The 72,089-nt window shown below is 35.9% G+C and overlaps 5 protein-coding genes across 7 annotated transcripts; all 5 read right to left on the bottom strand.

Moving 5' to 3' along the window:
- Window positions 1-2,104: 2,104 nt before the first annotated feature.
- Window positions 2,105-7,110, bottom strand: LOC131623612 (mitogen-activated protein kinase homolog D5). Of its 2 annotated transcripts, XM_058894619.1 has the most exons (7): window positions 6,977-7,110; window positions 6,579-6,818; window positions 6,282-6,411; window positions 3,795-3,932; window positions 3,365-3,697; window positions 2,970-3,150; window positions 2,105-2,591 (listed from the first exon to the last, which is right to left on the bottom strand). In XM_058894619.1, the coding sequence occupies exons 2-7, from the start codon at window positions 6,806-6,808 to the stop codon at window positions 2,419-2,421; spliced, it is 1,185 nt and encodes a 394-aa protein (XP_058750602.1). In that variant the 5' UTR covers window positions 6,809-6,818; window positions 6,977-7,110; the 3' UTR covers window positions 2,105-2,418. The 2 variants fall into 2 exon arrangements, with proteins under 2 accessions (XP_058750602.1, XP_058750603.1); XM_058894620.1 differs by lacking the exon at window positions 6,977-7,110 and having other exon boundaries at window positions 6,579-6,958.
- Window positions 7,111-33,686: 26,576 nt separating this feature from the next.
- Window positions 33,687-34,973, bottom strand: LOC131623576 (uncharacterized). The gene has a single exon (XM_058894576.1). The coding sequence runs from the start codon at window positions 34,971-34,973 to the stop codon at window positions 33,687-33,689; it is 1,287 nt and encodes a 428-aa protein (XP_058750559.1).
- Window positions 34,974-42,939: 7,966 nt separating this feature from the next.
- LOC131623588 (uncharacterized) lies at window positions 42,940-44,924 on the bottom strand. Of its 2 annotated transcripts, none has more exons than XM_058894587.1 (7): window positions 44,779-44,846; window positions 44,624-44,693; window positions 44,371-44,527; window positions 43,944-44,025; window positions 43,643-43,859; window positions 43,479-43,543; window positions 42,940-43,381 (listed from the first exon to the last, which is right to left on the bottom strand). In XM_058894587.1, exons 3-7 carry the CDS (start codon window positions 44,499-44,501, stop codon window positions 43,127-43,129), a joined length of 750 nt encoding a protein of 249 aa, XP_058750570.1. In that variant the 5' UTR covers window positions 44,502-44,527; window positions 44,624-44,693; window positions 44,779-44,846; the 3' UTR covers window positions 42,940-43,126. The 2 variants fall into 2 exon arrangements, with proteins under 2 accessions (XP_058750570.1, XP_058750569.1); XM_058894586.1 differs by having other exon boundaries at window positions 42,941-43,381; window positions 44,371-44,530; window positions 44,779-44,924.
- Window positions 44,925-50,029: 5,105 nt separating this feature from the next.
- Window positions 50,030-51,014, bottom strand: LOC131623611 (uncharacterized). The gene is made up of 2 exons (XM_058894618.1): window positions 50,551-51,014; window positions 50,030-50,433 (listed from the first exon to the last, which is right to left on the bottom strand). Exons 1-2 carry the CDS (start codon window positions 50,751-50,753, stop codon window positions 50,142-50,144), a joined length of 495 nt encoding a protein of 164 aa, XP_058750601.1. The 5' UTR covers window positions 50,754-51,014; the 3' UTR covers window positions 50,030-50,141.
- Window positions 51,015-51,326: 312 nt separating this feature from the next.
- On the bottom strand, window positions 51,327-63,113 carry LOC131623610 (probable phosphoinositide phosphatase SAC9). Its single transcript, XM_058894617.1, has 13 exons — window positions 62,892-63,113; window positions 62,205-62,800; window positions 61,611-61,743; window positions 60,225-61,444; window positions 59,795-59,902; window positions 59,488-59,658; window positions 58,879-59,121; window positions 57,213-57,635; window positions 55,290-56,108; window positions 53,431-53,628; window positions 52,880-53,344; window positions 52,556-52,783; window positions 51,327-51,723 (listed from the first exon to the last, which is right to left on the bottom strand). The coding sequence occupies exons 1-13, from the start codon at window positions 62,902-62,904 to the stop codon at window positions 51,442-51,444; spliced, it is 4,899 nt and encodes a 1,632-aa protein (XP_058750600.1). The 5' UTR covers window positions 62,905-63,113; the 3' UTR covers window positions 51,327-51,441.
- Between the last annotated feature and the right edge of the window lie 8,976 nt (window positions 63,114-72,089).

Here is a 72,089-nt window from a genome sequence, read left to right as displayed (position 1 = left end):
AAATTTTCTCTTGATAAGGTATTTTGAAAAATGTTTTAGTGCGTGTGTGAGTTGCCTTAGTATTTTTAAGCTACTACCTTAATTTTACAGTACTCAGTTCACTCAGACAGATCTCCATACAAGACCTGGAGCAGAGCTTTCACATATTTCTTCAAAAAGGCTTCAAGACTTCTTGCTAGTATCTGATTGTATAGGCACTTTTATCTTGAGTCCTCTTCTGTAAGCACATATAGATCTTCATGCATTGTCGTCATCAAAACTTTAGATACTGATCTTTATTAAAGGTCTATTACCTGTAAAACAAGATTCCACACGTTCTTCTGCTCCATAGTCCTATCCAACAAATTAGTCCAATGCTACCGATCAACCAAAGTGATATGAGCAGGATTCTAACATATCCTATTCATGAAGGTGTGCAAGAAGAAGCCCGAGATGAAGGCCAATATCTCTTCTATTATCTAGAGATTTAACTATCGCAAGAAAATCCTTAACAACAATAGCAAGCCCCAGGTCGTCCACAAAGGCTAGAAGAGCATGTGCTTGGTATGGAAAGTTAGGCCATTGAGATTTCACCCAACTTTTATGCCAAATCACACACATTTGGACATCATTTTTAGGAATACTATACTGAACCCCGAGATCATATGACTATTTAGAATTTGAGGGAGACTTTTAGAACTGCTAAATACATTGAGACGTACTTTAGAAAGCATGATCAAGTGTTAGCCCTCAAAAGAGATCAGACGAGGACGACCTGGATCGAACAAAACCAGGAATTTCAGGATACCATGGACGATGTGCACAACTACTTCATTCTAATCAAGATTTGATTACATGTGGATTGTATATGGTTCACTATCTTCTAAGCGAATTTGTGTTAATTTGAGTACGTATGGACTATTCTAAGACATCCAATCGCCTCTACCAAACTCTGGTTACTCAAAATCATGCCGAGTACCTATAGTACTAAAAAAAGGGATTCCTTCCCTTTTTTTTGGATCAATATCAAAATTACGATGTCAAATATGAAGGACCAACTCGACCAAATAAATCATCATCTATATCACTGCGATACAAAAAGAGTATTCAATGTTGAGTATTATTGTTCTTTAATCAAAAATGATAAACATGTTCATTTCACCAACATGCAACTTCAAAAGATGATAATGCGAGAATCATGTTCTCACTATTTGGTCAATATCATACCAAGAGTATGTTACCTTAGTCAAATATGTTTGTACTATTTGCTGAAAGTCTGAAACTTGTTTTGTCGAAGGATATTTGATAAAATCACAACGTGTATGGTTAAATCCAATTACTCCCTCCGTCCCACAATGAGTGACCCAGCACACCATTTCACACAGATTATGAAAAGTGTAAAAAAGTAAGAGAGATGATATTTTTACTATAATACCCTTATCATGTATTGGGAATGATGAACTTTTTATTAATTAGAAGGTAAAATTGAAAAAAGTGTATTGGAAATTGAAATGGGTCACTTATTTTGGGACATCATATTATTCCAAATGGGTCACTCATTGTGAGACGGAGGGAGTAAGTAATTATTTTATCTCTTCCATGAAGTTATTTGTGTTTAATAGATGCTTTTAATTTTGTTGATGTATTGTTAGTGTTGTTGATGTATTATGTTGCTAAAATCAATCTCATCATATCTAACATAGATCATCTAAACAAAAACGTTCTCCTCGCCACCACATAATTGCCAGAATCTTAGAAACCTCCTCTTTCAATCACCTTTGAGCACGGATACCGCAGTGATGGCTCCAGCGACAAGCCGACAAACAGCGGGTAATGACCGGAAAGGCTTGTGTTTGGTCGTGAGTTTGTGAAAAAGAAGATATGAATTAAGGTTTAAAGGGAGTGCACAGTTGCTGAGATGGGAACAGACTTATATTTCATGCACATAACTCAGAGTTAAGAGGTAGATATAACTATCACCTATAACTTTTTTGATATGCCTCAAAAAGGAACCAGAAGAACATTGCCTATACCAGGCAACCTGATTTTATTTTGTCCAAATAAAAACGTGTTCAATTTTGTAATCATATTAGCTAAACAAATAACCTTTAACAGAAGAAAAAAATTCAATCCAAAATGAATAAAATAACCCATTAATGCATGTGTTGATGACAAAGTTTATCAGAAGTTGGCTGAAACCAATAAATTGGAGAATAGTTTGAAACAAATAAGACAATAAAAATACAAAGTACCTTATGATTGTGTTCCAGCAAGTCTACCAATCAAACCTATGATCAAATAAATAACTTCCAAGTTCATCTGGTTTCAGATGATAGATAGATAAGATAATATATACACAGAAATCTCTTGACCTATGGACTGCAGACACAAACATATTCCAAACCCAATCATAACACCACCGTCTTTATCACCACTACGCTACTGCTGGTACTCGGGGTTAAAAGCTAGAGCCTCTCTGTATATCAGTTCTTTCATCTGTTCCTCAGTCAAAGCATGCTGTTCAAAGTCAAAGCTGAAGGGAGTCGTGCATACAGGTTCGTCACTGATGTCATGCAGCGATGTCAAGTAGGGGTGTGCCAGCGCATTTTCAACTGCAAAACAATGTCAACGAAGGAATTTAAACACACGAGAGACAAAAACTTGTATTTCATCATTTCAATGCAGGTGCCAATGCTTTTATGAATGAGGCTAGTATGAAGCATTTTCATGTTAGCAGACAAAGGTTGAGTGACGCTCAATCCAAAATCTAAGAAACAACTGATTTCGACAGGATATGAAATCGATATATATCCCAAAAGCAAAAAATTTAAGTATCTAGATGCATCCTTTAGATGCAAACAGCAAATTATCAACCTATGACTGATGAATTGACTAGATGACTTTTTAATAAGCACTGTGATGCCAAATTAAGCATGAAATTTTATGAAGCATGTGTATGGACACGGTTATATCTGGCAATGAATACTTACCAGTAAGTCTTTGTCTAGGATCAAAAGTTAACATCTTTTCAACAAGATCTATAGCATCAGGATGGACATGCGGAAATTTTTCTTGGAAAGATTGGCGGCGGTAAAGAGGTAGCTGCCTTATGTATCTCTTAGCATTTTCATTAAGAAATCCCAAATCAGCTTCCGATGGGGTACCAATCAGCTGTAAAACATAAAGCATGGCAGTTTTATTAATATACTGATATAATGAAACTTAATCTAAAGTATACTCCAGAATGATATGGCAGTGAATTTTATTTTGTTTCAATAATGTGTTGGTTTCAAAATCAGCAAGTTAATAATTTGAACTGCAAAAACTGATATAAATCAATAACTCTTGAACTTCTTCAAACACTAACGATGGATAAAGAAGTTACCTCCATGAGTAGACGCAACTGATGCACATGATCTCTGCCAGGAAACAATGGCTTTCGATCCATCAGCTCCATGAAAATACAACCAACAGACCAGACATCAATTGCTGCTGTGTAATCAGAAGAGTTCAACAGAAGCTCTGGTGCACGGTACCATCTTGTAACAACATACTCAGTCATAAAATCAGTTTCAGAGGTTACACGAGCCAGTCCAAAATCACAAATCTTTAAGTCACAGTTGGCATTCAGGAGAAGGTTGCTGGGTTTTAAGTCCCTATGCAAAACATTCGCGGAATGTATGTACTTCAACCCACGCAGAATCTGGTACAGAAAATACTACAAAAGGAAAAGAAAAAGCTTATAATGGTTTCAGGGATAAGATTTAATAAGCTTAATGGGTATAATTTAAAAGGGGGTATATTTAAATATATACCTGACAGTGCTCCTCTGATAATGCTTGATTTGATCGAATGATTTGGTGAAGATCAGTGTCCATCAGCTCATATGCAATGTAAACATCATTGAATACCTCCCGCAGAGGTGGTGGCACGATATCCCGGATTGCGACCACCTATACAAAACTTACATTAGGCAAAACCAATATGGCAAATTTAACAAGTCTTTCTATGCTAGGAAGTATTGACATTTCCCCTCATGACATAAGAATGAACATATAAAGCAGCCACCATTATGTAAATGCAATATTTTTTTTTAATTTAAGTACGGGAAGACAGTGTTTATCAACCGCCACTATACACGTGACAAGTAAAATAAGTGACGCGTGCAGCATATCGTAAAAAGTGTCTAAAATACACATGTTAAGACAGCGTCGAAATGGAAAATAACTGTTCCAAGTTTCCATACAAGAGGATAAACTAATCAATAATTGCGAGGATATAGAACATAAACAGGCACTGATTTTCCTTTTGGATAGAATTTTACTTGTTTCAGCGGAAGCAATAGGATTTTAGATTTTCGATTTTAAATATCCTAAAAAACATCTAAAGTCAACACAAAATCAATAAAATACACATGTTAAGACATTGTCAGAATGGAAAACAAATGCTCCAAGATTCCTTACAAGATGATAAACTAATCACTGATTGAAAGGATATCAAACATAAACAGACACTAGTCATTGATTTTCATTTTGGACAGAATTTTACTTGTCTCAGATTTCAGCAGAAGCAATAGAATTCAGATATCGTAAAATCATCTAAAGTCAATACAAAATCAATAAAATATGCATATTAAAAAGGTGTTGTTAAATAGCAGCCATGGTGACGCCACTCTGCCATGGCCCGGAAGATGGACATCCGGCACGGCGACACCATTGACACAATGGCGTGTTCATATGGCAGAATTTTCTCCTTCCGCCATCAACAATAATGAAGGCAGTTTCAAGATTCCTCACACGAGGATACACTAATCGATGATTGCAAGCATATTAAACGAAACAGACGTTCATTGTTGATTTTCCTTCTGGACAGATTTTACTTGTTTCAGATTTGAACAGGCAATACGATATCACAAAAACATCAAAAGTCAAATGCAAAGTCAATAAAATACACGTGTTAAGAAGTGTTGGTAAAAGGCTGCTATGTCACCGCCATTCCGCCTTGGCGTGGCACATTTATGGACAACCGACATAGGCAATTTGTGAAGGAATGTCTGCTGCCATTGGCTGCAATGGCTGGTTAATATGGCAAATTTTAGGCCTTCCGCCATCGACAACAATGAAGACAGTGGTGGAATGGAAAATAAATGCTCCAAGATTTCTTACACAAGGATAAGCTAATCAGTGATTGCAAGGATATTGAAAAGAAACAAGCGCTCCTCAATGATTTTTAGGTCAACAGAATCTTACATGTTTCAGATTTCAGAATCGTAAAAAAAACACATTTAAAGTCAAACACAAAATCAATCAAATACACAAGTTATGCAGTGTTGCTAAATGACGACCATGGTGCCACCAATCCGCCATGGTATGGCGGTTGTTTGGACAACCGTCATAGGCAATTCGTGAAGGAATGTCTGCCATTGGCTGCAATGACGTTTTTATACGGAGGATTTTTGGCCTTCTGCCATCGACAACTATGAAGATAGCATCGGAATGGAAAATAACTGCTTTGAGATTCCTTACACGAGGATAAACTAATCAACCATGGGAAAGATACTGAACAGAAGAAGACACAAATAATGGATTTTCCTTTTACACAGAATTTTACTTGTTCCAGATTTCAGCAGACGCAATACGGTCAGATATAAAAACATATAGAGTAAACACAAAAACAATAAAAAAGATGCGCTAAGAAGAGCTGTTAAATCGCGGCCATGGCGTCGCCATTCCGCCATGCCATAGCAGAATTTTGGACAACTGCCATAGGATATTTGGGACCGAATGTCCGCCATGGTGACACATAGGGTGCAATGGCGTGCTTATATTGCAGAATTTTGGCCTTCTGCCATCCACCATTAACAACAATAAAGACAGTATCAGAATGGAAAATAACTGCCCCGAGATTTCTTACACGAGGGTAAACTAAAAAATGATTGCAAGAATGTCAAACAGAAACAGGCACTCGTCGTCGATTATCCTTACGGACAATTTTATTTATTCGGATTTCAGAAAAGGTAAAAACCATCTAAAGTCAACAGCAAAATCAATAAAATACACATTTTAAAATCAATAAACAACAACAACTAGCGCCTTATCCCACTAAATGGGGTCGGCTAAATGGATCAACTCCCGCCATAATGTTCTATTCAAAACCACGTTTTTCAAATATCAAACAAAGTTTTGCACAAAATAGATAACAGAATGCAAAGTAATCAAACTCCCAAATCACATAGAATATATCTATAAATCAACAAACAACATTCAATTCACAAAAACATAGCACAATCATTACTCACTAACATTTTCATGATCCATGTGGCGAAGCAGCTTGATTTCACGAAGAGTCCTCTTAGCATCAATCTTGTTATCAAATGCATTCGCAATCTTCTTGACAGCAACATGTTCATTCGTCTCCGAATTATGAGCAGAGCTATTCACACACCCCAAAACAAAAAAACAAAAACATAAACAAAATCCATTTTCCATTGCCATCAAGAACATGATATAATACAACCAAAATTTAAGAAAAAAAAAAGAAGCAAACTTTAACATTAATTTGATTCAAAAATAAAAAAAAAGTTGGTGATAACAACATACCAAACAATACCGTAAGCGCCTTTACCGATTGGCATGATAGGAGGTCGGTATTTTGCAGTAACTTCAAATATATTACCGAATATATTGTATTGAATGAACCTCCCACCGTGGCTGAGTGTAGCCGGAATATTCTCGATCCCCATCCCCACCTGCTGCTGTGGCTCTTGCTGTTGCGGTGGTGCTGCATCCTCCATCACGGCGTCAGCTGGCGGAGCTCCTCCTCCTTCCATTATTCTTCCTCTTCAAGTTGAAAATTTTTTTTAAAAAAATATATTGAAAATTTGAAGAGAGAGAGAAAAACAAAAAGAGTTAATGAATGAATATTGTTGTTAACAAGTGTACAAGACAACGAGCTATAATAACGCAAATAAGAGATTTAAAGATAAAAAAGTAAGAACCTGATGATTTGGGTTGTGTTTGTGTATGTGAAAGCTTTTGTTCTAATAGATCTGTACTATCTCTCTCTCTCTCTTTCTCTCTCTAACTTCTCTATAAACTTCACCTCTCTCTCTCTTCTCTTTCTCTATTTTATATTTATTTTTTTTACTTTTTTTTTCTGTCATTTCCTAAGTTCTTATCTTTATTATTCATGCATCAATTTTATCAATAGGATTAAGCCAGTAATTTAATGATATTATTACTGTTTTTTAAAATCCATTTTTATTAAATTTTTAAAAATTATTTAACTTTGTATTTATTAATGATTATTTGTATTTAGATTCTGTATTTAATGGAGAATTAATTAACAAAAGTTTGCAATTAAAGTTATTAAATAAAATCAGATATTGGTTATTAGATTTTTAAATATTTGAAAAATATTGTGAAGTTAATTAATCATTTTCATTTTTGTCTTTTTTTTTTTTTACCTAAGCAAAATTAACACATTTTATTTATTACTCAATAGGAGGAGGTATACTAAAAATACTACGTCTAAATTAAGAATTGGGCGTCTTCACTCACGAATGGGCAATCATATTTGTTTAGCGTTTAACAAATTTATTTTTATCTAAAATTTTGTTAATTTGCATTAAATCAATGCGTTCACTTTCTTTAGCAATATAGTCTGAACTAGGCAAAAATACTTGTATTTACGAGTATATGTCCAAACTCGTCTCAAGTTTGACGATAAAAATTTATTAATATTGAGTTTAAAAAAATTGATTTAGACGCGGAGATTGGAGAACGTAGAGATATTCGAATCTATTGAAATTATTTTTAAATTAATTTATTTAGTATCGTTTGAGTTTTGAATAGGAAATAAATTTTTAATTAAAATTTAAATTTGGATACGGAGAAGATAAAAATCGTTTCGTCTCGCCGTTTTATCAATGTTAAGTGTTGGTAAAAAATCTCATACTTGTGAAATATGTAAAATGTAAATGGATAAAATCCATGCATTTATAAAAATTAGAAATTAATAGCTATATATGGATATAAATATAAAATATAAATAATTTCTAAAAACAAGTTAATTGTATTTTACTATTTTGTTATTATATATCGTTTTTCCATTTTTATATATTAAAAATATACTTTATATATAAGGAACATATATTCAAAAATAGAAGATTAATTAAAAAATAAAATATATTATTTTACAAAATTATATTATTAATTAATAGTATGAAAAATATTTTAAAAAAATTATAAACAATAACAAATAATTAAAAGTTGTAGCATTAATAATTTATTAGTATAAAAAATGTATATAAAATGTTAAGAGAAAAAAATATATGTGCAGTAAATTTACACCGTCAATTAATAATCATCTTGTATTTTACTAAATTACACTGATAATTTTACTAAATTACACTGTCAAATAATGCATAACATTTTTTAATTATTTATTCTATTTTGAATTATAAACAAAAAAGAAAATATTTAATTAAAATTTAATTTTTAATATACGGAAAAATAAAATTTTTGTTAATTTGCATTAAATCGTTGCGTTCAATTTGTTTAGCAATATAGTCTGAATTAGGCAAAAATACTTGTATTTACGTGAATATGTCCAAACTCGCCTCAAATTTGACGAGAAAAATTTATTAAAATTGAGTTTTAAAAAATTGATTTAGATGCGGAGATTGGAGAACGTAGAGATATTCGAATCTATTTGAAGTTGTTTTTAAATTTATATATTTAGTATCGTTTGAGTTTTGAATAGGAAATAAATTTTTAATTAAAATTTAAATTTGGATACGGAGAAGATAAAACTCGTGGCGTCTCGCCGTTGCCATGCCAATTGTTTATCAATGTTAAGTGTTGGTAAAAAAAATTCATACTTGTGAAATATGTAAAATTTAAATTGATAAAATTCACGCATTTATGAAAATTAGAAATTAATAGCTATATATGGATATAAATATAAAATATAAATAATTTTTGAAAACTAGTTAATTGTATTTTATTATTTTGTTATTATATATCGTTTTTCCATTTTTATATATTTAAAATATACTTTATATATAAGGAACATATATTCAAAAATAGAAGATTAAGTAAAAAATAAAATATATTATTTTACAATACTATATTATTAATTAATAGTATAAAAATATATATAAAATGTTAAAATGTTAAGAGAAAAAAAATATGTGCAATAAAATAAGTTTACACCGTCAATTAATAATCATCTTGTACTTTACTAAATTACACTGATTATTTTACTAAATTACACTAGTTTGAATTATAAACGAAAAAAAATATTTAATTAAAATTTAATTTTTAATATACGGAAAAAGATAAAATTCGTGTCATTTAACTCGCTGGTCTGCCAATTATCAATGATGCATATTTGTAAGAATTTTCATACTTGAGAAATTGAGAAATATGTAAAATGTAAATTGATAAAAATCAAGTATTTATGGAAAATATAAAGTAATAGTTATTTATGGATATAAATATAAAATATAAATAAATTTTGAAAACTAGCTAATTGTGTTATGTCGTTTTTCCATTTTTATATGTTACAAAATATAATTAATATATCAGGAACATTTATTCAAAATTGGAAGTGTAGTAAAAATAATAATCAAAAGTATAGTAAAAAAATATAGCATTAATAACTTATTAGTATAAAAAAATGTATATAAAATGTTATACATCAAAAAATGGAGTATTTTTTTATGCATCATGATATTACCTTTAATTATTTTTTAGATATTATAATATAATGACTAAATACATTTGGATGTTTATATAAAATGTTATTTGCATAGTATAATTATCAAAATCTAAAAATATGATGATGGTACTTGGGTGAAATTTCTTATATTTTAAATTAGAGTGTATTATTTTTTAAATAAATAACATATTTGGTTTAATAAACTAGTAGGAGTGGATAAAAAAAATGTTTATTGCAAATAAGATAGATGTGCCTATTCATTAAATTTTTTTTTAAATAAGTCAATCTTACTACAATCTATATTTTAATGCACTTGTAATTATGTTGCTTATTAATCATCTTACTATAATCTTATTATTCTAATTATCTTTATAATTACATTTTTTAGAAGTTAAAACTGTCTTAAAAAATTAATTAAATGTGTATTTATACTTCCTTTCTCCTTTTTTTTTAAGTGTTATTTTAGAAGAAAAGAAATTTGTATTAATTAATACTTATTCATAAAAATAAAAATTAATATTCAAAGGTTAAACAAATCTTGTACCTATATTTTTTAGAGTAACTTGTACGAGCTATTTTTTCCTTGCGATTTTAACTTTTATATATAATCATATCAATTACTATTATTTTTAAATATAAAATAATTTTTTATACCCATTTTTATGTTTAAACCTTGGATAATAATACTTAGATACACAGTTTAGTTGGATAGTTATGAAAATCATTTAACGTTGAAATTGTGATCATCAATATTAATAATTGACATTTGTATGTTTTTTTTACAGAGCACAAGCTAGATTTTTATGGGTAAAAGTAAAACAATGTTGTACTACTGCCTTGAAACATGAAAGCAATATAGTCGTTGGTTGTTTTTCGGGATTATTTTTGCATTATTTTAAATAATTATTATACCAATAGTGGACGGTGCCAAAGATTGGAAATTGCATGCAAAAATTGTCTTTCAAATAAAATTTCGTGCAAAATTATTTTATATATTAATTATTAGTAATTAATTTAATTTTTTAGAAAACACTAATTTATTTTATATTAATATGATTTTGACAGCATTTGAATATATATAAATATATTTCTCATTTGAATTAAAAGATGAAATTTTAAAAACAGAAAATATAAAAAACAAAAATATAAGAGGAATCAAATATAATTCTCTTACGAATAATAAAACACAAATATAATAATATGAATATCAAATTTGATACGACTCAAATATGTTATATCTGATACATTACTAATTAAAAAACATAAAATATAATACATATTCATATAAAAAGATGGTAAGAATTTATTTAGAATATTTAAGATGTATAAAAGTGATAATTATATTATGGTAATAAAACTTTCTTAGTCAAAAATATGGAAAAAAAAGGTATGAAGAAAAAGTAAACTTGCAATTGCAAAGAAAAAGGTTGTAAATATAATTAGAACTTTCTGGCATAAATAAAAGTAATAATAAATGAAAAGAAAATTATATTTAATATGAATTAAATTTAAAATATTAAAAAATGATATCAAATATAATAAATTTTTAGAAGAAATTAAATAGGATATTAAAGAATAATCATTAAAATTTAAAAAAAAAAGAATGAAGAGTCATCAAGAAAGAAAAGAAATTTTTAAAATTTAAAACGTCGTGTATATGTAGTGTGACGTATCGGAGGCGTATTGCTGTCGTATCGTAAATTTTTAATTTATTTTTTTAAATATAAATTCGGATACTCCTTTGATACATATCAGCGTCATATCGGTACGTATCTGTAATACGGTGGGAGAACTGACTTTTTGAAATGTGCGGATAGCAAGAGTCGCCACCGACTTTTATTTTATCCAATTAAGAAAGGTATAAAAGAACATGAAAGACCTTTTTAAAAGACTTGAGTTCGGGGGGTAGGTTATGCAAAGGGAATGTGTAAGCACCCTTTGCATCCATGGTTATCCATGGGCTCTTAATTGCTTAGCTCACTTTGTTTGTTTGAAATGTTTCGAAAGGTGTCGTGTGTATTTAGAAAAACAGTTTGTTTTGAAAATGTCTAAAAAGACAATGTTAGAAAACATGGTGTGAAAAACATTTGATTTATTTGAATTGTTTGTGAGCAAGCACTTAAGAGTTCCTACCCTAAGTTCGTAAGATCTTTCCCATACTTTAAAGTTTTTCCTTGGGCGATAGTACTATCCATATCATTTGAGGGTAGGTAGTCCTATATATTGGATGTGCGGGTCATCGAAGGGTCATCGAATCGTCATAGGGGTTATCCATACCATAAAGAGGGTAGGAAGTCCTATGAATAGTCATAAAGGCAACCAGTAAGGACTCCTTAGCATTCGAAGGGACGATCATCATTTATCGAGGCAACATCGAGGGACGAGATCATATTTATCGTAGGCAACTCGAAGGGACTATGATCTTTATATTGAGGGACTATGATGAGTTTATCGAAGGCAACAGGCTAAGGAGTCCCTACGCTCGAAGGGACTTGACTATTCTGATCGAAAGGCAGCATAAGAGAGATTACCCTAAAGGTGAGTGTGTGTCTCAATCAGGTGATTCCATTCGATTATATTTATCTTGTAAAATTACTGATTCTAGATCCAATTCATGGTTTCCACTCCCTAATTTACTAACCACGCAATAAATATTGTGCGGAAATTAAAAGGCAGAAAGTAAAACCTACGCTATTACAAGTTTAGGGATGAGGGATTTACAATAAACACCTGTAGGGGGTTTGCGGAAAATAAAAGACAGAAATTAAGAAAAACCCTAATTAATTATTACATTCAAAAATATTTAAATAAATTGGAAACATCGTCAAATCTTCGATAACCTGAAAATCAAGAATGAAAATAATAGGATTAGTGTATGAAGGAACTATTTATCATAATCTTGATTAATCAATTAAATCCTAATTAAAATAGTTGATTTAAAATTATGTGTGAAAATGATTAATTTTGATGTTTTGAATTAATTATTTAATTGATAAAAAACCATGCAAGACAATTAATTTTTTTAATGTTAAAAAAACAATTTTGGATGAAATAAAAAAAACGAGTTTTCGATTAAAATTAATAATTAAAATAAAACATTTTTAATTAACATGTTTTTTTTAATAAAAGAAAACAATAATTAATAGTTAATAAAAACAAAAAGAAATAGCTTTTTAGAAAAAGGAAATATGAAATTAAATTTGGAAAACTTAGCTCTGGATCAGATGTGGGTGTGTCCTGTAGGTCCATGATGATCCTGCGCTTCTAGGGTCATTGGATCAAGCTTGATGAAGAACTGATGGTTGAGATTTGAAGGTGTATTGTGGTCATGCGTTGTATGGGATGTGCAAGTAACTTATTAGGCAAAAAATAATAATATCTCTGTCCTGGCTCGAACCCAGGCCTATGAGGTGAATGAAACCTTGTCTCTGCCAAGTGAACTATATTTGTTGATTGATAATAATACCAAACACATCAAACAAATACAAAAATGAGAATTAATGGGAAAAGTCAAAGAAAGCAAACCACCCCGGCCCACCTGCGTACACGGTGACCAATCAGAGCGAGAGAGAGAAGGAAACCTCATTGATCGACTATTGGGTTGCAGACGCGCGTGCGGAGAGAGAAAGAGAATTTTTACTGGAGAATAACATTGAGCCACGCAACAGTCCACCTTTCAACCAAGACTGTTCATCGTCTTCTCCATGCTACCTGCGAAAATACCTGCGGTTTCTGCTGTGGATTTTCATGCGGATTTTTCCGCGAGTTCATCTTCCTCAAATTCGTGATCTTATACCTGCCATGAATGACGTTAGGCGAACTCAAATTTTGCCCAGATCCACTAAACAGGTCCTCCTGAATCCAATGCTGCCCTCGTTTTTTCCTGAAACACACAATAAAAGCAAATACGAAGTGATAGCAAGCTCGTGCCCTAGAAATGGCATCCTTGTATTCCTGCGTGTAAACTCAACAACGAAAACTCATAAACGTCCTAAGTGCTACCATGAACATGTTAGTGAACGTAAATTCGATTCATATTACTTGTATGATGAGTTTGAAAAAGATACTTTTACCAAAGAGGGTGCACGTTGGAAAGAGTTGATCTGGTGTGCTCTGGTCTTCCTCAAGGATTGAAGATCACTCCTGGTGTCCCTGAGATGATGATGATACGTTTGGAATTCGTGAATGATGGCTGCTACCACAAGTTTTTGTTTGCCCTAGCCACTTGAATTTTATAACTCAAACCCTAGTACTTGGCCTTCCAATTTTTCGTCCTTTGGCTTGCTGAATGTCTTGTGTATATATATGTGAGCGAATTAGGTTTATTTGTGGGCTTGAATATTGGATCATTGGTGAGATGGAAATTTGAGAAGATTTTACATTAAAACTTTCTAATTTGCATCAACTCTATTCCAAGCATATTTTACTCCTAATCTTGTCCATTGGAAGATGTTGTGAAAAACGATGTCAAGAACAAAATATAATAGGAATTAGGGAAGATAAGAAGAACACAGTAATTGGATATAACTGTTATTCTTTTACTTTCTCTTAAAACAAGATTACAAGTTTACAAGAATAACAAATAACCTCTCTCACCCTAAATTAGGATTTGCAGCTTAGCAATGATGAGAGACTAGTATGTTATTTATAATAAAACCTAACATACTAACTAATGGACTTTTTCCACAAGGCCCATTACACAAGCCAACTTAATAAACAAGCTAACTTAACAAATTAGGGTTTAAACACTAAAACCTAATTTAATATGCTAACGACCCTAGCATCTTCGACACAAGCATGTGAACAACCTTCGACTTCATGCTTAATCCTGTCAAACCAAGAAACTATCCTTCGACCATACTACAGTTCGATCCAATATCTCACAAATCTCCACCTTGGACCTAACTCTACAACGTCAAGGGAACAAACTAGCTCTCTTCATGCAGCTTTATCAACTGCATACAGTGGAAAAACTTGCAACTCGGCAATGTCTTGGTGATCATATCAGCAGCACTATCTTCAGTCAAAACCTTCAGCACTTGGACTTCTCCACGCTCGATTACTCCTCTGACAAAATGCAGTCTCACATCAATGTGCTTAGTTCGCTCATGATAGGCTGAATTCTTCGACATGTGTATTTCACTTTGACTATCACATTTAACAGTGATACCTCGACCTTGAAGTTTCAGCTCCTTCGCAAAACCTTCAAGCCACAATGCTTCTTTCACAGCTTCAGTTAGGGCAATATACTCCGCTTCAGTGGTTGATAGAGCAACAACCTTCTGAAGTGTTGCTTTCCAACTAATTGCAGTGCCAAACATAGTGAAAACATATCCAGAAATAGATTTTCTGGAATCCATACAACCTGCATAATCAGAGTCCACATATCCTTCAATTGTTGCTTAACTATCTTCACCCAAGGCTCCACCATAAATTAAGACTCTGTTCAGAGACCCATTTATGTACCTTAAAATCCACTTCAATGCTTGTCAGTGAGCCTTTCCAGGATTCGCCATGTACTTGCTTACAAGACTTACTGCATATGCTATGTCGATTCTAGTACAGACCATAGCATACATCAAAGAACCAACTATATTAGCATATGGGATGCTATTCATATAGGCTCTTTCGACATCAGTACTGTGACACTGATCAATACTCAACTTGAATTGAGGGTTTGTTGGAGTCACAACTGGCTTCGAATTCGACATACCAAACTTTTCGAGAATCTTCCGTAGATATGCCTCTTGAGATAAGCATAACTTCGACTTCTTTCTATCTCTTCGAATGTCAATTCTAAGAATCCTAGAAGCAGCTCCCAGATCCTTCATATCGAACTCCTTATTGAGTTCAGCCTTCACCCTCATCACATCTTCAACATTGTTGCTTGCTATGAGAATATCATCCACATAAAGCAACAAAATAACAAATGAATTACCAGGTCGAAATCTGAAGTAAACACAGTGGTCGAACTGACTTCTAATGAAACTTATGTGTGCCATGAACTTGTCGAATCTCCTATTCCACTGTCGAGGAGATTGTTTCAGCCCATACAAAGATCTATTTAACTTGCACACATAATCTTCCTTCCCCTTTTCGACATACCCTTCAGGTTGCCTCATCAGGATCGTTTCATCTAGATCACCATACAAGAACACAGTCTTCACATCTATCTGTTCCAGTTCAAGATCGAACTGTGCCACCATGGCAAGCAACATTCGAATGGACCTATGCTTCATAACAGGAGAAAACACATCATTGAAGTTAACACCTTCTTTTTTAGTGAAACCCCTTGCAACTAACCTTGCCTTGTATCTTTTCGACGTCATTCCTTCAATTCCTTCTTTAACTTTAAAAATTCATTTACAGCTGACTAACCTTGCCCTAGCAGGTTTCTTGACCAGTTCCCAAGTATGATTATCATGAAGAGATTTCATCTCATCATCCATGGCCTTCAGCCATTCAGTCTTATTTCGACTCCTCATAACTTCCTTGTAGTCTCTAGGTTCTTCGTCTAGAACCTCACTTGTAGAGATTAAGGCATAAGCTATAAGATCTGCATATCCAAGTCTCTGAGGTGGCTTGATGGCTCTTCTCGACCTATCTCTTGACAATAGGTAGTTATCGACAGTTTCCTCAATTTCCTCAGCATCTTCTGCTTCTTCTTCGACTTCATTAGGGATATGCAATTCAGCATCAACATGCTCCACCTCAAGGAATCTCTACCTGTTCCAGCTCTTCGTCAGATGTTTCTGCATTTTGACCAACATCAGTTTTCTTAAAAGCCATTTCAGCTTCATTGAAAATTACATCTCGATTGGTGATACACCTCTTGTGACCTGGCTCTAGGCACCATAGCCTATAAGCTTTGACTCCTTCAGGGTATCCCCTGAACATGCATTTCAGAGCTCTAGGTTCGACCTTGTCTTGCCTAATGTGAGCATAGGCTACGCAGCCAAATACTCTCAGTTTGTCGAGATCTGGTGGATGTCCCGACCAAACTTCTTCAGGTGTCTTCATATCTAACACTGTCGAAGGACATCTGTTTATCATATATGTTGCTGTCGAAACAGCCTCAGCCCAGAACACCTTATTTAACCCCGCACTAGTCAACATGCATCTGACTCTCTTCAAAATAGTTCGATTAAACCTTTCAGCCAAAACATTTTGTTGTGGAGTACCTGCAGTAGTTCTGTGCCTTGCAATACCAGAGGCAGCACAAAAACTGCTGAATGCCTCATTGCAAAATTCAAGGCCATTGTCGGTTCTCAACCTCTTGACTTTTCTGCCTGTCTGATTTTCAACCAGAGTCTTCCAACTTTTTAAATTCTCAAAAGTTTCATCCTTAGTCTTCTGGATGAATACCCATAACTTTATGGAATAGTCATCAATTATGGATAGAAAATACCTTACTCCTGAATGTGATGGACACCTTGCAGGCCCCCAAAGATCAGCATGAATGTAATCAAGGGATCCATGTGTTCTTTGTTTGCCTTTGTTGAACTTCACTCTGCAATATTTTCCAAGTACACAGGGTTCACAAAACTTCAGCTTTTCGACTTTGTCTCCACCAAGCAGATTTTGTTTCCCTAATTCGACCAGACCCCTTTCACTGACATGTCCCAATCTTATGTGCCAGATTTTTGTCTTCGACAAAGGTTTCGTGGATGCAACATTTGTCGAACCACTTACAACTTCAGCCTCAAGGGTATACAAGCCTTGTTTCTTCACGCCTCTCAAGACTTCCTTAGAACCCTTCATGACTCTTAAGATACTTTTCTCTCCTTGGAAAACATATCCATTCTTGTCGAATTCACCAAGAGAAAGTAGATTTCTCTTCAAATCAGGAACATACCTGACTTCAGTCAACAACCTTATTGACTCATCATGGATCTTGAACCTCACAGATCCAACACCTGCAATCTTGTAAGCCTTGTTGTTTCCCAGCAACACTGATCCACCATCTTGATCACATAATTCCTCGAACAAGTCTTTGTTTGGAGTCATGTGCCAAGTGCCACATGAATCCATAATCCACTCTCTTCTTGAGTCACTGCTTGAAACCACAAGAACATCAGATGATTCGAAATCATCTTGAACAATGGCTGCATTGCCATTATCCTTACCTCCACGATCTTTCAGGCGTTCAGGGCACACCTTTCTTGTGTGACCCTCCTTCTTACAATGATAGCATCGAATGTCAGGTGGTTCGCCATTGTAAGACTTCGACTGACTTTTGCCCTTCTTCTTGTCAAACTTACCATCCTTTCGTAAGAGTTTTCCTTTAACGGCCAAACATTCGCCAACAGACGAAGGTTTATGCTCCTTTCGTTTGTTCAGGTCCATTGAATATAGGGCTGATTGAACTTCTTCAAAGGTCAGGGACTCCCTTCCATACACGAGAGTTTCTTTGAAGTGAGCATGTGATCGAGGCAAAGCGCACAATAGTAACAGCGCTTGATTTTCATCATCGATCTTTACATCAATATTTTTAAGATCAAGAATCAGCTTGTTGAACATATCCAACTGCTCAGCCAACACTTTATCTTCAACCATCTTGAATGAATACAAAGCCTGCTTCAAGTAGAGTCGATTTACCAGCGATTTGGTCATATACAAACTTTCAAGTTTCGCCCATAACCCTGATGTCGTCGTCTCCTTTGATACCTGTCTGAGAACCTTATCACCAAGGCTCAACAAAATTGCGCTGTGTGCCTTCTCGATCATAGTCGTCTTCTCTGCTGTCGTTAATACAACATTCATGGCTGCCTCTCCCTTCAACGCTTCCAAACAACCCTGCTGAACCAGTAGGGCTTTCATCTTCAAGCGCCACAGACCGAAATCATTCACTCCGGTGAACTTTTCAATCTCATACTTTGTTGACGATATCTTCTCCATGCTCACCGCACCAATTTGTTGTGAAAAAGATGTCAAGAAAAAATATAATAGGAATTAGGGAAGATAAGAAGAACACAATAATTGGTTATAACTGCTATTCTTTTACTTTCTCTTAAAACAAGATTACAAGTTTACAAGAATAACAAATAACCTCTCTCACCCTAAATTAGGATTTGCAACTTAGCAATGATGAGAGACTAGTATGCTATTTATAATAAAACCTAACATACTAACTAATGGACTTTTTCCACAAGGCCCATTACACAAGTCAACTTAATAAACAAGCTAACTTAACAAATTAGGGTTTAAACACTAAAACCTAATTTAACATCTAACGACCCTAGCATCTTCGACACAAGCATATGAACAACCTTCGACTTCATGCTTAATTCTGTCGAACTAAGAAACTATCATTCGACCATACTAGAGTTCGATCCAATATCTCACAGAAGAGGTTTGATTTGATTGAATATTTAAAGAATAAATCATAAAATTTATTTCATTAATATGTGATTTTATTTAATTTAATTTGAATTTAAATGAATAAAATCAAATATAAATAAAATAAAATCATGAAATAATATTTATATGACCAATGAGCTTCTTATGAACTTGAAATCACGTGGGTAACCCAAAAGCATAAGCCCAATACTTAAAAAATTGGATCTTTGCCAATTGGGGTTTTGCCCTTTTCTTGAAAATCGACCAACTTATACCAAGCACATCTCTCTCATTTTAATCATATGGGGGTGGGGGTTCCAATACTTTTTAGAAAGCTTGAAGAGTCCTCTAAAAGCTCCTTTTGGTTTCATCTCAGTTGAGTCTACCATGTTCATGTACCACTCTTTGAGAAAAAAATGACTTTTTGTTGACTTTCAAAAGGACCTAAAATGTTTTGACTTATATCTCTTATGCGGAAGCACTTCTTGACCTTGGGTCCAACATCAAAGTTGTAGAGAATTGAATTTCTTTGAGAATGAGATTTGGTTGAGGAATTTCTAATAAAGTACGAGAGACTTATGGCCAGTCAAAGTTAGTTTGACTTTTAGCTCAAAAACCCTAATTTAGAAACTTGTCCTTTTGTTGATTTCTGAGCTTTCCTTGATGAATCATGATCAATCCTTGATAAAATGATGGATGATACTTCAAAATAAGGATGTTGATCAAAAATCAAGAATTTTGACTGTACTTTGACCACAATTGACTTTTTGGTCATATTAGTCGATTGTTGACCTTCTGAGCTTTTGACTGAGCAATCTTGTGAATTGAAGCTTGAATTTTGTCATAGAGATAGTTTGAGACATAAGAAGTCATATGAAGTTCATTGGAGGTCCTGATTCATCCCTTTTCACCAAGAAATCCAAAACCCTAGTTCAGAAGCCTCTGATTAGGAGGGTGTGCATTCAGTCAAGTCTTGAGCCTTTGATATTCAAATGAGCTTGAGTATAAAAATTTGGTGGGCAAATTTTGGGGTATGACAGTATCGTATACGATTTGGCTGAATTTTTGAAGTATATGTGCTTCATAGCTTAAGAGAAAAGTCTACGTTTAAGAGTACCACACTTTTCTAGCAAATAGACTTTTTCTATCTTACTATGAAAAAAATAAAACCAAATGAAAGATTTATAAGTAAGACTAACATTGACAAGGATATCCGCAAAAACTTTGTCTTACCTAAAAATATGGGAGATCGTAACCAAGCATTGTCTTCACGTAACCAAGCATTAATTGAAAAAAGCTTGGACTACCAATAAAGATTTTGGCTCAATCCAAATGTGCTTCCAATTTCTCTCCATGACAATCTCCAAAGCAAATAAAGCAACATGCATGCCCTTAGAGTTTATGAAAATGCCTCCCCAAGCACTAATCACAGGATTACCTCTAGCAAGACTATCACTGTTGCATTTGATCCAACCATTTAGGGGAGGATGCCATATAATATCTTTGGTTCTGAATGGCTTTCTAGGGTGAATTTGAATGTCAAAATTCTTAGGGATTGTGAAGTTGGAAATGGGGAAATCGACCTATTTTTGTATGATTTCCAGCAGTTTTAACTCGAGTAGAGATGATGTTGATGCGGTATTTCCAATTAGTTTGCTTACCTTCAAATCTTGAGAGATTTCTAGCAGTCCAAATCTTGTGGAAAATGTAGATGATGCAAGCCTTGATAGAAATTTAAGCTTGAGGGGGCCAATCAAGCAAGATATACTTCTTGCAATCCAAGAAACTTGTGATAGAGAACTGAAAATTGAAAGTGCTACTGAACCAATTCAAGATTTTTTGTGCAAAATAAAAATCGAAAAATAGATGTTGGAAAGATTTATTGTGGTTTTTGCAAAGCTCACATGTAGAAGGCAAAGAAAATCCTCTAATGGACATGATGTCATCAATGGGGAGTTTGTTATGCATACATCTCCATACCAGAAAAGCGAGAGAGAGAGAGAGAGAGAGAGAGAGAGAGAGAGAGAGGAATACTGATGTTCCAAGGGAAGATCGTCCAAAATTTACAAGGTTTAGGTTTGTCTAAAAACGGATAGACTTGCTCTAGACTAAGGAGTGTGAAGTCAAGTTTCTCTGTGATGAATATATTTTGATGAAGACAAATATCTTAGTGACAAAAAGGCAAAGATGAACTTTAAAGACAAAGCATTATGTTCAAATTCAAGCAATTACATTTCAAAGTTAAAGCATCATGATTCAAGACTTTGGATTCAAGCTATTGCATTTCAAGAAGGTATAATGATAATATTTACCTTCACTAAAGTCTTAGATGCTCAAATTCACTAAAATCTTTGATTCAAATGCATAAAAAGCTTTTTTTTATCATGTATTGAAAACTTTATTTTTTTTTGTTTTAACCATGTTAAATCACTTTCAAATATATTACTTTTCATGTTTGAACCATGTTAAATCACTTTCGAATATAATCTGTTGACTTGGATAAATCAATAGATGTTGCATAAGGTTGGTTCAAATATTTAGACAACTTTTTATTTTTCAATTTTTTCAAACATTTAGATTTTGGTAAATTGTGATATTTTGACATGCCGTAACAACACAAAAACCGGCACAATTTACAACATTATGAGGAGTATTTTAAATTTGAAATTTGAAAATTGTTGTGAACTTGATAAGTCAAGTGACCGTTTTAACCAACTTAACAAGTCCTCTATGAATTTGAAAAAAACAACAACTTTTTAACACCTTTTCATGCATTCTTCATGAAACTTTTTCATTTTAACTAGACATTTGTTCATGTTATTTTTTCATGACTTTACCATGTTTCATAGAGGTGTATACATGAAGTTTCAAATTCAAAATCACCTCTTCCAATAAAAAACTCTCATAATTTTCATAATTTACTTTTCTAATTGTCAACTTTTATTCAAGATATTTTCTACATATTTTCACATCATTCAAACCATAAAATACTAGAGCAATCTAACAACTTAGTACTCGTGAATTATTATCATTGGAAGGGAAGATCAATTACATTGATATATCACTTAGAGTAATAATTACTACAAACTTATCTATTCAAAATAATTTCCAGATTTGGTTGTATTCCTTGTTTTCAAGATTGTCGGAAACAAGAGAGTGGAAAGAAAAGAGTTGCTTTCTTGTTCTACTTGTTTGGTTGTACCTTGCTATCCAGGATTGTTGGAAGCAAGAGATTGAAAGTGAGAGGGTTATTCTCATTTCAACTTGATTGATCCAAGAGGATTGTTCTTGATGGTTTTGTTGTTAGAAGATTATAGGAGAAGTCTTGGGTTTAGCCTTGTACAAATATCTAACAATAGTGAAATCTCTTTCGTGTTGAAAAGGGACTGGAGTACTCTCGGACTGTGAGGGGAACCAGGATACATCCTTGTGTTCTTTAATTTTCCGTATTTACCGCTTTCATCACAAATCAAAAACCAGAAAAGAAAGAAACACATGTATAAACTCTTGCACCAAACCAGAAAAATAAGAACAAGTATTCTAAAACTGGATAAATTTTCAAAGTCCTAATTCACCTACTCTTAGCCGCACTCTCAAACATACAATTGGCATTAGAGAAGGTTATAGCGAACCTATTCCTAAAGATCCAGAATGGCTTCCGCAAATGCAAATCTGGTTTTTAGAGACGCTGGTAGTAACAACAAGCCTCCATTATTTTGTGGTGAATACTTTGATTTTTAGAAAATTCGCATGAAGGATCACTTAGAAGCACAAGGAGAATAAATTGGGATGCTGTTCAAAATGGTTTGTTTGTTCCTACAAGTATTATCAACGGTGTTGAAACGTCAAAGCCTAAAAGTTCATGGCATGAAGATGATAAGAAAAAGGTCCTCTATGACAAGAAGACAATCAATCTTCTTCAAGGTGCACTTAGTATGGATGAGTTCTTTCGTGTTTCGGCATGCACAACGGAAAAAGTAATATGGGATACATTAGTAGAAACTCATGAAGGAACCGTTGAAGTTAAGAGATCTCGATTAAACACGTTGAGTCAAGAATATGAGTTATTTAGAATGCAGCCCAAAGAAACAAATATTGACTTACAGAAAATATTTGTGCACTTAGTAAATCACTTGAAAGCACTTGGTAAGACTCTTACTACCGAGGAACTCAATGTTAAAGTGCTTATATACTTAACTAGGGAATGGCAACCAAAAGTGATGGTAATATCCGAGAAGAAAAATCTATCCAGAATGACTTCCGCAACATTGTTCGAAAAACTTCAAGAATATGAAATGGAACTCGAAAGACTTGAAAGTTCATGTGGAGTTTCAAAGTGATTGATGTTTTGCTTGACGTATGATCGCGGGAAAGAAGGAATTTTTAAAACAGTATCATGTAGTAATAAATTGATCGTGTTACTTTTTGAGTTTATTGATTTAACATCTTTCAATTAAATTATAAGTGTCGTTATTGTCCGCTTAGGAATTTGGATTGGCTTTGGATTGAATAAAATTTAAAACATTTTGATTCTGTTTATACAAGTATTTTGATAATTTTTTAGCCATGTCTTGGATGAAAATCTGGGGCGTTACAATATGGCATCAAAGCAATAATCTGTAAGTATATAGTGTACTTAAGAGGGGTGGGTGAATTAGGTACGTTGAAGTTTTATAGTTTTTGATGGAGTGTATCTTTATTTTACTGGTTTGATGTTAGGTGATGAAAGCAATGAGGTTTATGCTTGTTCCTCTTAAAATCTGAGAGTAAATATAGTCCCCTTACCATTATAAGAGATGTTACTATTGTTAGAATTTTGTACAAGCCTATACCTAGGTTTTATACACAAGCTTCTAAATAAATCAACAAGGCAAACCACCTTGTCATTTTACAATACAGAAAAAGTAAGCAATCCTTGCTTTTTCCAACTCTCTTATTAGAAAAAATTTGAAACAGTGGGATAGAATAAAGCCTAACAGGTGGATTTATTCCCTTTTAAGAATTATGGTATATCACAATAATATCTTTAAGATAGCGGGGGACTTCCATGATGAAAGCCTTCTCTGGTCCTCCTTTATGGGTAGCGGATTAGAGGTATCAAGTTATAATGCAGCACAATGGTGGGATCCGTAGTCTCATATTATTCTACCAGACACATAGGGCAAGTATATATAACTTCACATGTGATAAGAAACAATATATGCTTCAATGGTTGTTTTAATAATCAGAGTACAAGTGTGTAGTATTAATAGGCCGATTATGTATAATATACCCAATAGAGTCGAGCAAACTCAATGGTGCAGTCTAGAGCTCATTGAGATTTAGTATTTTCACTCAATTATGTTGTATATTTTCATATGTCCCGAGGCAGGAGAAGGGCAAGATGACCTGAGCCAATATTCCTGATGTTTCATTTTCTTTATTTTTGTTGTATCCCTGGATCATGTAGTTTTGGATATCATGTATCTTGATCATATACTCAAATTATGTATTTTGTATTTTGTACATGACTATGATGTTGACTAATCACTTATGTATGATTTCAGTACCAATATTAATGTCACTTATGTACTGTTATAGGCATGTATGTATGGTTTGTCAAAGTGGCCCTGGGTTGCTTCGCACACATGATAATTTGAGTAATTCTCGCGCGTTTAAGGATTTGTTTCCTTTTATATTTAATCAAGAGTTTATCGTTTGTGAGTTTTTTGGAATAAGGAATTTTTTCTTGGAATCACTTTTAGCAAGAATAAATTTGAGATATTTAGATTTGATCAAGATTAATCAATCAAAGATTTTCAATCAACATAATTAAAGAATGATTTGTTGCGCCTTTGGGAAGTTCAATACCAAAACCCTAATGGGGTTTTGAACTAAGACCTTTGTTGCAATTTAAAGAGACATTATACATTGTGAAGACTGAGACCTGATATAACTAAGTGTATCGTGTTTATTTGTTTTGTGTTTTGTTTTTGTGTAATACTCTATTCCTACGTCTTACTTCTAAGTTAGGAGAATATAGTTTTTGAGTTGTAACATTGTTCCATCATTCATAATCTTTTGTAACTATCAAAATACCTGAGAGAGTATTTGAGTGAAAGTGAGAGGGGTTTAAGATTTATGGAGAGTCTTGGATCGAAATTCATGGGTAATATTAGGAAAATAGGCATTGAATTTGGAGAGTTTAAATCAGACGGATTTGTACTTTTGACTATTAAGTAAACTTCTTTTCATTGGGTTAACGCCCTATAGGCGTAAGTGATATTGCACATATCTGGGTTACAAATTCTTGTGTTAGTTTACGCTTTTCATTTATTATGTTTGTTACATATTACACTTGTCATGTACATTATTACACTGTGTCTAACATCTTGTTATCCAAATAACAAAATTAAAATTTTGTACTTCATCTGAGTAATATCACAAGATACATAATTGATCGTGGATCAGTAAGGTCTTTGTTATTGGTTGTAACGTGGTTGGACTACAAGAATCTTGGTTTTTCCTAGAATTCACATGTGTCTAGCGGATAAGAAATAAATATTGATGTTTTCTTTAGTTTTTCAAAAGATCTCTTTTTCTTTCCATTTTACAATTTTTTTTTGTGTTTTCTTTTTGTGTAACCGTTGATATTTTAACTTTTATTTCTTTTTCTTTTATATTTTCAAAGTAAATTCTTTTTAATTTTGATCATAATCACGGTTTACTAATTGATTTTGTTCTTTTTCAGAACTTTTTCTTTATCCCCGACTTTTTCTTTTTGAAAACCCTTAAAATTCTAATATTCTCATATTTTAAGACAATGTGCAAATTTTTTTTTTAAATTGGCTAAGAATTATAAATTTTCAAAAACATAAAATTTCATAAGTTGTCAAAGGATTGCATTCTCATATGGTAGGCTTTTTTTGATAAGTAGTTTTTTTACTCAATAATAAAAGATTGGCTTGATCATATCCATGATATTATATACATGAAGTAATAGCAAAAATGATGAAATTTTTTCATAGTTAGAATGCATATTTACTCTCATTCATTTATGTAAAACATGAGATATGCACTTAACCGGTTAAATAGCAAGTGTACTATTTTTACCGATGTAGTAATGATAGAATAAATCCCCAAGTATCGAACTCGCGGACTGCGTATGAATTATACGTTTCAGAACAATGCAATTGAATAAAAAGTCATCGGGGGTATTTGGTTTTTATGTTTAATTCAAATAACAACTTATGCAACAAAAGAGTTAAAATAGTTTGATTAATGAAAATAAGCGGAAACAAGTCAGGATTGATGTATGAATCACTCTGTAATGAAATAATTACCAATTAGCAGATTAGCTTTTAGAAATTCTCACTATCGACACCGAACATTGATTTTCCCTAATTCCTTAGTGAAAAACTTTCTTGAGATTAAAACCCTCTTTCAATTCCTTAACAAGATAATTTTATCTCAAGATTCTAAAAGACATAGTTCGGATGAATTGATCGCTACACCTTAAACCCTTATCCCTAAGTGATTCTTAATAATAGCGTTATGATTAAAAAGGCGTTGATGTAGTTTGTCCGACGCACCCTCAACCGTAAATAAACACATATTTTCCAATATAAAGAAGCAATAAGCACTTTTAATCATAAACTGAATTTCATAAAGATAATCCGAAAACTACGATAAATAATATTCATTACATCACATGATCCAGGGACATCAATCCTAACAAGTAAAGAGTTTAGCTACTCATGGCAATTATCACGATAACAATGATTAAAGATGAAAACATTACAATTGGTTGAATCGGAATTGATCTTCAATCGCGGATGCTCTTGAAGATTTCTTCGCTCCAAGCCCTAGTGCTCTCAATCTCTATTTTCCACGTTCTCCGACCGTCAAAAGTCCCTTTTTTTCTTTCCAAACAGTCACTAAATACCTAACAGCACATATTCTAATGCAAAAAGTCTATAATACCCTCACTTAAGTGGCAACTTTCATAATTTAAAATTCAGAATTTTTCTGCGCACATGTCTGACACGGCCGTGTCATGGGACACGGGTGGCCGTGTCAGACCCCTGGCTTCTTGATTCCAAGCTTTGACCATCTTCTTCCTTCAGCATGCCTGACACGGCCGTGTCATGGGACACGGGTGGCCGTGTCAGACCCCTGACTTAGAGCATCCAAGAAGTTGTGATATCTTCCTTCAGCATACCTGACACGGCCGTGTCATGGGACACGGGTGGCCGTGTCAGACCTCTGGCTTGCCAAAAACCGCCTTTTCTTGACTCGAATCATGCCCTGTTCCTGCAACACTTAAACACTACCAGAACAAGATCAAAAGCAAAAGGAAAACAACAAAAACTAGAAGAAATAACAAAACCAACTTAAACATAAAACTAAGCAAAGCTAACAATAACCAGACTAAAATAACTTAAATTACCACAGGATGAAGTGTTTTTTTCATTGATCAGAACATAGAAACAAGGTGAAATTGGCGGCCGATCACAACCCCAAACTTAGCTCATTACTTGTCCTCAAGTGATGGACGAGAAAAACAAGCGGGCACCTATGAATCTTTCTTATTCTCCACAACACAACTGATGCTTCCACCCCATGATGATTACTTCGTGTCAAAGTGTTTGATCCCCCTCCCCGAAATTTTCCGTTGTACTTCAATGTTGACTCATTCTTTTACCTGCAAGCTCAATCACACTCTCACAACTTCTCTCGGGGTTAAGTGTTTCACTCGCTCATCAAGGCATACATATCTACTCTTTGTTTTGTAAACATTCTAACATACTTCCACAATATCAACAACACACACGTTTAGAGGACTTAAGGGTTGTAACGGGGCTTAGGGTAGGTAGGATAAACAAAGAAAGTGGGTACTATGGTTTATGGTTCGGTATTAACTAATCAGTCCGATATCATTTTACACATTACATCGTGTTTGGGGTGTTTAGCGATTTTTCCGCTTTCCGGACTCTTAACTTCTTTACATGACGGCAAGTGTGTATCAAAATCATTTTTTTTCTTTTTCTTTCTTTTTTTTTCTTTTTTCAACACATCTCTTTCATGTGTTCTCTTTTCTTTTCTTTTTTCTTTTTTTTTTCACTTGCCTCATTCTTTTGTCACCGGACTTGGTTACCCCAAACTTAACTTTTACTATCAGACTCGGACTTATAGTTAACACCAAAAATAAAGGAAACAAAAAGGGATTATGAAAAAAAACAAAGAAAAACATGAATGATGGTTTACGATGGTTACAAAGGGTTATAAACAACAAGGTTAGGTGCGAAAGGCTCAGGGTTAAAGAAAAAAAATATGCCTCAGTGTGTGTGATCGATGTGTGTACCATATGAAGAACAAATGCAAAATTAGAGAGATGATGCCATACCCGATGCTCTCTCATGATGAATTGAAGTGTTTGGCTTTATGTATCCTCACAGGTTCGGCTTTGCATGCAGGTTCGAAAATGGTCTCCATCTTGTACAGCTTCTAGTCCGATTCAGGTTACTCTAGACTCCTTTACTCGGCACCATCAAGTTGTGTCTCACATTTTTTTTCAGTTATGCCAACTTCCATAGGTGCCCTGAAAGCCAATATAAGGTGCGTCTTCCTCCTTTTTCACCTATATTCTCACAATCCTTTTCTTTGAAATTACACTCATCCTGGTTAACAAAAACTCAAAACACCCATAAAACAAGAAAATAGCATAGAAATAACAAAAACAGAAATAACATAAAAGAACTTCCCCCCACACTTGGATTTGACATTGTCCTCAATGGATACACAAGCATGAGGGGAACTGACAGAGCTTACTGAGGCGGCGGTGGAGGATATGGAAATTGCAACATCATGCGTTGCATCATTTCCTGAATGTTATAAATGGCAGCCCCTTGTCGGGTCTGCTCCTCTCCTTGGCGAGTTTGCTCTAAACCTTGCCTTAACAACTCCTCGCCCTGGCGGGTTTGTTCCGCCCTCAGAGACTCTATTTCAGAATGCATCCATCCCCAATTGTCCTGTGGCATTTGAGATGTGCCCTCATTAAATCCGCTAGGGGGTGGACCTGTTTGTTCAGCTTCCTCATGGTACTGAGGGTCACCCTCTTCATCACCTGCATCCAAAAATTCCAAATCCATGTCACCTTCCCCCATAGGGGTGGTGCTAGCATACAACCAGTTAGTTTGATCATAAAAAGATACCCGACTAGGATTAGGCAATTCTAAAATATGAGCCCCATGAATCATTAAAGAGTAAGAATGGGGCTGCACAGATATCATACCTTACTTAATTAAAGCAGTCATATCAATTTTCAGAATACGCGGGTTTACCTCTAGAAGATTCCGCAGCTCAGCACCATAACCCAAACCGTCCGCTAAAGCGGTAATAATGCCACCAACAGAAATAGCACCTGTTTTAGCCCTACTCACCTTTTTCAAATGATCAGCAATGAAGGCGGCAGCGTTTGGCTGAGTTTGTTCAGCCATACAGTATAAGAAGTATAACTCCCGAATGGAAACTACACCCGGGCTATCTCCTCTACCAAAAAGCGTATATGCCAACGCCTTCTGAGCATAGCGAAAGCACGGGTTTTGGATGCTTGTTGCTTTCGCCCCTTTCGGACAATAAGATTCTCTACCTGTTATAGCTATCCAAAATGTTTCGGGGTTAAAAGAGTTCGGTGCTCGCCCCGCCCCTGAACTTGGTACTTTTAATGCCTGCCCGAAATCTTCCAAGCTTAATTCGTGATCAATGTCAAACATACGAAATTTTAGCGTCCCGTAATGCTCGGGTTCTAAACAGTTCGTTCTCAATTTCATTTCAAATTCAAGAGTGCTCAAAAATTCATATGTTAGCCGTTCAAAAGTAGGAGCCTCAAATTGAATTAACCTTAATAAACCTAAAGCATGGAACATACGATGAATTTCAGTTCTTATGCCTAAACTTTCAGTGGTTTCATCGCACACATACCTTGTCGGCAAAATCTGCCCACGAAGAAGAGCATGATACTTCTCTCTTTGAGTGTCGAGCCCGAAAGTTATTCCATGGGCGTTCTCCTCTCTTCGCGCTCTTTGTGTGGGTCTAGATGTCCCAACATTGGCTCTTCTTGGAGCAGCTTTCTTTGGAGGCATCCTTGCAACCTACATGAAAATTCAAAAACACAAACCAACGGTGAAAGCAAAAATAAATTAGGGATTAAGAATTGGGATGATGAGAGGATGAACTTTCGTGAAGACGGATTGCAAAAAGATGGAGATTTGAGGGTGAACTTGGAGGTTTTGTATGTGGGTTTTAATGGAGGCTAGGGTTTGAGAGGAAGAAGATGGTGGAAGAGTGAGAGAGAAAGTGAATAAAAGTGGAGAAAGAGATTAAAATATGATGTGTGATTGGGTGGTTTAAAAGGTGAAATTTTAAAATAAATGGGGCCCACCAAGTGCAAAACGAAAATTGGAGCAAAATTCTGCGCTGTGGCCTGACACGACCGTGTCACACGACACGGGTGCCCGTGTCAGGTCCCTGGTTCCTGAAAATTCATTTTTTTGCTTCAGGACTTGTGACACGGCCGTGTCCCCTGACACGGGTGCCCGTGTCACAACTCTGGTTTTCCAAATTTCAATTTTTCAATCTTCCTTTCCCAGGGCTTGTGACACGGCCGTGTCAGATGACACGGGTGCCCGTGTCACAACTCTGTTTCTTCCAAAATCCAACTTTTCAAACTCTCTTCTTGCTCCGTGAAACACCTTGTTTTTACCTACGTAATAAAGTAAAGAAAAACACATAAAACTGTTAAAAATAAATCCCGTGGGTTGCCTCCCACGAAGCGCTTCGTTTAACGTCGCATGGCTCGACGGTTGTTCATCTTATCCTTCAAAACGAACAACTTCAATCCTTCCGCCCGGTTGACCTTGGTAGTATGGTTTGAGCCTGTGCCCATTCACCTTGAAAATATCCCCTTTAGCTTGATTTTTTATCTCTATAGCTCCATGAGGAAAAACTTTGTGAACCATAAACGGTCCCGACCACTTTGATTTCAACTTTCCTGGGAAGAGTCTTAGCCTTGAATTGTATAAGAGAACTAGTTGTCCTTCCCAGAACTCCTTATGCTGGATCTTCCCATCATGCCACCTTTTTGTTTTCTCTTTGTAGATCTTAGCGTTTTCATACGCATGGTTGCGGAATTCTTCTAACTCATGGAGTTGAAGAAGTCTAGAACTTACCGCTTTAGATAGATCCATATTGAGAGCCTTTGATGCCCAGAACGCCTTATGTTCTAACTCCAAAGGCAAATGGCATGCTTTCCCATACACAAGTTGATATGGTGACATACCAATTGGTGTTTTGAAAGCGGTCCTGTATGCCCACAGTGCATCATCCAGCTTGATAGCCCAATCCTTCCGAGAGGCACTCACTGTCTTTTCCAGAATCTGTTTAAGTTGTCTGTTGGAAACTTCGACCTGCCCACTAGTTTGAGGATGATAAGCTGTGGCTATCTTATGTTTCACGTTGTATTTTTGGAGTAACCGTTCCATGAGATGATTCAGGAAATGTGTTCCTTCATCACTTATTAGAGCTCTTGGTACCCCAAATCTAGCAAAGATGTTTTCTTTCAAAAATTTCACAACTACCTTAGCATCGTTTGAAGGTAGAGCAACAACTTCAACCCATTTGGACACATAATCCACAGCTACCAGAATATAAGTTTTTCCAAACGAAGGTGGAAATGGTCCCATGAAGTCTATACCCCACACATCGAACAACTCCACTTCCAGCATCGAATTTTGAGGCATCTGGTTTCTTTTTGATATGTTGCCTGTCCTTTGGCACTTGTCACAATGTCTCACAAACTCTTGAGCATCCTTGAATATTGTTGGCCAGTATAGCCCTGATTGCAAAATCTTAGCCGCTGTTCGATCACCACTAAAATGTCCCCCATAATCTGAAGCATGACATGCCTTCAACACTTCTTCTTGCTCTTTTTCAGGTAGACATCTTCTGATCAACCCATCAACTCCTCTTTTATACAGGAACGGATCGTCCCATAAATAGAACCTGCAGTCATGAACAAACTTTTTTCTTCGATTAGAGTCAAAATCGTCGGGAATGATACCACCGACAATATAGTTTGCATAATCTGCGAACCAAGGTACACCAGTCACTGCTAGGATGTGTTCATCGGCGAACTCATCCTTGATCGGTCGCTTTTCTTCTGTTTCGTCTATTGGTGTCATTCGAGATAAGTGGTCAGCTACGGTGTTTTCACACCCCTTCTTGTCTCGAATTTCAACATCAAACTCCTGAAGGAGTAAGATCCACCTCAAAAGTCTTGGCTTAGAGTCCTGTTTAGCAAAGAGATACTTCAAAGCAGAATGGTCAGTATAAACGATGACTCTAGACCCCAACAGATATTGCCTGAATTTATCAAAGGCATAAACTACAGCTAGCAACTCCTTCTCTGTAGTCGCATAATTAATCTGTGTGGGGTTTAAAACATGACTAGCATAATAGATAACATGAAGTAATTTCTCTCTCCGCTGTCCTAATACTGCCCCTACAGCAATATCACTCGCGTCACACGTGATCTCAAAAGGAAGAGACCAATCAGGGGCTACAACAATGGGTGCCGAGACTAATTTCTTCTTAATTGTCTCAAAAGCTATTGCACATTGGTCATCAAAAGTGAAATTTTTATCCTTAACCAAAAGAGTAGTTAAGGGTTTCGCAATTTTAGAAAAGTCTCTTATGAACCTACGGTAGAACCCCGCATGTCCTAAGAAACTTTTGATACCTTTTTCGTTCATTGGAGGTGGTAGCTTTGAGATGACTTCAACCTTCGCTTGGTCCACTTCGATTCCTTTGTAGGAAATCTTATGTCCAAGAACTATTCCTTCTCTGACCATAAAATGGCACTTTTCCCAATTCAAGATCAAATTGGTTTGTTGACATCTTTCTAAAACAAGAGCAAGGTTAGTTAAACAATTGTCAAATGACTTACCAAAGACTGAAAAATCATCCATGAAGACCTCCATGTGTTTTTCAAGCATATCATCAAAAATCGCTTGCATGCATCTTTGAAAAGTGGCCGGAGCGTTACATAACCCGAATGGCATCCTTCTGTAGGCAAAAACACCAAAGGGACATGTAAACGCAGTCTTTTCTTGGTCTTCTGGTGCAACTGCAATCTGATTATATCCAGAGTATCCATCGAGGAAGCAATAGTAATCATGTCCCGCTAACCTTTCCAACATTTGATCAATAAAAGGTAGCGGGAAGTGATCTTTTCTGGTTGCTAGGTTCAGTCTCCTGTAGTCAATGCATACTCTCCAACCTGTAACAGTCCTTGTAGGAATCAACTCATTCTTCTCATTTTTTATTACAGTTGTCCCTCCCTTCTTGGGCACAACATGAACCGGGCTCACCCAAGCACTATCAGATATCGGGTAAATCATCCCAGCATCTAAAAGTTTCACAACTTCTTTTCTCACAACTTCTTTCATGGCTGGGTTCAGACGCCTCTGAGGTTGGACCACTGGTTTGTGATCATCTTCCATGAGGATTTTGTGCATGCACATTGTAGGACTGATCCCTTTTAAATCTTCAATCGACCACCCCATAGCACTTTTATGTTTCTTTAACACTTCTACTAGCTTAAGTTCCTACAACCTTTCAAGGTGTGAGTTTATGATGGCCGGACACCTACTTTCAGCATCAAGGAAAACATATTTTAAATTCTCCGGGAGTTGTTTTAATTCAGCCCCCTTCCTAGGTTCTTCCTTCTTTCCTTCCACCAAAGGTTGTCTAAGATCCTCCCACCGGTTTTGTCTAGAACTTTTGAATATGGGACTAGCCTCCATCATCGCCACTACTTCCACTTCCTTTTCATCAACAGCTTCCTCTTTATCACAAACAGACGAGCTCAAAACTCTTTCCAGTGGTAATTGTTGTATTTTCAAAGAATTCTCATTAGTACAGATTTGATCAATCACCTCAATATGTTGACTGGTTGCTATATCATCCTTGTACTTCATGGTGTTGCGCACATCAATCTTTAGTTCTTCATCATAAACTTTCAGAGTCATTGTGCCTTCTTCAATGTCTATCAAGCATCGCCCTGTCTCGAGAAATGGTCTTCCTAAAATAATAGGAATCTCCTCATCTTCTGGCATCTCTAGAATTACAAAATCCACTGGAAACACAAATTTATCAATCTTCACCAGCACATCTTCTACTATCCCATAGGGTCTTTTAACAGAGTGGTCAGCAAACTGGAGTGTCATTCTTGTATCTTGTACATTACCTATCCCCAATCTCTTGTAGATAGACAACGGCATAAGGCTCACACTTGCTCCCAAATCAATTAGAGCTTTCTTGAATGACCTATCCCCGATTGTACAAGGAATAGTCACGGATCCTCGATCTTTCTTCTTCACCGGAATCTTCATACCCTGCAAAATAGCACTACACGTTTCGGTTAGAATAATAGGGTCACGATCAATGGTTCTTTTCTTGGCGATCACATCCTTCATGAATTTTGCATAAGTAGGCATTTGTTCCAATGCCTCCAAGAATGGAATATTTATCTCCAACTTCTTGAACATCTCCAAAAACTTTTCAAAGTTCTTCTCATGTTGCTCTTTTTTCTTGTTCCTTATCGGAAAAGGAAGTTTTACCACCGGCTTTTGTTTTTGCTCAACAACCTTCTCTTTTGGTGTTGGTTTCATCACCACCACTTCCTCAGCTTCTACCTCATTTTCTCTTATCTCTAAGTCTACCTCCAGTAATGGTTCCTCTTCCTCATCATTATTTTCAACTACATCTTTCCCTTTACCGCTCCTAGTAACAATCGCGCTCACATTATTATGATCTTTAGGATTGGTAACTGTGGCACTTGGTAAAGCGCCCGGCTGTTGAGTGTTTGCTAGCTGCTGTGCTATTTGACTCATTTGAATCTCCAGATTTTTAATGGAGGAACCCGTGTTCCTGAAATTACTCCTTGTTTCTTCTTGAAACTGAGAGCTTTGAGCTGCCATTTTTTCGATGGCAATTTCCCAATCTGCTTTCCTGGGGGCTTGTTGCTGAGGTTGTTGATAATGTTGTTGAGGAGGTCTATACTGTTGCTGTGACTGTTGACCTTGATATGGAAGCACCCCTTGTTTAGGAGCACTCCCTGATTGATCCTTCCATGAAAAATTCGGATGATTTTTCCACCCCGGATTGTAGGTATTTGAGTAGGGGTTGTTTTGTTTCAAGAAGTTTATTTCCTCCACTTGCTGAGCTGAAGCAACACACTGAACAGTAAAATGAGGTCCTCCACATATTTCACACCCTACCGGTTGACTAGCTTGAGCCGGTTGAACTTGTGCAACCGTTTGCTTTTCGAGACCCATCTGTTTCAATCTCCGCTCAACTTCCGCAGCTACCTGATCTTCTATTTTCACAACTTGTGTTGACAGTTTCATATCCACAAATCCTTCAGGTTGACTAACACTACGGTCATATAACTCCAAGTGTTCATTGGCCGCAATAGCTTCTATGATTTTTTAACACCAGTGGTTGTTGCAAAGTTGGATGAGCCACCAGCTGCTGTGTCAATCAATTGCTTAGTCTTCATTTTAAGACCATTCAGAAAATTCTGCATTTGTTCAGTGACATCCATGTTGTGAGTTGGGCATGCCACCAATAACCTCTTGAATCTCTTATACGCATCTCCGAGTGATTCTCCTTCCTTCTGTTTAAAGTTAACAATATCATATCTCTTACGGATATAAACAGCGGCAGGGAAATACTCATTCAGAAAGGTAGACTCCATTTGTTGCCATGTGGTAATACTCCCAGCAGGCAATGAGTAGAACCACTCTTCAGCGTCATCCGCTAATGTGAACGGAAACATAACCAACTTCTTTGCTTCTTCAGAGTGTCCTTCTATCTTTAGAGAAGTTGTCATGGTGAGAAACCTTTGTAAATGCTTATTAGCATCTTCATTTATCCTTCCCGAAAAGGGTTTCTTCTCCAGCTGTCTAATTGTTGCTGGATGTAACTGAAAGTGAGCAACGTCCACCGGTTGATTCACAATTGTCATCCGGCCAGCTGGTGCATTCGCTCCACCGTAATCACCTAACAGCCTTTCTGCGGGAGCTGTCATTGTTTCTGCCTCCGAATCTGAATGCTCAGAATGAATGGAGAGAATTTCCTCATTATCAGATTCAGAAGCTTCCAGAATTTCTTCTAACGCTTCTAATCGCTCTTGCTTTGCTTTTCGAAGTCTAGCTCGTAGTGATCGTTCTGGCTCTGCGTCAAAAAGAAATTCTGCTGAGGCCTTACCTCGCATAAAAAGATTAGACAATTTGTTAGTGATAAGCAAATGAAATAACAGAAAAATAATTTTAGTTGCAAAGCAACAAAAATTCAATTGAACGACTCTTCAACTTATAATTTGGCAGTCCCCGGCAACGGCGCCAAAAACTTGACCGGTTAAATAGCAAGTGTACTATTTTTACCGATGTAGTAATGATAGAATAAATCCCCAAGTATCGAACTCGCGGACTGCGTATGAATTATACGTTTCAGAACAATGCAATTGAATAAAAAGTCATCGGGGGTATTTGGTTTTTATGTTTAATTCAAATAACAACTTATGCAACAAAAGAGTTAAAATAGTTTGATTAATGAAAATAAGCGGAAACAAGTCAGGATTGATGTATGAATCACTCTGTAATGAAATAATTACCAATTAGCAGATTAGCTTTTAGAAATTCTCACTATCGACACCGAACATTGATTTTCCCTAATTCCTTAGTGAAAAACTTTCTTGAGATTAAAACCCTCTTTCAATTCCTTAACAAGATAATTTTATCTCAAGATTCTAAAAGACATAGTTCGGATGAATTGATCGCTACACCTTAAACCCTTATCCCTAAGTGATTCTTAATAATAGCGTTATGATTAAAAAGGCGTTGAGGTAGTTTGTCCGACGCACCCTCAACCGTAAATCAACACATATATTTTCCAATATAAAGAAGCAATAAGCACTTTTAATCATAAACTGAATTTCATAAAGATAATCCGAAAACTACGGTAAATAATATTCATTACATCACATGATCCAGGGACATCAATCCTAACAAGTAAAGAGTTTAGCTACTCATGGCAATTATCACGATAACAATGATTAAAGATGAAAACATTACAATTGGTTGAATCGGAATTGATCTTCAATCGCGGATGCTCTTGAAGATTTCTTCGCTCCAAGCCCTAGTGCTCTCAATCTCTATTTTCCACGTTCTCCGACCGTCAAAAGTCCCTTTTTTTCTTTCCAAACAGTCACTAAATACCTAACAGCACATATTCTAATGCAAAAAGTCTATAATACCCTCACTTAAGTGGCAGCTTTCATAATTTAAAATTCAGAATTTTTCTGCGCACATGTCTGACACGGCCGTGTCATGGGACACGGGTGGCCGTGTCAGACCCCTGGCTTCTTGATTCCAAGCTTTGACCATCTTCTTCCTTCAGCATGCCTGACACGGCCGTGTCATGGGACACGGGTGGCCGTGTCAGACCCCTGACTTAGAGCATCCAAGAACTTGTGATATCTTCCTTCAGCATACCTGACACGGCCGTGTCATGGGACACGGGTGGCCGTGTCAGACCTCTGGCTTGCCAAAAACCGCCTTTTCTTGACTCGAATCATGCCCTGTTCCTGCAACACTTAAACACTACCAGAACAAGATCAAAAGCAAAAGGAAAACAACAAAAACTAGAAGAAATAACAAAACCAACTTAAACATAAAACTAAGCAAAGCTAACAATAACCAGACTAAAATAACTTAAATTACCACAGGATGAAGTGTTTTTTTCATTGATCAGAACATAGAAACAAGGTGAAATTGGCGGCAAGGTTTTTGATTTGCATTAGTGAAATTTAAAAGACTGTTTGAGTGGAAGTGAGGGGTCTTATACTAAGGAAAATTTGAATTGAAATTCACATATGATATTAAAAAGACAATGATATTAAAAAGACAGTGAATTGGAAAGGTTTAGATGAAACTCTTGTGTACTATTGATTATTTATAATTAATAAATTTCTTTTCCATTGTGCTACAACCCCGTATACGTAAGTGAAAATTGCACTAAATTAAGTCATCAATTCCTTGTATCTACTATTTATTGTATGTTTAATTCTGGAAATTTCTTTACCCACCTCCCTATGGGGGTCACCCCCAACGAAAACCCCAGTTTACCCCTGCTTCGGAAATGCATTTCCGAAGTATTTTTTTAAAAAAATTTCCCAGACTTCGGAAATGCATCTCCGAAAACACCAAAAGGGGGGTGTTTTCGGAGATGCACTTCCGAAAACACCTTTTTTCAGATTTTAGTGTAATTCGAAAGTACATTTCCGAATTATGCAGAACTCTATTTTTTTTTATGTTTTTTCTAATAGTCCCGTACAAAATATATATAAAATGTATAATATATACAAAACAGAAAAGTCGAACAAAACAAACCACATATAAACGTAATATACTAATATAATAAATAAAATTCAAATAATATATACAGACCGAGTCATAGTGTGCGAAATATATAATCCGAATACAAAAAAATAAACCCGGACCCCTATTGGGTATGTCTAACCCTCTCTCCCTGGGACCTCCTCTGTCGCCTGTATGCCGCCGCACGTCCCGCATCAGTGACGATCCTCTCCATCACGGCGACTGCCTCTGGACCGCCCTGATCAACGATACCTCGATCCAACGAGTCCCTCCCAAGCATCTCTATCCGCTGGCAGATCGGCAGGAGATCAATGGCGTGGTCATCCTCGGCCTGCTGGTTCTCCAGGATCTCCTCGTGTGCTGGCCTAAGAGCGCCGGGAGCGTCGGGTCTCATCAGAGGATGTGACACCCGATAGAACCATGTGACATATCCCTCCATACTGTGCCAGTCCTGGGTGACCCGAATGCGACGATACTCCTCCGAGACCACATGACGCTCCCAATAAGCAAATATGCCAGTGAGCTGCACTCGGGTCACTGTGTCGGGAGCAGCCTCAAAAGGTGACTTGGGTATCATCTGCACAAATCCAAACTGCTGCATGCATCGCTCAGGGAGATACCGCACCATGGTGTTGGTCCCGCATGCCAACCAGCCAGAATATAACGATATGCTGTCAAAGGGGACAACATCAGTGTAGTCGCTGAATGGCCTCTAACAGACGTCATCGTGCATCGTGCGGTCGAGGTACCCACGGTATGGTCCCACTGCATTGTTCCCCCTCTGGAGAACGTATCTGGCGGCCCTGGGCATGGCGTCCTCGTACGCGGAATCAACGCGGAAGCCGTGGATGCGGGGGAAGTAGGAGATGATCCAACTCTGAAACACAAACACGATAATGTATAAAAAATAAAAACGAAACATAAATAAATGTGAAACAATTAAAATGAAACGTACCGTAAGTAGTGTGCAGGATCCGGTCAACTGCCTGGTCCTCCAGTTGGAGGCCTCATTCAGCTTCTGGTATAGGTATGCCATAACAGCTGACCCCCAATTCCACTGGTGAACGGTAGTCAAGTCCATGAAATAGCGGAGGTAGGTCACGTCGACGTACCTTGCACTCTTGTCCACAAAGAGTGCAACGCCTACCACAAACATGTACCAGCACCGGAGAGCGCAGCCACGGTGATACTGTGTAAATAGGGTGTCATCCGCCTCCTCGGATTCGGCCGCCGCCACCAGGTGGTGCTCGAAATAAGCGCTCAGTGTGGAGAACCGGATATGAGGCCCATTTTTCGTCTGGCACTCAAAGTCAGCAACTTCGGGCTCCATACCCAAATAGAGCGCCATCCACTCACTGGCTTCGATCCTCTGGATCTGGGAGTGGTCCAACAGCGCTCCCTGATCGGCAAGTGGAGAAGACACTGCACATCGTGCAAGGTGATCGTCATCTCCCCAACCGGTAAGTGGAAAGAAGACGTCTCCCTGTGCCACCTCTCCACAAAGGCACCCTGCATGTCGTGGCTGATGGTGGTATACCCCGTCATGCACAACCCACTAAGCCCTGAAGCTCTCACCGCGTCGTTAAACCACTCAGCATTCGGTTTAAACAGACTGAAAACCTTCCGGGAGTGGTTCACCTGTTTCAAGGTCTGTCTCTCATGTTACAACAAAAACAAATAAAAAACTATGTTAATTAGACCGTTTAGAAAATGTTGAATAAACGGATAAATTAAAAACAGTTAAATAATAAAGTCGGGCAAATTATAAAAAATACCTCTCCCCCTAGATACGTGTTAGGAGTAAATTAATGGTAAATTCATGTGTTAATATAAGTGATTTCTTCTCTAAACCAATGCAAAAATGTGATGAATCCATAGGTTTGTATTAAGAATTGAACTGAATAAGTTTAGTTCGTGCGTAAAGCAAATCGAATCACTTGTGGGTGTTATTGTTGCAGGTTTTGAGCTGAATAAGAACTTAAGAAGAACATGAGGAGGAAAGAAAGCTGGAAGTCTCAAAGGCTGAAGAAAAAGATGGAAAGTACAAAGGGCGCGCCGCGAGAGTTCCTAGGCGCGCCGCGAAGATATCTCTGTTTGAAGGGCGCGCCGCGCCAGCCCGTTGCCGCGCCGCGGCCTCGACGTTAAAAGCCCAAAAGTTCTGTTTTAAAGCCCTAGTTTCCAAGTGGTTAGGGATACTTTGTGGGAGCGAAATTAGGAGAGCTATCTGATTCTGAAGCTGAGAATAACAATAGAAGGGTGGATTCTTTACCAATTGAAGGCATTCTATTGATGAAGATGAATTCCTCCATTGATTCTTGTATGTTCTTCATGTCTATGGAGAGCTAAATCCCTCTTGTTGAGTCTAAGGTAGTAGTTAACCTATGAATATACATTACCATTGATTAATCCCTGTGAACAATTGTTTGAATTTATTATCAATAAGAAACCTTGCTTTTAATTTACATCATTGTTGAATCTTTGATCGAAAGAAAGGATTTAACTTTTGCCCTAGGTTACTATATTGATTCAATTGCAATTTGCAGAGATGGAATTGTAATTGGGTTTTCATAATTATCGTTCTTAATTACTATTATCGTTATTGTGATTTGGAGAGATCGAATCTCATACCGGTAAAAGTTATCTAATTTGATTTGCAGACATGGAATCTTATTTGAGGATAAGTGAAGATAATGATTCAAAGGATTGTTCTATTGTGAATTAATTGATAATTGTATAGGATTAGGTTGATGAACCCTAAAGACTCAACATCTTTCTTTATTTGTTAACACAAAGTCCTTTACTTGCTTTTATTTTATTATTTGCTTTTGATATTATTATTAGTATAAAACAAACCAAACCAAATTTCTTAACTCAAAATAAACAACTATAGAACGGCAGTGATATTAACCAATCCCTGTGGATACGATATATTACAGAAAATATTTACCCACAAATACTTTCAACAATACGCCGAGCGACGTGCTCGTGGTAGGTAATCAGCAATGTAGTGTCAATGGGCCCTTCCGGGTAGCCCTCCTTCTGCTCCTCCTCCTCCCCATGTGGAGGGTCAACATCCGGTACCTCCTCCGCCTCGTGGTATGTCACTGCCTCCTCCTCCTCCTCCTCCTCCTCTCGCTAGCGGGAAGAAGATACCCGAGCCAGACGACTCCTCGATCCAGATGCAGAGGTACCCTCGTCCATCTGCACGGGAACTCGCACACGTCCCCGGCCCTGCCCCCGTCCCTGCGTCAACGCCAGCTGCGTCGCCTGCTCGCGTCTAGTCGACGCAGTCTGGGTCTCTCTACCCTGTCTGATGCGTGCTGGGTTGCCTGCCATGTTCCTGAAAATAGTTGAATTCAATAAGAATGCGAAACAATTGAAAAAACAAAAAAAAATGAAATTTTGGACCACTTCGGAAGTTCTTTTCCGAAACTGGGAATGGAGGTGTTTTCGGAAACGAACTTCTGAAACACCCATGCGAAGAAGTTTTCTGCAACTTCCATGGCAGACCCCAAAATCCATCTTCAAAACAACTTGTAATGCTTCTAAACAACCTAAATACTACTAACAACCTACCCCTATATCATTTATGCAATTGAAAACAACCCTAACATGCATTTGAAATATGTATCTAACAATTATAAAACTTACAAATTGAAGTGATTGGAGGGCTTTTGAATGTAGTATAGCAAGGTGATTGGAGCCTTTGATGTAGCCTTGGAAGTGGTTTGCAAAAAATCTCTAGAAAGTTGAGTTTGAAGTTGATTTAGGGTAAATGAATTGGGGGAGAGGGCTGTTTTGCTAAATCTGCAAAACGCGCAGTATTTCGGAAATGCATTTCTGAAATAAGACAAATTTTGAAAAAAAAAAGCGCTTTCGGAGATGCATTTCCGAAAACAGCATTTTCTTACATTTCGAAAATGCATTTCCGAAGTAAAGAGTATATTTGGTTTTTCACCAGAGGTGACCAAAAAAGTTGGGAGGTGGATAAAGAAATTTCCTTAATTATTCATCGATTAATTCAAATGATCTTGTCTCACTATTTTAACATTTTCCGTGACTATCTTGCTTTTGATGAAACAAAATTTCATGACGTTATTTCAAAATTGTAGATTCATGTTATTTGTACAATACATTTGTACAAGTATCAAATTTTTTTTGAAAGGTGATTAGGTAATAATAGTGTTGATTTTCTATCACTTGTCCCAATACATTTCAATATTTCTCATTATATCTCGTCTATTATCATAAATGAAATGCTGAGTATGTTTGAGTAAAAAAAAATGGTTTCATAAACTAAGACATAAGTTTATTGAAATGAAGCTAAAAAAATTGCTCAAGTACACAAGGAACATAAGCAACCAAGCATCAAAATCTACACCAGGGCAAATCTATTTACTAAGTAGCCAAGGAACTTGAAATCAAACAAATTTTGACAGCTGCAACTTTCGTTAGACTTTAGATTTTTCATCAAGTTTGTAATAAAGTTCAAAAAATCATACAAACTTTTTAGCTTTTACAAAGAAAGATTTTTCAGTTTGTACAAATTACCAAAAAATCATACAAATACTTTCTTACAAATACAATTACAATATATTGTTGTTCTACCATGTGAATGCCGGCAACACATAGGATGGATAAGCATTATATTTCGTTGCAAGTGATTCTACAGAAGATGAATCTGCTACTTCTCCAAAACCATTGAGTCCAAGTTCAGTCGCATGAATCCCTCCAGTGATTAAAATTGATTGGATTCCAGCAGCATTAGCACCTTTAATGTCATGGTGGAGAGAATCACCCACCGCAATACAGTCAGAAACATCTGTGCCAGCCATCGCCATCGCAGAGTTGTATATTATCTGACATAAGTGACAACACAAGAATTTGAGATTCATAAAGAAAAAACAATTATCAGAATTCTTTTACAATTACATCGTACAGAAATAGCTTCATCACCTCGTGAGGTTTCCCCATCCATTTCACTTCACCACCAAGTTTTTCATATTTATCTGCTAGAGTACCTAGTAAACATGTAACATGATACTGAAAGGTTACAACTAACTACTATTTAGGAGAACTATGTTTTTAGATAATGAAAGGAAAAGATAACACAAATTTACCGGGCATGACACGCAAATCTCTTGCTTCAACAGTTACATAATCTGGATTGGCTACTACCATAGGAATCCTTTTGGCAGCGCAACGCTCCAATATTTTTTCAAGGCCTTCAAGATTCATTGAACGTGCATTCCCGTTGGCATCCCCCAAAGCTTCAGTTCCATGAGCCAAAATGAACTCCGCTTCTTCAACATTCTCCACAACTTGCAAGTCCAAGCCCTACAAGAAGTTATCACGTGCTGTAAGATTTCTAAGTAATTGCATATGGTTTCATATCATAATATACATTGCTATTCAACACACCTCAAGAGATATTGCTCCCCTGCCACTCCAGGTGAAATGAATACAAGATCTTCCCAACGATGCAAACCAAGGATCATCTCTCCTGTTGAAGAACAGATATTATCCACAGCGTGAAAATATTTCTATCTCCATCTATCTTAAGACAATTCTTTTGCTAATGGCAAGCTGTATAACTTTACATATCTACACATCTCGTGAATAATCTTGTTTGGATTTGGATAAACAACTTCATTAAGCGCTTATCAAATAAATATTTATGTATAAGATATTTATACAACAAACTCTCAGGTCTCGAGCCTTCACCAACAGGTCAACCCCGAGGGTTTTAAATAAGTCAATCTATATAGGCCTATATGCAACAATAAAATGTGTGAAATGATGGTAATTGAACATAGCTAAGCAACAGAAACAATGTTGGTATAATAACCTTTGTAAGTATTGATGAGTGAGTTCTCCACTAGTGATTGCTCCCAAGAAAAGAGAAGCATCAAAGCCAAGACTTTTAACTTTTTCAATAGTGACAGAAGAGCGTCTTGAAGAGTTACTTATAATCACCATTTTACCACCACTCTTTGCTATATTCTCTACTAACAAAATTAAAATTAAAATTAAAATTAAGCAAAACAAACTTTTGGATTATGTATATGGCTAATCAAGCATAAGGATAAGGCATAACATACATGTTGAAATAGCACCGGGATAGGGCTGTTTTCCGTCATGCAGGACTCCGAACTGATCCAACAACCAAACCTGCGATAAATGGAACAAGAATGTTATTGTGAGTAAAGAATAGTGAAATTGATAGGTTGATTGAGAGATGAGAATAGAGAAATGCCTTGTAACGACGAGTTTCGGCGAGTTGTCGGAGACCATTCAAGGTCTGAAACTGAAGTGGCTGTATAGATTTGGGAATCATTCTGTGCTATGCACCTTTCCTTCCAACCAACCTAAGCATATAAAATAAACAGCAATTCAATTCTAGACACGAAATTTGACACAAGACCTTTAATAAAAAGTACGTTTAAAATACTTTTTTCCCCATTTTTTAAATTCTTTTTTAATTAAAGAGAAATTTCTTTTAACAGTTGTAAATAGATAACAAGATATTCAAATAATAAAATATAGAGTAATGCTATATAATGCTATGCCGTAAGAATGATTTGAATAAAAAATGCAAGAATGAACATTTGTCATTGTTTTAGAGGATAATTTTAAATAGATTTTAAATTTAATTTCTTTTTTAATAGGAATCATGAGGTAGTGGTAGTAATGAATGGTTAAGATTTAATTTTTACCTTTCTTGCTTTCATACTTTAGTTCAACTTCCTAAATGGGATATTGTTACGTTGGACATCATTAGAATTTGAATACTGATACTCACGATTGTGTTGGAATTTTTAGTGGTTATTACTGCTTTGATTATAGATAAAAAAAATAACATATATTTTTTTTAAAGAAAAGAGAGATGAAATCCAAAGAAAAAATATTGCATATCAATCAATTTAGGAGTAAAGACTCCAATACAATCAACTAACAAAAGAAGAGAAATTTGAATAGGAACTCGCTAATAAAACATAAAACTAAGACCTAAATCACACTCCATTGTTGTATCGATCACATTCCAATTATACTACCCTGTCAAGAATCCAAAATTTTTAGAACAACCACTTTAAAATCTATATGAACTTCAAACTCTTTTGCTAATTTTAATCATTATAGCACACCCTAGAGTTCAGCAATATATGCACGGCAAGAATCCAAATATCTTGCAAAGCCTCTAAGTCACTCACTCATATAACCTCTTAGAAGACACTACATCCAACTATCAAGTCATTCTAATTAGTTTCATCTGTGTTCAATCTCGCTCAACCCAACGGAGGAAGAGACCACCTTATTTTCTTAGTCTCTCGAGCCGACTCCATCTTAGTACCATGCACCTTTGCTACCAAAAAAATTCCCATGAGCAACTTTAGTAAATGGTGTCATGGAATTCTATGTCTCAAAATTTTTATCAAGTTGTTCCTTATTCCTCCACATCCAAAATGCATGGCAAGAGGTTGCCTAAAGTTCTGACCACGACGGGTCCAACTAATACCAAAATCCAAACTTAAATTAGTAACCACCCACTCTGTAATATTACTAGTGAAAAAAAGTCTTTCATATCCAACTTAACAACATTAATCCAAATATCAAAGACATGTATAACGGATTTCACCTATGTTTTATAGTGACTATAAAAGGCTCTCCTAGTTGTATTTTATATTTTCCTCGTATTCGTTAAGGGACTTTAAGCTTCCATATCAACCTCTAACCATCCTCACCATTTTACCTACCAAAATTACACATTAATTTATAACTTGATAAAATAATATACTCATTTTTTTTTATCAATTGGCCAACAATAAATATTTTTTTCCACTATTACTATCAGGAGGGAGAATGGATAGAATTTTAGTTACCACATTTTTAGGAAACAAATGCTTACAAATATCCATATTCCATTGACCATGTTGATTCCATAAGTCTTTTAAAGGCTGATAAGAAGTCGTATTGACACAATTTATACTAATACCTGTCAACTTCATAGTTGGGTTCAACCCAACAATGAGACCAAAGATCTACATTGACACCATATCCTATATACCAATACGCAAACTGAGAAAACTTAGGCCACAAGTTACCAAGATTCTTCCACAAACTAGAGTCATTTGCCTTGGCAATCACATCCTCATAACCAATTGATGGCTGATTTTGTATATGCAAGTATACACGGTCAAATTAGTAGCAAGTGATAAGAAAAAGTATTGATCCCATAGAGATTGTATTAAGCATAATAATTTTCATACAAGAATCAGTAAAGTAAACATGAGCAAAGGTAATAAAATAATGGTATGTGTCTCGTGGTTAAGAAAATGGGAAAATAGATAAGATAATTAAGGGTTAACACGGACAGAAAGAATATGTTGGACAATGTTCCATTTAATGAATTCGTTTAATATATGAGTCTGATATGATTTGTCATGACAGATGAGGTCAGGACATGATCTTATGGTATATCTCTACAACATTAGTAACATATACAATAAAGTAAGGGGAAAATTTTCTAAGCCTCAATTGTAACTTTAATGCATGTCTGATTTGATTCTGAATGTCCACTACAATCGTAGCTCCTTATATCTAAAGTAGATAATCTAGTGAATATCTCTATCCTACTATTTGCAATCATATTTATTTATGAGTTCCACTTGTCAGAGGATCTCTTGACATTAACAAGCTGTGATGTACTCCCAAGATGGCCAAACAAAAGAATAAATATATGGCATAAATTCACATGAGTAAAATATATCAAGACAATACATTCATGGCATTTAAAAGATTACTAATTCACTAAAATTCACACTATCCAACAAAGCAAGTTTAGCTCATAACGAGTAAAATAAGCTTGTCACAAAAATATTTTAAGTTACACATGAAGGTGGGAAGAAACACAAAAAATTGGGGTTTGAATTGGGTTTCTAGAATAAATCTTTTTCGTTCACCCAAAGACACAAACAATAAAGATGCAACAATGATAAAAGAACAAATATTTTTATCCTGGTTCCTCTTTAACTAGGTTACCTGGATAATTTTATTTGCAATTCATTTCATTCTCCTATCCTTTATGACATTTCTAAATATATCTCTTATTATAATTCTTCATCTGCATTTCATTCATTTATATATGTCATTAGTGCATCTTTTAATCCCACCACTAACAAACAAGTTATCAATCATCCTCATTGGATCAAAGCCATTAACACTGAAATTCAATCTCTTACTGATAACAAGACTTGGATATTCACCACCCTCCCACCATATAAAAAGGCTATTGGGCTATAATTGGATAGATAAAACCAAATTTCATGCTGATGGCACCATTGAGAAACATAAAGCAAGGTTATTGGCCCAAGAATTCACCCAAGTTGAAGGTATTGACTTCTTTGACATTTCTTCTCTTGTTGCAAAACTAACAATTGGAATACTACTACTTTCTTTATCTTCTTCCTTAAATCTTCATCATCACCTATTTAATGTGCTCAATGTTTTTCTTTATGGTGACTTAGATGAGGAGGTTTACACGGCCTTACCTAAAGGCATTACACCTTCTTTTCCAACTCAAGTTTGTAAGCTTTAAAAATACTTATACAGTTTGAAACAATCTAGCAGGCAATGGTTTTCCAAACTATCCATTGTATTATTTATCTAACAATTTCTAGCAATGTTTTGTAGATCATTCCTTACTTATTTTTCAATCTCACAATTCTTTTATTGTCTTGCTCATTTATCTTGATGATCTTATTATTGCAGACAACAACTTAGAAATCATTGAGCATATTAAAACAACATTGCAACATCATTTACATATCAAAGATATTGGAACACTCAAATACTCCATTGAGATGGAAGTAGCAAAGACCAACTCAGGAATCAAAATATGTCAAAGAAAATATGTGCTAGACATTTTTGTCTAACACTATCCTACTAAGATACAAGCTTGCCACAATTCTCTTGTCTAGAGACACACAACTACGACCCAATGAGGGGACACCTCTATCAGATCTTACTCCCCATAAAAGACTAGTTGGATAACTCATTTACCTCCTCAATACACGTCTAGTTATTGCTTTTATAGTTTAGGAACTCAGTCAACTTATGAGTCAACCTACTATTATCCATCGCACAACTGCTATTCGAGTCTTACGCTACCTTAATAGTTCTCCAGCTCAAGGTCTATTATTTCCTTCAACTTCTTCATTACATTTCAAGGCATTCTCAGATCTTGATTAGGCCACATGCCCGAAAACAAGAAAGTTCATTGGTGGCTACTACATCTACTTAGACAACTCTTTGATGTCATGGAAGTCAAAGAAACAACCACTATTTCTCACAGCTCCGCTAACATTTTACAAGAACGTCATACTCCTTTCATTAAATTGTCTCTTCTGCATTGTGATAATGCCTCTGCCTGACACATTGTCAGCAACTTCTCATTCCATGAGTGTACCAAACATATAGATTTGGAATGTCACATTGTCTGAGAAAAGTTGCATATTGGCCTGTTTCATCACTATTTGTTTCATCTTCCCAACAAGTAGCTTACATATTCACTAATCCCCTTGACCTAAAGTCCTTCCACTTCAATCTCTCTAAGCTTGGCGTTCACACTATCTACCCTCAAGCTTATGGGGGTATTACAAACTTAATTATGAGTATCTATTAATTTAGTTAGTTAGTTAGTTAGTTAATAGGGTTTTAGTTTGTTAGGTGGTTAGTTTGTTACCGCCAAAGTGCTATATAAGTCATTTGGTCTTTGCCATTGTGCTAACAACAATTAACTCATTTAAGTCTAATGGGCCTTTCATTCATTACTCACTAGTAATGTAACCACCTTAAACCCTCAATACTATCACACTCCTCAAAGCAAATATTTAATTACATCTCACAACAATCTAACACAAGTATAAGAAAACAAAATAATCAAATACAAACTTAAAGTGTTTTTAACTGGTTCATTTTGTAATAAAAAACTTGAATATTTTATATAGCTTTACCATGCATTTTCCTTTACGAAAGTAAATAATGTGAGATTTAATCAACATATATATTTTTAACCAATTTAAAACCCTTCTCTGATTGTGATATTGAAAGAGTAAAACACTATTTTATGTTGTTTCATTACTCTTTAGTGTGTTTTAAATATTTTTGGAACAGTTCCATGTGCTTGATGAAATCAAATGTGAAATCATACGTGATTAGTGATATCATTACATGTAAACATTTGTGAATTTTTTTTGTTGAAAAAAATGATAATTTTTGTGAGGGCAGATTTACATTTCAATTTTTAATAAGATATGTAAACTAGATTTAAAGGTTTAGATGTCGCAACGAATACTTAAGTTGAAAGATGTAAATAGTAAGTGATATGTATATATAAGAATCAATTAAGCACATCATTAATAAAGATGCTCTAACATTCTCATGATTAAGATGATCAACTTAGGATTAGTGAATTCAAAATGAAACCATTTACGGTTGGCCATAATCAATAAAAAAAATGTAAGCCAAACAATCATATTCAATAGAAAATATATTGATACAACAACATTGTTCTCAACCATTTGATTTGCAGGTAACATTGGAAATGTAATTAATAGAAAACTATTCAGATGCAGGAGTTGGTGTTGGTTCAGTTGGTATAACTACAGGAGGAGGAGGTGGCTCATTATTAATGTTAACAGCCTTCCCTTTCTCTCTAAGCCGGGCAACTTCTTCTTTCAGTGCCTCTTTTCTCTTCTTGCTAGCCATTACTTTCGCCTGAACACCACTAATGTTGGGATCTTTTTTCTCCTTTGGTGGAGAAGGTGGAGGCCTTCTAGCCGCTGCTCTTGCACTTTGCTCATTACTCCAACTCAACCCCAATACTGCTGCACCACTTAATCCCATCAATGCCCTGCGTGCAACACCAATTAATGCATCACAATGACGACATAATCGAAGGTATGTATACTCTTTTAGAGCTCATGTACGTTTGTAACTAATGCCGATGTTTAGAGTAGAATGGCAATACCTTCGATGCAGTGTGTGGTTGTCTCGGACAGGAGGGACTTGTTCATGGCTAGAGACCTGATGTTGGTATTGGTTGCCAATGCAGCACACTCTTGGAGTAGTAAAACACCCATTTTTCCAAGAACACAGGGAGGAGCTATTCCAGGGTCTCGCTGAGAGAGGTGTTGCGGCTGTGGTAGGAGCCGGTGGCAGCAAATGAGCCATGAATAGAATGGTTTCAGCTTTGAACTTTTGAGAAAACAGAGAATGAGAAGAAAGCTAATGCTTAAAAATAGTAATTACTAAAATCAAGTTTGGGTGGTTATCTTGTGAATTGTGTCGCCAAAAAAAGGGAAAACTTTCAGTTGGCAGTAAGGACTACAACATGGGGTGGATATTGATTGGAGATGAAGTGAGCAATTTGATAGCGGAAGTTCATTGGCTCGTTACAGATAAGGGTTCATTATTTTGTTTAATGTGGACCCTCCCTACCCTTGTTCTTTTCTTTGCATGTATGGCTTTCACGAATATTATTTTTTTGTTATTGAATTGCTTTAACATTGCCGTAGACGAGCACATTAAATGATCACATCCATTATATCAGCGAGAAAGAACTTCAAATTAGAACATAAAATTTATAATGGGAACGTTTACTAAATCTGGAAAGAAACGGATACATTGATGATAGATGAGTGAAAAAAAAAAAATCCCAAACTCCCCTCCGTGGTAGACTAAACTTCTAAAATTGAACCTCCAACCTCAAATCAAAATCTCAAACTCCAAGCTAAACCACAAGTGGCTACAAATAAAATTGCTAATGTTCTACAATATTATTACATCAATGAATGAATTTTACATACCATGATACAACAAAAATTTGAAAAGCTTTACACAATAAAATAATGCCACGTGATTATACTGCTGTCAGACTAGCCCATTTACCAAGGTCGTATGGATCAGCATAATAGTACAGCTTAATTCTATTGGACAAAGATAGCCCTACTGCCAATGGAGAAACTCTAGTGCCAGAATCATCTTGTTCTGATGAGTCGTCGGTAAATGCGGCAACATCTCCAAGTAGTTTGAAAGAAATTCTGCGAGCTTGTATCTGCCTGGAGAAATCGAAGTACATCGGAGTTCCAGCCCTGGCCTCTGGTAATCGGTACTCTCCAATAGTTACCATGGAATGGTTTTCCTGCAATCAGTCTAACCGTCAGACTATCCATATATGATGGTTCAGAATGTTGCAATTAAAAGAAAGGGGATTTCATTTAATGTTTTTCCTCCTCCTACCCTCAACTAACAGAACCCAAAGTAAAGAGGAGCAAGAATGGCTTACAAGTCAAGTCTCCAAAAATTTGAGAGCCTGGTCTCACCCCCACAACTCACTAACCAACAAACCTAACTGCCCTTATTTTCATTTAGATCCTTCTTACCTCTATTACTATGGTCAACTAACTTAGTTTAAGAATTTTCTTAACCAACATTAACTAAAAAAATCTAATTTGCCGAGGCTGGCTCTCTAAGCTTCTATCTGATTTTAGAAAATGTTCTGTTTTCACTAATTATTACAAAACTGACACATTGCTTTCACCTTCTCTATGATGCATGGACTCCAGCACGGATACCGGGACACAACACGGACACTCCAACACCGATAATGTCAAAAACATAGGACACTGACACCGACACATATATAATAGTATTTGAGTTTCATTTGTCCATCTATTATTACAAGAGTTAAAAATATTCTAATCAAAATGTCTTTAATTCTTCTTTGATAACATTGCTTCAATACATATTTAACCCTTTTAGATGTATGTGGGAATTGTCCAAAAAACGTATAAGGTTTGTTGGAGCAAAGGCAAAAAAAAATTGAAACACTTGTCTGAATTATCTGGCAGATATTGTATGATACAGTATCATCCGGACACCAATTTAAAAAGTGTTGAAGCAAAGAAAAACCATGGATATTACCATGTCAAGGAAATGTGACAGAAGCAGTACAATAATGTTATAGTAAATACCTGGAGAACAGAAACTTGCAAGTATAATACAGCAGGATTGATGTATCTATCATCAAAAATTGAAGAAAAATGTGGGCTGTGAACATCTGACAAAGGTGAATGGGTAACCCGAGGCTTGATTGCACTAAAGACATCTAGACGAAACCCAGCCAGCAAAGGAGAAGCAGGAGACAGATACTGCTCCAGGACAAGATTATTGTCCATCAATCTCTCAGTCTCAATTGGAACCTAAATAAATCAGAAGTCAATAAATCTTTGAGATGGATATAACTTTTAAAAAAATGGTTACCGAAAAACGATTAAGTAAAATAGCACAGAGTTTACCTTGAATCTATTTAGCTGTGGAGCTCTTTCCAAAAACCCAGTCAAACTCAACTTATCAGGGCTTTGATATGAATTAAGATTAAGATCAATTTCCTTTCTGATGGGGATCCCGATCACCAAAATCCTCTTGGCATGAAGACAGGATTCGCTTTCGGCAGTTCCACCAAAAGAAGCCCGTCGAGTTTCTTGTGCAAAAGGGTTCTCGTCTAGAGATAGTAAATTGAAGTCACTTCCAATATTTATAGAACTTGAACCCGGTCGATGGAGGCGTAAGCAAATCCAAATTACACGGCACCGAACAGAATTTTTGAAGGCAAATTTCACATGTCTAGGCACTTTATATTCTGTCCCTGGATTTTCAGGCCCACATAGTTCTGAAGAAGCTTTAATCATAGATTGTAGATCCCATTTTCCCATTAACGATCGTTCTTCCTTGTGTATTTTATTACTTGCCCAAATTTGCACCTGTTCCAACATTATGCTAGAGTTTATTTCTAAATTAATGAACGATGGAAAAAAAAGCACTAGGCAAATGACAAATGATCACTTACAATTGGAGCATCAGCCATGGTGTAGCCACATGGGCTGACTATTAATGTAACCCCGCTAACATCAGAAACGTTACCAAGCACAATTCCAAATTCAACAGAGGTCGCACTAGATGGAGCTTTCCAATATGATAGCCGTGAACCAGAATTAAATGGAGCAAGCAATGACAAAAATGGAGCAGAGTTTGCTGCTGTTTCAACCTGCAATTACATGGTTATTGATTACTTGTATTAAAAAATATATATAGGGTGCAAAAATGAGACTAGACCTCCTCTGCATTTGGAGTAACAGAATCATACTCCATGAGGAAAATACTTATATGATACTCCCTCCGTTTCACAATGAGTGTCGTTTTAACAAATAAAATTTGTTTCAAAATGAATGTCACTCTCACTTTTCAATGTAGTAATGATTGCTATTTTTCCAATTATGTCCTTTAATAATAAGGTTAATTTAGTAAAAGTGCAATGTTTTATGACAATAATATTACATCCTTTTTGTGTGCAAAAACCTTAAAAGACATTCATTTTGAAACGGATATCCCACTAGTTGTAATGTAAACATAAGAACTCGTTAGCGCTTCAAAGCACACAATTACTCGAAACAAGCGGTTAATCAGAAATCAAGGTTGACTAATCAGTGTTATCAATCCCGGAGAGGGGAGACCGCGGCTGACTCAAAAATGCTATAGCGAAACGGCCGCTATTTTGAAATTTCTATACAGTTCAGTAAACACTCAACAGCTAACTGTGATGGACAAATCAGAGGGCTAAATATACAGAGTATGAGGATTCTTTAGAAATCAAGGTTGAGTCAACCAGGTTGACTATCAGTGTTATCAATCCCGGAGAGGGGAGACCGCGGCTGACTCAAAAATGCTATAGCGAAACGGCTGCTACTTTGAAATTTCTATACAGTTTAGTAAAAACTCAACAGCTAACTGTGATGGACCAATCAGAGGGCTAAATATACAGAGTAAGAGGATTCTTTAGATTCCTAAAACACCCCAATCAAAAAGTCTGAACATTTAAAATTCCTCCCAAGGGAATTTTTGGGATTTTCAATCTGATTATAAATTGTGGCGCTATAGCGGCTATAGTGGCCGCAAAAGCCACTATTTTAGCCTATGTGGGCCTATATCTATGCTAAACTGCTACTGCATGTCTAGTAGCAGCAAGGAGTCCCTCTGCTACAGCGCGGTGTTGAGATGGTCCAGTGTTCCAGTCATAAAGCTTCCAATATAATTAATGAAATATAGCTTTAAGTATTTGCTTAAATATTTTTTTGACGACAGTGGCTTGTATATTGTAGTGTTTTCATTCTGTTGTCTGAGCATATCACTTAAAAATAATTAACTTAGATCTAGTGATCTAGCAAAATAAGACCTTGTAATAGTAATTCAATAATTCAGCTGCATGAGAGCACATCCAGCAATTTCTTACATTCCATGGTTAAATAATAATTCTTTTGAATCTTGGAATGGAAACCTAAACCCTAATATCGTGTTAGTTTCATCTAGTGCATCCTTTCATGATGGAACAATAGATTTGCCAGTGAAACATCTGTTAGGGGACATGCTGCAGGTGCGGGAGGTTTGCAAACCCTCAAAGTTCTACAGTGTTCTAATTTGGTCATTAGGGTGTATCCCTATTTCTTTCAAATAAAATACTAAGTTTCTACCACCATCCAATTAAAATAGGTCATATTATCAACAATTAAAACCATTTGTGCCTGATTTTATTCAAGTCATATATCCTGGATTAAACAAACATCCGTAGCTTGACAATCCACATTATAAAAAAAAAAAAAAATTATGCATAGCCTAAAATCAGAGAATATATTGAGTTAAAAATGCATATACCGGGTGTAAAAAGCTGCCAAAAGGAAACTCGGCCAGGGATTCATATCCATTCAATAACAGCTGTACAGCTTTGCCAGCTGATTGTCTATCAGGGATCTGATTCTTTTCCAGAAGACAATCCCACGATGATCCAATGGTTTGCTTCAAAGCATTGTATGCAGCCTTTTCCACACGGTCTTTTCTTCTTAAGCTAAGCAGAACCCTCACATAGTCCAAAATTAGAGTGTCAAGCACAATATCCTGGCAGCATCGTTTACAAATTATGCCATCCCGAGCTAATAAGCGGTTTATAGGTAAGTCAACTGGTCCACTTTGGCTTGATGCACCATTGTAATTCATGACATCTCTTGAGTTATATCCTACAAGCAGAAATGCCCCTCTCCCAGCACAACAAACTTTACAAACCTTCCTTTCACATTGAGAACACATGAATACTGGCTCTGAAGCCCCACCAGATGACATTGTGTTAGACGAATGAACTGATTTTTTTATTTCCACGCGCACCTCACACTTGCCACCCGGACAGGTTTCACCAATTCTGGTAATATTCCAGAAGTCTATTGGATTATCATCAACAGTCCCAAGCCCAATTGCACCAACAAGTTTATCTTCAAGAGAGGCTTCTCCAAGCAGGGCAAGATTGCTAGCAACTTTAGATAATCTTCCCATGTAAACTTCATCAAGCAATGCATTAGGATTTATTGTTGCAGGATCCATTCCAACAGATAGAAGGACTTTATCCCTTTCAGCAGCAGAAAGATTCAACTTTAGGCGTTCTATTTCAAGTTTCATGGCTTCCATAAACTCGAGCTTTATTTGCTATTAAAATAGGAAAAAAATATCATGTATTAGTTTTAAACTGAGAGCTAAAATAAACTAACAAAGTCTATTTTAAGAGCCTAACAATAACTTAGATATTCAGGTTAATCAAATTTTGGAGGGGGATTCTAAATCAGTCACAAAGCCAACCCGAGGGAACATGTGAACTGTAATTAATGAATCAAGTTAAACAACTGAGTTACCACTAGGTGTTAACCAGTTCATCCATATCCAACATCTTGGCTTGACCTAATTGGAAATTTTCCCATGTTTTACAAAGAAAATTTATCATCGAGAGAATTGCAGAAAGTACATCCTAAGAAAAATATCCTTACAAAAAAGATGACAAGAAGGAATAAAAATCCATAAACGCTTCCTATTATGTCTAAATATGAAAAACTGAACAAGGTAAACAGGTGCTGCATCGATTAGATGTTTTACTGTGAAATACTAAATATATTAGAGTGAGACAAGGTTTAAAAAAAAAAGGAGAATGAAATTTCCGACATGAAAATTAGATGTTTTACAATAATATTTCCTACATGAAAATTGTTAGGAATTTGATTAAAAACCGCAAATCTTGAATGAAATTTCTTTCTCTTTTTTAGAACACGGCAAAAAACAATGCAAACAAAATCTAGAGGCAACAACAAATACATCTAAAGAATATTTGTCATGAGCTATCTTTGGTACAACCATCAACAACAACTATTAGAATTAGAGTTTGGTCTAACTCATCCCGGCTTGTAAGGTGAGAGATGTCACTCTATATAATCTCTTTTCAGGCTCTATCCGTAACCAATGTAGGACTTAGGATTTTCCCAATACACCCTCTCACACTCAACAATATTGGGCTTGGTGCATGGATATAAACAATGGTAAAATGAGGGGTGTCTCTATATAAACTTTTTTCAGACTCGTGGGACCAAGGATTTTTCCAATAGCAACAATAATAATTGAATGTTGTATAAACATTCATCAAGAGAAAGAGGAAGAAAATTTTCAAGGAATGAATAAATTCATAGAAAATCTAGCAGGTAATCATATTAGATGGGCAAAACAATTTTATAATGGTTCAGAGCTAAATAAACAATTATAATTTACCAGATTTGGCCCTGCGAGAGATTTCAGGCATTTTAAGTACTGTTCAGTGCTAGTATCTAAATGCCTCGTATCTTCAGAAGAAATTTTACAATCACTTTGGCTGCTATAGTCAACATCCTGGTCCAAGAAATCAAGTGCGTCACTTTCCACGTGGGTAAAATTTTCAGTAACTGGTTGCGCAAGTGGGTGTGGAAGTGGGTCATTCCCAGACAAGAGGTCAATAAAAAAGTCAGGAGTAGCGTCTTTTTTATCAGGTGGTGACACATTTTCAGTGGAGGAAGAGATAAATGGATTCATATCTGAACCAGATAAAAAGGGATTAGGCTCCTCTTGGAACTTCTTGACATGCTCGATTAATTTTGCACCGGGGCCTTCATTGGTAAATGCGTCCCTCCAAGGAATAGAAACTCCAAGGATTTCAATCTACAGCCAAACAGCAACATCATGTAGCAGAAATAAAAGATTTGCACTAAAAGAAATCTTGTGAAAATATAATTAGAGAAACACAAAATTAATGAAAGAATTGAAGTAATCAGCACATAGATGAAGAGAGAAAGTAAGCAAGTAAAGCATTCCACCATTAGCGAAGTAGTGTGCAGTGAGGAAGGGCACTGCAAATGGCCTGCATTTGGTTTGAAGAACCCTTTAAGATTTACATTTTAAAAGTTGATTTCCCGACGTAACATTTTAGAAAAATTTATGGTTCATCAAATGGAAAATTGTTCTGTATAAAAACGAGAAAAAAAATTGTTTTATTAATCATTACAAAAGGGATAAATTTTCATTTTTATCAACATGTAATCACCAAAAACAATCCACTTAGCTAGAAAACATTTAAACTGAAAGTACGGGATATTTTACCACCCGTGTGCGGAAGGGGGCAGGGAGAAAGAGCCAACAATTGGTAAAGAGAAGAATACTGTTTGTTTTGATATATGAAAATATACAATAATATCTTGATTTTGCCATATCTTCATATTAATTTAAGTAGAGTATCTTAATTTATCAAATAAAGGATTAGTTTCTACATTACTAATGGATCCAACAAAATCTTGTAAGCAAATCAAAGTTGGGATAGCCCAAGCCTTGTAAGCAAATCAAAGGCCACATCTCTAGTTGATCTGAGACTCTCAAAGCACCTAATCACGTTCAATACTTGGAATCTAAAGTGTGGACTAATGCAGTGGAGTAAACAAATACGAATGGAATAACACAAATCTTCATCCGATAACAGATCTATGATATGTTATGATACCAACTAGGATTTTTAGCGCAACTCAACCTCACAAAACTGACTTATAGGATAATGACTATCAAAGTCTTATAAGCACTACCTAGATCATATCTATAGTTGTAGGATCTCAACATTTTTGTAAGTAAAAAGGTTATCCAAAAACATGAAATTCACACACTGATCATCAATGTGTTTATTCAGCGAATTATGTGCCACTTGTGCACTAAAGTGGCTTTTCTATTTGCAAATAATAATAATAATAATAATTATAATAATAATAATAATAATAATAATAATAATAATAATAATAATAATAATAATAATAATAATAATAATAAAATGCATGTGGTCCAGAGGGAAAATCAAAGATGTCAAAAAAGCATAGTAAAGCCAATACTCATCATCAATTATGATATGTTCGAAAATATCTACCTCCCCCAACGTTAAAGGTTTTCTTCCAGATACTGTAGGATATAAGGTTAGTGCCACAACACGAGAAAGGAAATCCCACTCCCCCTCAAGCTCCTCAAAATCATACAGTAATGACAAGGGTGGTGTATCTTGGGCATGGAGACGAGAGTTTGCTCCAGTTATAGCCATATCTTCTGCGCTGATTGCCCCAGGTAAGGGTATTAATAGGTTAGTCCCACTTGCACACTGAGGTATAGAAGCACCCTGCAAACATATGTTCAACAGATTCAGAAAATAAACTCCAAGGATAGAAAGTTGTGAACAGCATGACACTACGGCACACGGGTGACTTATTAAAATTTCAAATTTTGGTATCACACTAAGTAAATCATATACAGTTTAAACTTTACAGTAACAGTAACCATTCAAAATGATAATTGAAAACCAAAATCAATTTTTATCGTTCCTTTAGAAATTTGTGTTTTGCTCACAAGTGACACTGCATAAATGTGCATAAACTCTCTTCCTATTCAGTTAGCACGGTTAACTGGCCAGCTCTTTTAATAGTAATATGAAAAACCTCTATGAATATCGTGAGGTGTTAGACAGCAGAGAAAGCCAAATACAAACCTCCAAAACCAGCTTAAGTCCGTCTAAATGGCGTCCTGTCCGCACATCAACTGTTGATGGATAAGTTGAGTCATCTGCACCATGGGATATTGTGAGAAGAAGCTGACAAACATGGCAAGGCTCGCCAAGATAGATAAAGATTTCAACTACATCAGCAGGCTGTGGAGAAATCTGTGTAAGGAAAAGGTATACAATTTTATAAGATGAGATACACATAACCAAAAAAATTTAGAATAGTTTAAGCATGAGAGAACATTTATAAGTAGTTTAGGAGTTTCCTTCAACTAGAAGGAATTATTTAACATACCCAGACCACGTTTTTTCCCTTGAAACTCAGAAGACTAGCTTCACCACCAGAAATAGGAAATAAGTTAGCAACTGGCTTGAGAAAGAAACCAGATGGCCGAGATGGTACCTACGATAATCAGATGGATCAGTTATTGACAACTGTTCCTATTGAAAAGCACAGATTTTAAATGTTCCAACATTAAACATTCTAATGTAGTAATTGAGTTCACAAGTCGACAGTTAGCGGTGAAATCCTCAAGAAGAATACATAAAGAAACAAAAATGAGAGAGGGATGTGACATAAATTAAGGAGTTCTTAGAAGAGAAAGAAGACACGATTGAGTAACTAACATGAAAATTATGAAACTGCAATTGCTAGGCACTCGATGCATGAAAAAGAAACAGAAAGCCATCATTCAGTTTACTTTGACAGTTGACAACTCACATACATGTAGAGGTTGAAGAGAAATTGATGGGAGATGCTTGAAAAGCCTCATTCCGAGAAACATTTCTAACTGCTTTTGACGAGAGCTATCCACAATTGCATTCTTATATCTTCTTTGCAGAGTGATTTTCATATTCTGTGCAGCAGAAAACTGTTTAAACTTTCCTGTATCTTCGTTGAATATGTTAAGTATTTGGCTGTGCATTGCTTTAGACCCGGTGTAAAGAGTTGCGTGAATATCCCCAGCGAGTAGGAAAAGGTCAGCTAATTGAGATATAGGAGACAAAATTGTTGATCTCTTAAACTCCTCAAATGCCATATCAAATCTCTTCCACGGTTTATCAGGACATGGATGCGTCCATGTGGTTGTTCTGGTATTATGGTCAATAAAATATGTTTTTCCGGTCACTGCATCAGATCGCTTCTCCCATCCGGGTGGCAGTGGAGCAGTATATCCACCATAATTATTATTCATTGAAAGATAACCAAGTGCCACATCACTATCAAGTGATATTCCCAGTCGTCTACATTGCTCCGTGAAGACTTGGAGGCAACCAAAAAAACTAGCAGCATTAGTCCTGTCCAGAGAATCAGCACAATTAAAACGAACAGTCCCATTTTGATGTGTTCTTAAGCAGAATGCACCTTCAAAATCATCATTGCAGATGACTTCACCTCTGCAATCATTTATTCGCTGTCGTGAAGGCAGGTAATCTCCTTCAGATATGCCTATTGATATAGTGGGAGCTTTTAGAAGCTTCCACAACCCTTCAATTGTTTGTTGTTCACCTTTTAATTTTACACTGGCGTGCCAGTCATAATTTATCAAATGGACCCGAGTATAGGGGAGCTTCCCAGTTGATCTAATAAAGTTCAAAGACTCTTCAAAATGCTGAACCAAAATACACTCCGACTTTCCTTCTCCATTTCGAAGCAAATTAATGCATACAACAGGAACCAAAGCTTTTCGGTTTGAATTCTCACCAGCGCGTATACTTAGATTCCGAGTATCGTATCTTGTACTCAGCCTTTGATAATACTGCATACTACCTTTATAAGGATCACAATCTGAAACATAAATTTCAGCTTCTGCAGCAGTTATTTTCAGTTCTGCACCCCACCAGATAGGAATTGTTCCTCTTCGCCACACGTATGTGTTGAAAGGTACACTTTGACCGGCTCTTTTAGGGACCCATACGAGTTGTTCGCATTCCACTTCATTTCCTGCCAAATGGAATAAAATTTATTAAAATATCAAAGAAAAACAGAATATAGTTACAGTGAATTAGAGCGAAGTGATTGTGATACATGAAGCAAATAATGTGAAAGGAAATAGAGTGAACTATGAGAAGAAAAGATTAAGCTCAACAGTTAATAATAGGTTATTTACCTGTACTGAAACATGAATTTAGCCCCCTTGCTAAGTATCGAGTACCAGGGTGTAACCTGCTCCTACGAGCTGTAAGAGCAACAACACCTTCTAGCTGACCTGAACTTCCAAAACTTCGACATTCTGCAAACCCCTACACATCAAGATCAAGTGAGACAACAGAATACACATGTAAATTTCACATCATAATTGCTATATATGAACGACCTTTGACACAATATTGCCATAAGAAATCATCAACATATAGCTAGTATGAGCTTTCATTTTACATAAAAAAGTATCAGATCAAAGGATAACAGCAAAGAATTCAAATTAGTAACTAACACAGCTACCAAACAACATATCCTAAACCTTTCATAGCCTATGTGAATTCTTTTGTCCATCTTCATAGCTACTACTATCGTCATATCAAGATTAGGAAACAATAACAAAGAGTATAAATGAGTAGGGCCTTCTTGGATAAACAGTTTATTAAATGCTTATCATTTAAGTGCTTATGTATAAGCAATTTCCTTAACAAAAAATTAATTAAAGTCAAATTAAAGTCAAATTATATAGATTGAAATGAAAGGTAAATAGAAGAAATCACAAAACCTGCAAGAGATTGACACAATGTGTGGGCAATCCAACATTAACAAAGGGGGTAGAAAACCAAGCATTCCAAACAAACTCCGGGTCGGGCTGATTAACCGGCAACCTACTAGGAAAAGGGCGGGTAATATCCCTTGTCTCACAGAAATAATGCTTCCCATCAATATCAAGCTCCGTCAATTCCAAAATATTCTTCACCTCACCTTTCCCCTGTAGCTGCGCATTTTGCAGCGAAATCTTGATCCACTGACTCTCCCCCACCGTATACACGCAACCTCCACCCGGCAAATTCGGAATACTAGCAACCAACCTCGTCGCAATAAGCAGAAAAGCGAAATTCCCCAACGCAGCGTAACCTAATATAGCTCTACCGAGAATCCTACTCTTACAACCGCTTCGCGATCCGTTCGTGACAAACTCGTAAGCTTCCTTTTGACTCTTGAACAGATCGAAACCGCGTTTGGCTTCGTAGCGAAGGATGCCGGTGGTTGGATCTACATACAGAACTTGCGTATCGGTTCGAGTGCTGAGACTCACGATGATGAATACTTCGTCGGAATCTAGCGTTACGACTACCACTGATGTGTCTCTCAAACCACCTGAAAAAGAGATTAATGAAATAAGTTGGTTTGGAATTGAAATGGGAATTAAGAGAGATAAGTGATTCTGATTGGGAAGTGATTTTTTCACCTTGTGATTCCATCGGTTGACTGTGATGAAACCACTCATAAAACGGATTTCGATTCGGATTTTGATCACTCGCCGATCTGAGAGCTCTTTTGCTTGTTTAAGTGTCGAGGGGAATCGAGTTCGTGGCAAATGTTGGCTTTTGGTCTTTTGGACAAACGGAATGAGTACTTCCTTGATTCAACAACCGGACTCGTTTATTTCCAGATAATTTTGGAAGAAAAATAAGTTTGTGCGATTTTCATAATTTTATATATCAATTTCAATCACTTTTTTAATATTTCATCATATATCACGACATCACGATTTTATGCATTAATTTAATAAAAATATTAGACTTAAATACATTTTTGTCCTCATATATTCATCTTGAAAAAATTTTATTTTTTATTTTTAAAAAAATAGCTTTTCATCCCTAATATGAAATTTTATTTATTTTAATAATTTATGTGACAAACAGTCTCATTTACGCAAATGTGGCATTGAAATTTACGAGACAATATTTTTTTAATATTGCCACCTCATTAAAATTCATAATAATAAATTGATTCATTTTTTAAATCTTTTAAAAGTAGAATCAGAAAGACCTAATGTTTCATTGTCTTCTTCCTATGAGTTCCTCTCCCCTTTTTGAAACCCTAACAATAATTGTCTTGATTCCTCTTAAATCTTATGCGATTTCAGTCAAATTGAACCTAACGATTGATATTCATCATGTCCCAATGCTCCAAATCGAGTTATCGGAAGTCTTCACGTTCATTTTGGGACGAATGCAAATGTGGTTTGGAATTTCCATTTATGACATTTTGTACATATTCAAATCCAGGTCGTCTTTTGACGGTCATAGGATGTTTAAGGTAATGTTTTTCTGTTTGTTTTTTAATTTTCTATGTCTAATGTTTACTTCTTATACAGCTAGATTTTATAATTAAATAGCGTCTCGCTAAGCCTATTCTGCTCTCCATATATTTCTCATTGAAATTTTTTGTTTTCCATTTTAATTTGTGACAAATTGTAAAATGTTCAATACAGACACTTTCGAAATAAGGTTGAAATTATAAAATCTCCCATCTCAATCCTCGTTGACTTGTACATATTATCCAAAATTGAATCCTCGCAAAATCTTTACTCAAAATCGTCGTGAATCTTCAAGCACCAAGAGTGTTACTCCAAAGTCTATATTTTGTAGTGATCTTTACTCGATCCCACCAATATCTTAAGCCTTGCATGTCCGAAAGATTAACAAGAACTTGCACTTTATACCAAAGTAGTTCTAAAGATAAGAACCTGATTCTTTTTTGTTGGACTTGTCAAAACCAACCACAACCATACACACAATTTGCAAACCTCTTATATCACATGAAATCATCAAAGAAATTTTAATCATGTTGGACTTGAGACTTCAGACGCGAGAGGGGTGAATCGTGTGATTTAGAAAAAGGTAATTTGAAAAACATTGCGGAGTGAAATTAGACTTTGAAAACATTTTAGATAAATAACAACAACAACATAATTTGCAAAAAATAAATAGTAAAAAAGAAAAAAGAAAAAAGTTATGGGCAAATAAGAACACTAGGAATTATAGAGGTTCAGTCAAAAACAAAAAGACATAGTCCTCTCCTCAAGAACTGGTCTTGAGAGTTTCTAATAAACTTGAGATCTTTTAACAGGATGTACTTACGAAACCCCTTATACAAGGAAAAATGGTTGACCTCCAACTAAAACAATACAAGACTTCGGAATATGGCTATATGAGTCTTCTCTTATAAACGGTCGATTTAAGTGATTAGTCTTCTTTCCACAAACAAGAATAAAGGTGGGAAAAATATACACAAGAAGGGGGATAAATTGTGTATATCAAGGTTTACTTTTTATGGAAATCTGGATTCAGATCCTAGTAGAGGCAGTCAGATTTTATATCAAAAAGAACTAAGTCAAATTAGAGTCTGACTTAATAGTTTAGTGCATAGTGGAATAATTAAATGCATAAGTAAATAAAGTGGCACACGATATATCATGGTTCCTCCCAAACTGAGAGTAGTCCAGTCCCGTTACAGCACAAGAGATTTTCACTATAATTATTCAAATTACAATTTGCCTAAACCTACAATTCAAGACTTCCTGCTTAAGCCCTCAAGCAAGAGACTTCTTGGCTTAATCCTACAAATCGATACATCCTGCTCAAATTCTCAGACAAGAGACTTCCTACTCAAGCACGCATGCAAGAAACTTCCTTACTTAATCCTACAGATTGAGACTTCCTGCTCAAGCCTTCAAGCAAGAGACTTTCTTGCTCAATCACACAGACCTAGACTTCATGCTCAAGTCCTCAGATAAGAGACTTCATGCTCAAGCCCTCAAGCAAGAAACTTTCAATCCTCCAAACCAAGACTTCTTGCTCAAATCCTCAGACAAGAGACTTACTACTCAAGCCCTTAAGCAAGAGACTTCACTGCTCAATCACACAGATCGAGACTTCTTGCTCAAGTCATCAGACAAGAGACTTCCTGCTCAAGCCCTCAAGCAAGAGACTTCCTACTCAATCCTCTATATCGAGACTTCTTGCTCAAGTCCTAAGACAAGATACTTCCTGCTCAAACATGCATGCAAGAGACTTCCTTGCCTAAATCTTAGTTCAAGACTTCTTGCTTGGTCATGCTAGAAAGAGACTTGTGCTCAAGCATGAATGCAAGAGACTTCAAATTCTCATAACAAAATAATATGTTATTAACCTTTGTGTTTATATGTGTACTTCTTAGTTAAGCAGATACACAAAGGTTTTACACTTTGAGCAAGATACAAGTCGAGTATTTCCCAAGTGTATAAGAATGAAATCTTCATTTTTTTTCTCTTCTTCTTCTGCCCAGTTGTACCTTGTTGTTCTATTGATCTAGTGATCATATTCATATATTATTTCCTTTGACTCTCCTAGTCATATGTGAATATTTCTTGCTCTGATATTTTTCTTTTCAACATGCAATAACCCTTCTGGTTAGATTTCTTATTATTTTGTGTGTTTCTTTTATATGTGTTTTTTGGCTAACACAATTTTCTCTCAACTCTCATCGCGTGTTATGGTATTACATTCTTCTGTATAGAGTCTTACACACACTCTGTTCTTCTTCAATTTTCTTCTTCATTTATAGAATTTGAAAAATAGATCATTTGAAGATTAAAACTACTTATAGAAGAAGTAGTCGTTTGAAGATTGATACCCATCGTACAAGTACTCATTAAAGGTTGAAATTGCCATATTACAAGTAGCAGATGAAGGTATATAGCAAGAACATGTAAAGTGAAATTTAAGTACAACTAGCATAAAGACGTTGAGATGAGCATAGTAGAGTTTTTAGAACAGCTGAAAAGACGGGATCCTGATAATGTTTCTTTATTGATTAGACATAAAGTAGTTGTACGTTTTCACGAGAACTTCTTTAGATAGCTTCTGACTGGAGACTTCTTGCCAATGTTTATTGAAGCTTAATGGAGTCATTGTTATCTTTTATACTAAAATTCTCGAATCAGAGGCTTCTTATAGAATTAGTTAAAGCTTGGTCAGAAGTTAAAATATGTCTTAAGAACCTGGTTCGAGTGAGACTAGAACTAATCTGGATAAATACTTTTAGTGACGTTTGTCATACCCCAAATTTGTCCTACCCCTTATTTTAACTGGCTTATATTTTCCATTTCACCTGCATACCTCCATTAGGGCATTTACATATCATTCATTCATTCATTCAATAAAGCACTTGGGACCACAGATCAATGGCCAAGGAAAAGGCCAAGGTTTCACAATGATTAAGACCTCTACACTGTACAAATTGGTTCAACTAAGGTTTCTTAAAAAGCTTACTCTATAAGTTTGAGATTATCAAAGGGATCTTGGAGTATGGTATTATGATCATCAGGGATTTCTGCTCAACCTTTGGTTAGGTTCATTGATTAAGTGGATTCTAATCATCACTTGATACAAGTCATTCGCTTTGGGACTTTATTCAAAATTGTTGGATTGAAGTATCGAGAATACCGGTGGGTGTGGTCAAGTGAATTATGATTAGATGTGAATATTTGAGACGTGTTTCTTTGACTCAAGTTCATTTCAAACCTTATGGTTTTCATCATGTCATATTTGTTGATATTTGAAGGATAGAAAAACACTTAGAAAGGGGGGGTTTGAATAAGTGTAGCTTTAAAAACTTGACAGATAAAAATAAATTGCACAGTTATTTTTATCCTGGTTCGTTGTTAACTAAACTACTCCAGTCCACCCCCGCAGAGATGATTTACCTCAACTGAGGATTTAATCCACTAATCGCACGGATTACAATGGTTTTCCACTTAGTCAGCAACTAAGTCTTCCAGAGTCTTCTGATCACACACTGATCACTCCAGGAACAACTGCTTAGATACCCTCTAAGACTTTTCTAGAGTATACTGATCCACACGATCACTCTAGTTACAACTGCTTAGATACCCTCTAAGACTTTTCTAGAGTATTTCGATCCACACGATCACTCTAGTTCCTTACAACTTAATGTAATCAATTCTAAGAGTATTACAATTGCTTCTTAAAAGCGATAATCACAAACTGTGATATTTCTCTTAACGTTTAAGCTTAATCTCACTAATATATTACAACAGCAATGTAGTGAGTTTTGATGAAGATGAAGATTCTGAGCTTTGATTTGAACAGCGTTTCAGCAAGTTAATATGAGTTGTTTTGGTGCAGAATCGTTAACCTTGCTTCTCATCAGAACTTCATATTTATAGGCGTTGAAGAAGATGACCGTTGAGTGCATTTAATGCTTTGCGTGTTCCGTACAGCATCGCATTTAATGTTATACGCTTTTGTCAACTACCTCGAGCCTTGTTCACACTGTGTCTACTGACGTAGCCTTTAGTAGCTTTTAACGTTCCTTTTGTCAGTCAGCGTAGCTTGCCACTTGTACTTTCTTCTGATCTGATGTTTGTGAATACAACGTTTGAATATCATCAGAGTCAAACAGCTTGGTGCATAGCATCTTCTGATCTTCTGACCTTGAAGTGCTTCTGAGCGTGATACCATCAGAACTTCAGTGCTTCTGTTCTCTTGTTCTTCTGATGCTTCCATAGACCCATGTTCTGATTCTGCTTCGACCATCTTCTGATGTCTTGCCAGACCATGTTCTGATGTTGCATGCTGAACCCTTTGAGACAAAGCTTCTGAGCGCTGAATTATGCATACTCTTTATATATTTCCTGAAAGGGAAATTGCATTGGATTAGAGTACCATATTATCTTAAGCAAAATTCATATTATTGTTATCATCAAAACTAAGATAATTGATCAGAACAAATCTTGTTCTAACAATCTCCCCCTTTTTGATGATGACAAAAACATATATAAATGATATGAATTTGCGATCAGAAAGAACAGACGGCAAAAGACAAATTACACAGCTATAGCATAAGCATATGTCTCCCCCTGAGATTAACAATCTCCCCCTGAGATAAATAATCTCCCCCTGAAATAAATACTCGAAGAACTTTAATAAAAGACTTCCCTGATTATTTCGGTAGAGACGATCATATAAGCTTCTGTCTTTAGAGAATTCATATCTTCTGACTTCTGCTTCCATTGGACAGCTTCAGAACTAGAATTTCCTTAGATCCCTAGAACACTCACAGCTTCTGATTCCTGCTTCCATCTAGGACAGCTTCAGAACTTGAATTTCTTTGATCTTCTGAACACTCACAGCTTCTGACTTCTTCTTCCATCTAGGACAGCTTCAGAACTTGAATTTCTTTGATCTTCTGAACATTCACAGCTTCTGATTTCTGCTTCCATTTAGGACAGCTTCAGAACTTGAGTTTTCTGGATCTTTCGAACATTCGCAGCTTCTGATTTCTGCTTCCCTCGGATAGCTTCAGAGCTTTGAATTTCTACCAACATCACTTCATGCTAGATTTGTATCAGAACATTGTTGAATGTACCAGAGCATCATCAGAGCATCTCTACATCCTGAAATGTTACAGAACAAAAACTAAACGACAAAAGTCAGCATGAACGAGTCAGAACATAAAATGTATATTTGAACACATGATATGTATCAGAGCCATATAGGCTAAAATAATGTATCAGAGCAAATAGAATTTTGTCAGATCAAATAAACAAATATGGATCAAATTCTATTATCATTGCTTCTGATCTCTGAAGCTTGATAGCACTCAGCTTGCTTCAGTTTCCATGGTTTTGCTTCTTGTGTTTGCTTTGAAGATTTTCTTCACTTCTTTATACCTGCAAAACACTTAAACCATATAGAACTTGCAGTTCTTGTTAGTGAATGTGTGGGAGCTTTACCCAGCAACTGATAGATTAATCAAATCATTTATCATTTATCTTCTCCCCCTTTTTGTCATAACATCAAAAAGAATATTTCAAAAGATTCAGATGAATAAAACGACAAATAAAATCACTGGAATGTAAAAACAAAGAAACTTTTCATTGATAATCAAAAGATATTACAAAAGGTTCCTATGTTTAACAAGATGAGAAACATTCCTAGCAAATACATAAAAAGTCATCCCAAGAGGAAATGACTACAAAAATTAAAAACAGCACCCTAGCAGGACACACTCTGTGTCAACCCATCAAGAATCCCTGTGGACTCTTGTCTTCCAGACTAGAACCTCCACTGTAGGAGAGATCCAAGTGACCAAAGAGGAAGTGAGGGACAGTTCACAGACAGAGAGCTAATGTTGCAAACGGGGCTTTCCCTTAACATAGAAGTTAAGAATATCATTCTTAACCTCCTCCCATAACTCAAGAAAGTCTTCTGTCTTTGGGTGAAAGTTGATAACAACATCAAAGAAGAGGTCTGACTTGAGAGGTATTAGGAGAGCCATCCCGAGATATGCAGAGATCTGTCGCCTTTGAGTCATAGATCTTCAACAGGCTTAGGGTGAACGCTAGGTTTTTTAAAAGAAAACAAAAAACTTGTTTGAGCAAGAGACGAAAACGGAAGAGAGAGAGAAAAACTTTGATGAGGAATGCAAAGAGATAGAGTGAATAGAGAAAATATGAGAGGGAAGGAGAAGTGTTTGAAGAAAATAAAGAAAAACTGAAAGAGAGTAAATGATGAAAAGCATTTAATGTTACGTGACGTGAGGAGAGATAATAAAGACAAACGAGGTGACTAGCACAGTTACCTATGGTCGGCGTCCCTTCAACTGCACGCGCGCTTATCCATGAATAGTAACGACAGGTTTACCATCCCGAGATAAAACGTTACAGCTGTTTTGCTTTAAAAGAGGTTCTGAATCAACTTAGACAATGAAACGTTAGTAATAACAGAATCATACTTTCTAAAAGATTTCAATCAGAACTTCTGATTAAAAAAAAATTCACAATCAATTCAGAAGATACTCATACATAAGAACTTCTCATCTTCTCATTCTGGGCATAAATCCACACTGATGTTCTTCAGAAAGAACTTAAACCTATCTTCAGCCAGGGGTTTTGTAAAGATATCAGCCCATTGATAGTCTGTATCAACAAAGTTTAAAGATATAACACCCTTCTGAACATAGTCCCTTATGAAATGATGTTTAATCTCAATATGTTTAGCTTTTGAATGAAGAATAGGATTCTTAGATAAACATATAGCAGAAGTATTATCACAGAATATAGGAATGTTACTCTCAAATATCTGATAATCTTCCAGCTGACTCTTCATCCAGAGCATCTGTGTACTGCAACCAGCAGCAGCGACATATTCTGCTTCTGTTGTTGATAGAGCAATAGTTGCTTGCTTCTTGCTATACCAAGAGATCAAATGACTTCCAAGAAATTGGCAACTTCCTGAAGTACTTTTTCTTTCAATTCTGTCTCCAGCATAGTCAGCATCGCAGAATCCTACTAAGTTGTATTCTTTAGATTTTCTGTAAACTAAGCCAACATTAGTAGTACCTTTCAGATACCTTAGAATTCTCTTAACAGCAGTTAAATGAGATTCTCTAGGATCTGATTGGAATCTAGCACACAAACAAACACTGAACAGAATGTCAGGTCTAGAAGCAGTCAGATATAGAAGAGATCCAATCATACCTCTGTATAACTTCTGATCTACCTTCTTACTTACCTCATCCTTACCTAGGATGCATGTTGGATGCATAGGAGTTTTGGCTTCTTTGCAGTCTAGAAGATTAAACTTCTTCAGAAGTTCCTTCACATACTTGGTTTGGTGAACATACGTTCCTTCTGTCGTTTGATTTATTTGTATTCCAAGGAAATACTTGAGTTCTCCCATCATGCTCATTTCAAACTCAGCCTGCATAGACTCAGCAAACTCCTTTCCAAGTGTAGCATTAGATGTTCCAAAAATAATATCATCTACATATATTTGACAAATTAAAATATCCCTTTTAAAGGTTTTACAAAAGAGAGTAGTGTCCACTTTTCCTCTAGTGAAACCATTATCCAGAAGGAAAGAACTTAAGCGTTCATACCAAGCTCTGGGAGCCTGTTTCAATCCATACAATGATTTCTTAAGTTTAAAAACATGTTTAGGAGACATAGAGTCTTCAAAACCAGGAGGTTGATGGACATAAACTTCTTCATCTATATAACCATTTAAGAAGGCACTCTTAACATCCATTTGATAGAGAGTGATGTTATGTTGAGTGGCAAATGAAATTAATAGACGAATAGATTCTAACCTGGCCACTGGTGCAAAGGTTTCTGTATAGTCAATCCCTTCTTGCTGACTATAGCCCTGAGCCACCAGTCTGGCTTTGTTCCTTACCACTTCACCTTTCTCACTGAGCTTGTTTCTGAAGACCCATTTTGTGCCGATTATATTGAATCCATCTGGTCTAGGAACAAGATCCCAAACATCATTCCTTGTAAACTGATTCAGTTCTTCTTGCATAGCAATTATCCAGTCTGGATCTTCTAGAGCATGATCAACAGAAGTTGGCTCGATCAAAGATACAAGACCTAATTGACAGTCTGCATTGTTCTTAAGGAATGCTCTTGTTCTGATTGGATCATCCTTCTTTCTAAGAATGACATCTTCTGAATGACCAGAGATGAGTCTGGATGATCTTCTGACAGATGGTTCTTCAGAAATGCTTAGATTCTCCAGAGGAGCTGATACTTGATCTTCAGATTCTTTGCTTCTGAGAAGCTCTGCTTCTGATGCGTTGCTTCTTGGCTCAGCAA

This window comes from Vicia villosa, unplaced genomic scaffold (assembly GCF_029867415.1).
Source record: "Vicia villosa cultivar HV-30 ecotype Madison, WI unplaced genomic scaffold, Vvil1.0 ctg.000074F_1_1, whole genome shotgun sequence".
Classification (NCBI taxonomy): Eukaryota; Viridiplantae; Streptophyta; class Magnoliopsida; order Fabales; family Fabaceae; genus Vicia; species Vicia villosa.
Note: the sequence above shows the minus strand (reverse complement) of the source record. Positions and strands in the feature narration are given on the sequence as shown.

Coding starts and splice junctions, on each gene's coding strand:
- LOC131623576 (XM_058894576.1), bottom strand. CDS start 34,973: ATGAGTCAAATAGCACAGCAGCTAGCAAACACTCAACAGCCGGGCGCT.
- LOC131623588 (XM_058894586.1), bottom strand. CDS start 44,859: ATGATTCCCAAATCTATACAGCCACTTCAGTTTCAGACCTTGAATGGT. Junction 44,694..44,778: donor CCGAAACTCGTCGTTACAAG/GCATTTCTCTAT, acceptor CATTTATCGCAG/GTTTGGTTGTTGGATCAGTT. Junction 43,382..43,478: donor GGATGGGGAAACCTCACGAG/GTGATGAAGCTA, acceptor CACTTATGTCAG/ATAATATACAACTCTGCGAT.
- LOC131623611 (XM_058894618.1), bottom strand. CDS start 50,753: ATGGCTCATTTGCTGCCACCGGCTCCTACCACAGCCGCAACACCTCTC. Junction 50,434..50,550: donor AACCACACACTGCATCGAAG/GTATTGCCATTC, acceptor TGTTGCACGCAG/GGCATTGATGGGATTAAGTG.
- LOC131623612 (XM_058894619.1), bottom strand. CDS start 6,808: ATGGAAGGAGGAGGAGCTCCGCCAGCTGACGCCGTGATGGAGGATGCA. Junction 6,412..6,578: donor GGCGCTTACGGTATTGTTTG/GTATGTTGTTAT, acceptor GTGTGTGAATAG/CTCTGCTCATAATTCGGAGA. Junction 3,698..3,794: donor TATCAGAGGAGCACTGTCAG/GTATATATTTAA, acceptor TTCCTTTTGTAG/TATTTTCTGTACCAGATTCT.
- LOC131623610 (XM_058894617.1), bottom strand. Junction 56,109..57,212: donor CTCTCGCAGGGCCAAATCTG/GTAAATTATAAT, acceptor CTATTTTAATAG/CAAATAAAGCTCGAGTTTAT. Junction 53,345..53,430: donor CCATGGCTGATGCTCCAATT/GTAAGTGATCAT, acceptor ATGTTGGAACAG/GTGCAAATTTGGGCAAGTAA.